Source organism: Schistocerca nitens, chromosome 7 (genome assembly GCF_023898315.1).
Source record: "Schistocerca nitens isolate TAMUIC-IGC-003100 chromosome 7, iqSchNite1.1, whole genome shotgun sequence".
Classification (NCBI taxonomy): domain Eukaryota; kingdom Metazoa; phylum Arthropoda; class Insecta; order Orthoptera; family Acrididae; genus Schistocerca; species Schistocerca nitens.
The window spans coordinates 294,735,053-294,807,141 of record NC_064620.1 but is presented as its reverse complement, the minus strand read 5'-3'; the positions used below and the strand labels follow the sequence as shown (position 1 = coordinate 294,807,141).

At 45.9% G+C, this 72,089-nt stretch overlaps 1 protein-coding gene across 1 annotated transcript; it reads left to right on the top strand.

The window, feature by feature from the left end:
• The first annotated feature begins 29,868 nt into the window (after positions 1-29,868).
• On the top strand, positions 29,869-48,243 carry LOC126194990 (uncharacterized). The gene is made up of 2 exons (XM_049933407.1): positions 29,869-30,023; positions 47,085-48,243. The coding sequence occupies exons 1-2, from the start codon at positions 29,933-29,935 to the stop codon at positions 47,369-47,371; spliced, it is 378 nt and encodes a 125-aa protein (XP_049789364.1). The 5' UTR covers positions 29,869-29,932; the 3' UTR covers positions 47,372-48,243.
• Positions 48,244-72,089: the final 23,846 nt, after the last annotated feature.

Below are 72,089 nucleotides of genomic sequence, written 5' to 3'. Positions count from 1 at the left end.
TGTACACAAAGAACAAGACTGTGTTTAATGATTTAATGGTTTATAACACTAGTGAAAGTTTAGTTCCAGTGATTTGAAAGTGTCAATCCACCTTTCTAGCACCTAGTCCCTATTACCTCCTGGTACACAATCTACAGAAGAAGTAGAATTCATTTCCCAGAATGAAATCACCTAACCACACTTGATCTAACAAGCATGTTTCAGACAAAAGTGAAAAACTGTACGAACTTTGGAAAATAGAAGGTCTAATCAACTGAAAACGAGACAGACGGAGAAAATCTAAGTAAACTGTGTATTATACCGAAAGTTATCACCACAACTGTTACTACATTTATCCCACTGTGAGAAAAGACGTGAGCCGTAGTAAAAATTGCTGTTTTGAAAAAATTGCTGTGTAAAGCAGTCGCCCTCCGTTGCTGGCGGTGGCGCCGCTGTGGCGATCGCAGCTTTGGTGTCTCCCTCTGGTGTGAAAGGGGAAAGGTTGCCTGTTCACGTGCATTTAAGGGGCGCTATGAGCTCGTCAGTCGTAGTGAGGCTAGGTCAGTCTCGCGTCACCAGTTGCTGGTCTGTCTCTCGTTTGCATTTGTGCGGCAGTTAGTGTCTGTCTGTTGTCGGATTGCTAGTATGTCTGACGTTTGAGTCTTGCCACTCCGCCAGTAACAGAACTCAGCTAGTGGTCGCCCGGTCGGGGCTGAGTTCCTGCATCTGAGTCTGCGCGTTAGGCCGCCAGTCTGCTCGAGTTGCTCGGGCAACGCTCATTGGCGGTTGGATCGGTCGGATGGTCGGTCGCGCACTGAGACACGAGATGACTTGTCCGCCTTGAGCGTCGGCGCACGTGAGGTCCCCACGTGAGTCCAGTGGGCAGCGCAGTATAGAAAGGGGTAGTGGCTTCGCGGTTCACGCGAGAGCAACAGGAGCGAAACCACGACATCGGGCTGGCCGGTGCGAGCTGCGACGCCGTGAGACGGGAGATCGGTGCGCCTTCGTGCGTCCGTTGAAGCGGCTGGCAGCGGACGGTTCGGTAGAGCGTTGGGGGTGCTGCGCCAGGTCTGTTTTCTTGGTGAGATCACCAGCCGCTTGTTTTGTGGTCGTCCCACCATTCTTCTCTATTTGCCCACCCGCGGGAAGGTGGTTATTTGTGAATTGGGTGGTCTGTTTTTCCCTTGTGGAATTGGGGAGGTTTAGAGCGATCTGCGGTTCGGGTTGTTTAGTAACCCCCCTCCCCCGTCAATTTGCCATACGTTAATAGCTGCCTCTGTCATGTTTGTCGGATTCGGTGTTAACGAATTTATTGCTTAAAGGCCGAATTCTTGAAATATGTTTTTATCTTGCCTATCACCTTGCGAGGTGGTATATGTGTAATGTAGACCATGTTGTACATTTTATGCAAGTCTGCATTTTATGGGTTTTATTTAAATAGTCATTTTAGGTTATAAGGTAGCCACCCTACCACCGTAAGAGTCCTTAAAAAAATTGTACTTTCGGTGGCGCATAATTTGAGTGTTGTACCATTTCCATCCCTCTTACAGGGTGCGTAGTTTACGTGTTTGTGTGAATTGTTAAAAAAAAATTTAGTTTAAAGTAATCTGGTGTGTTGCAGATTTGCACCGGTGTACTCTTCCAGAGGTTGTTGTGAGCAGTCATGACTACGGCCGTGTTGAAAGGAAACTTCTCAGCCCGAAGGCTCCTACTGTTAATATTGTTCTTTCTGCCTCCAAATAAAATTGTAACTTGATATTTCGAGGGTGCTTTTCTGCTTGTAATTTTAAATCTGTTTTTGAAAAGGCTTTTAGGAATAAAATTCACATTTGTTAAAAGTAATTTCATTTTCCATCAGTTACTTCCTGGCAACTACTTCTACGCTCACTTAGTAAGATTAAATGTGTTAATGTTCTTGATGAATCGCTAGTAAATAAAGTAAATTCTTTAAGAAAAGATTTCGAAAGTATTTACGGTTCAAGACGGTCCCTGCCTTCATGAAAAAATGTTTGCGTTAGCCTACGGAACCGCGATTGTACCCAGACACGCACCTCTTCGTTCAAAGCAAATCGCCGTCTACGAATGCCCTTCTTCAGGGCTCCAAGAACATGGAAATCGTAGGGGGAGGGACGGAGACTGTGTGGAGGATGTGTCACGGCTTCCTAATTAAAGTTCTGCAACATATTCTAGATAACCTTCCCAATGTGTGGCTGGACTTTATCATGCAACAGAACTATGCCGTCCGTCAACATTCTTGGCGTTTGGAGTTGATGGTGCGCTGGCGTTTGGAGTTGATGGTGGGCTGCAATTTTTCCGGAGTGTCCACGTATTGCTGTGCGTTAATCAAGGCGCCGTGTTCCAGAAACAATGAGCAGTAGGTTCTTGCAGTCTAAAAGAAGGTAGGCGTGCCCATTGTTTCGACTACGGTGCAGGAGTTACGCTGGGTGGCCCTTACAAATCCTCCACACAGTCCCGATCACTCCCCATGCGATTTCCAGGTTTTTGGAGCCCCGAAGGAACACTGACCGTCTTGTCTCGCAGTGTATAAATATATATATAGTTATGGCAATTTATTCTGAAATAGTAAACAGTTTACTACTTTTTTCCCACCTGTGTCGTTTCCAGTTGAGTGCCCATTATGCATTGTTTGGCAGAGAAATAACTCTAGCGTCGCGTGTAAAAGCTAATGGCAAAACGCCAGAACCGACATTTGATCTATAAAGTCGTCGCTATTCAACTTGTGTCTCTATCGCGATGGCGATAACGCTACGACGAAGAGCATTGTGCCATCTCGGTTTCTTTGGGAACTGTTCAGTTACAACTGTGCCTCGAAATCTTCGCTGACATTGCGTTACTGCACATCCTGCAGCGTAAGAACCGTACGGATATCTCATTACACCATTGGTATCCAAGGTCACCTGATCTCAAAATGTGTATGTGTGTGTGTCTGTGTGTGTGTGTGTATTGGGGGGGGAGGGGGTAGGACACGAGGAGGGAGGGGGGGGGGGCAGGAGAGTTGTTAAAGCCTCCAATTCTGTATCTCTCTTTTCAACAACCACTTTGGGTTTCGGACGAATTTGACAAACGTCTGGGTACTTGTGTTCATCTGGTAGAGGTAACATTGAAAGTTTGTGAAATATAAAGGAAAATTCTGATCCTAAAAATAACTGTGGAAAGTAAGCAAAACGTTATGTGCGTGATTGTAATAGAAAGACCGTTGCAACGTCGGATGGTTTATTCGAATATAAGAACCTTAACCATGTACATAAATTGAAATCCATCTCTATTTTCATTCGTGCAGAAGATACAGACTTGTGAAATGTGATGAAGATAAAGACCATAAAGCTCAACTAGACGCAGACATAACGTACTAAAACAGAAAATTCAAATCAGGAAAGATCAGGCAGGACACTTGACCATCCTTGATATAATTTTCACAAAATGAAACAACGAATACTCATTCACTAGCTACAGAAAAACCAGCATCGATACAATATTGCATGAAAGATCAAGTCATCAGGTGGCGCGAATGCAAGTTGCACTCTTATGCAGTAGCAAGCTGCTCTCGGATACATGCTCCACACATTAAGTGCAGTACTACTGAACAAGCGCTTTGTAATACGGAATTAATTGCAATAACCTAGATGGCAAGCAATAGTTGCTCTCACTTAACTTTTGTTATAAAATAGAACAACAAAATTCAAAAGGAAGTAATACTCAACAAGCTAAACAAACAGACGTCATAGATAATGCCAAACACACACATACACACAAATGTTTGCAGAACCTAGGAAGGAACAAATATTAACACGGAGTAACCAATATGGCATTCCTGATAAAAGCCTATAATCCTACCACGCAGAAATACCAACACTCTCACTAAATAATGTCCAAAGACTGCATACTACAACAATAACTCCATATGGAAACATATACGAAATACGTACTGTTATAATCACTAACTACGATAGAAAAATCAAGAATCTGAAGTAAGGTAGACCGTGTTTGGACAGGAAACCAGCACTTAACAACAAAAGGCACGAGCATGAAAAATAATAATTAGCTAAGAGAACAAACTGCAGCATAGAGAAGAAACTGCCCTTGCATTATTATGTCGTCCGTCCGTAATAACTGCCGACAGCTACACTGTTTCTAACTCCTTAACTGTTACATTTGCTGTTTGCCTCATTAGCTTCATGCTCTGTGTCTAAGTTATCATTCAATAGCGATCACCATTTTCAAAATGTGTTCGGTAAAGAACATCTAATTTTTTGCCCCAGAAATAGTGAACCATAGAATGAAGTAATGGATGACAATGATGAAAATATTGGGTATTTTTAATGTTTCTTCCTTCAAATTTCGTACCACTCATCGATTGAAATCTATAGTAAACTCACACTACGGAGAGATATGGTTCAAATTCTAACGGTGGTACCGAAATTCACGGTTTCCTAAAATCGCATAAGACGAATTTCGATTTCTAGGCTGGATTCTATAAAAAGACCACGGCAGATTTCTGCTCAGATCCTCATCCGCACAGGGCTTGCTATCCTGTCTCTAATGATGTCATCGCTGACCGTCATGTTCAGTCCTACACTCCCTTCTTTATTTCTTATTGACGTCGTCAACTTAAAATACTATTTTATTTTTTTTGTTTATGAAGTTTCCCTTCTTGTCCCGTTAGCTACGTGTTTTCGGCAACACGAAAATTCAAACGCGACAAACAAAGCAAAGAAGTTATCACAGGTAGACGTTCACGGGCGAAGAAGGTTTTGTGAAATAAAAGATCTCCGCTGGTATGAGACACTGATACGGAAAAGAAGAAATTCATAAAAGTAAATGTCTGAAGCACAGCTGTGTTGGAAGTCAAACGTGGACTTTAAACGCTGATGTAGAGCAGATGCTACTGCTCTGTCTCTTGTGGTGTTGCCCAAGTATATCTCTTGCTGTTTTGCAAAAGCGTGTTCGCTGCAATAGTTTGAAATCTATGATGAAGATCTAAATGCGTCTACCCACTGTCATTCCTTTCACCTAGATTATATTCCCTTATTACCTTCTTCTAAAATAGCGTCCCGGTCACCAAGGACTGTCAAATTGTTGTACTCCTTCACAAATGTGAGAAGGTAAACTCACATATCATGGGTGGTGTGGCATTTCTTGAACTTCAGATAATCAATTCTGCCACTGTGTTGCTTAGAGTAAGTCATCTTGTTATCTGTTGTTATTATTACCCCGTTATCATATAGCCAGAATTCTCTGCCCACTTTATAAATTCTTACACATTGTCCAAGTGGAGCGTGCAAATCATTCTTTTCTAATATTCCACTTTTCTTGTAATAATAAAACTTCTGCATTAGCTGGTGGATTTGGGATGCAACGGGCACCGTACAGTCCCAGCCAGATAGCCTGATATTGTACATAGTTTTGTTATGGCTTTCCACTGTGGCTAGATACATGAAGTGGCAGTACGGCTGAGGCACCAAGAAATGGTTCAAATGGCTCTGAGCACTATGGGACTTAACATCTATGGTCATCAGTCCCCTAGAACTTAGAACTAGTTAAACCTAACTAACCTAAGGACATCACACAACACCCAGTCATCACGAGGCAGAGAAAATCCCTGACCCCGCCGGGAATCGAACCCGGGAACCCGGGCGCGGGAAGTGAGAACGCTACCGCACGACCACGAGCTGCGGACACTGAGGAACCCAGAGGCCTCCTATGTACTGTCGTCCCACAATTCTGACAGGGCTTAGCGTCGTCTGGTCAGTGACTCGTGACCCAGCTGCCTCTGTCAGTGGCGACTCCGGGTCTGGGAAGTCTTGGCTAGCTGTGGCACGACTCTTACACTCTGCATTGTCCAATAGGTGGCAGGCCAGTGACGTAACGGGAGCGACCCACTACCCTATGTCGACGGCCAGCAATCTGCTTCGCAATGTAGTAGCAGCTTGAGGTTTCTTGGTTTCAGGACCTACCTAATGCATCGTTGAACGGTAGTCCACAAACAACATTATGGACGGGCCCCAAGCGTCACAGCCACATGATGGTGATAGTAGAGCTGTGGTACTAAGAGAAGTGACGTGAGGGTAAAATGGCTAGGTATTTTTACGCTTCCGAGCTCTACTTGCTTGGGCTTTTCTATGCCTTGCAAAACGTATATAGAGTGGAAAGGCTTTCGCCCTCTTCTGGTTAAGTACTGCTGTGTCAACTATATCTAGGCCTCACAATGTTGCGAAGGCTGTGTTATGTTTTATAATGCATAACATCTGTACTTGCATGCGGCTGGTTCTATTGCAAACCACTCCCTACTTTGGACGTTTCTGATCAAATATGGTCGACGTGCTGCACTGCCATCCTCTGTTGCAAGTCCCAGTCCCTCAGTCGTCTTAAGCTAGATTACCAGTGTACAGTCTAGGATTGGCTCAGTTGGCTTTAATCCTGTCATTACTCAAGATCGCTCGTACCATTACTTTTCATTATGCTCTACTTACCTAAACTCCATTAGTCCTTAACTTAAAGTTGTAGTTCCCCCTACTGCCTCTTAATCTCTGGGAATCCAGTAGTCCATCAGAATTTGAACAGTGGCTGCATCTAAAATTCGTCTTGCGTTTCACTTCTCGTACATGTAAGCAAGCATCGATTATGCATAGCAGAGTAAGTGACACTGCGGTACTTGCCCTAACAATGGTTAAGACTGTTTCTCTCTCGTACTAGTTCGTCCTGTACTGATCCATATGCTGCATCAACGATTCCACTCCTGCTGCTCGTTAACAAGCTTATCGATGGACTGAATTAACTCTGGTACTAAGGACAGGTTCAACATAGTTAGATTCGCGGCTCGTAACACTTTCATAGCCGGCCGCGGTGGTCTCGCGGTTCTAGGCGCGCAGTCCGGAACCGTGCGACTGCTATGGTCGCAGGTTCGAATCCTGCCTCGGGCACGGATGTGTGTGATGTCCTTAGGTTAGTTAGGTTTAAGTAGTTCTAAGTTCTAGGGGACTGATAACCACAGCAGTTGAGTCCCATAGTGCTCCGAGCCATTTGAACACTTTCATAGGTTCTTCTGGAAAATAAAAATGCGGCTGTGAAATGTTCACATACGTAATCCCCCAAATTGTCACAGATAGACGGCACGTAAGTCCCACTATTGCACAAGATGTCCCGTTTATTGGCAATCCATTATCGTCTAGCTCTAAACTTTTCGCTGCCGTGAGCTTCACCTGTTCGTAGCAACTGGCTAACGTTATCACTTTATTGGAGCTTACAACAAATGAGTCTCAAGCTGCTGGAAGTAAAAAAATCATAATTGTGAGATTATATTAGAAATCTGCATGTTGTCTGGATACACTCTGAATATCTTTACTGCAGTTGTTACCATTGCCTTCTGAATTCTCAAGCAGTTGATCATTGCTGACGCTTCCACCTGTAGGAGCACCACCACGAAAGGAAATGGGTGCACTGACATTTTCTCTACACCATTTTTCTCTATCGGCAATGTTACTGACAGAATGAATGTGACTCCTTCTACCATAACTCACAACATTTATTCAAAATTTAAACAGTTACTGGGGTCGAACACGGGCACAGGACATTTAAATTAGAAGCCCAAGACACTATCCTTCGTTCAAAATCCATTTGCTTCATGTTCTTCCCCTCCCAGTAATTTCCAACAAGCATATTTCCATTTCACGCTGTGCATGATGACTGTTACATTAGATGACCACGTCTCCACATGATTCAAAACACAATTAAGGTAAACTGATTATGAAGGTCCTGCCTGAGACTTATGAGAAGCTTCGTTTTGAAAACCAAATTTAGTTTGCGAAGAGCCCTTTAGATAATATTTACGGTTCGTATTATCCATTAACCCTTATCTACTTTGAATATCATTCCATAACCCAATTAAAAACGAACTCTTGTTAAATGATGAAATTTAGTGCCAACCGAATATAAATTGCTATAAACCTTCCAGTGGGGTTAAAACTATATGCCGTACCAAGACGCGAACTCGAGACCGTTGTCTTTCGGAAGCGACGGCTCTAACACATTTTTTTTTTTTTTTCAATTTGATCGTTAATGTTCTCGTGGTTTGGTCTGGACGTACGTCATATGGCACCCATTTAAGTTCGTCGTTGAATATTACACTCAGTTGTTTTTTTTAATTATTATTATTACAGATGGCAGCCAGCCTTCTGAGCGAACACGCTGAGCTACTTCGGCGGTGACCGACTGAACTACCCAAGCACGACTCACGACCCACCTCACAGCTTTACTTCCGCCAGTACGTCATCTCTTGCCTTCCCCCAAGCTGCACAGAAGTTCTCCGGGAAAACTTGTGAGACTAATACTCATGGAAGAAAGGATAATATGGAGACGTGGCTTATCCGCAGCCTGGGGGATGTTCCCAGAATGAATTTTCACTTTGCAGCGGAGTGTGCGCTGATATGAAACTTCTTGGCTGATAAATTTATATGTTGTTTCCCTCCATATTCTTATTGCTTTGAATCGTTTCTCTTTCCAGATTTATACTGCATTTTCCTATATCTGCCCGAAGACATTTCATTGCTACGTGTTCTATTACGTTCGTGTCATTGTCGGGTCGAAAATCGTAGACTCTCCTTAAGAGCTGCTTCGTTACATTTGAGTGTTTATTTCTTCGTATCTATATTTTTTGTTGTTTGCAAATGTAGTTCTGTTAAATGTCAAGAATACTGATTCTACAGGAACGTTCTTTATTACTTCATGCCTTCCATGTATTAAGACGCCAGCGGCCACGGAGCTAGCAGGAAGCCAGTGATGTCCTCAGTGGTAGGCTGACAGAGCGATGGCTAGCCGTGGGCGGAGACCTCGTTGATTCAGTATATCTTGTCAACTTGGTGGCGTAAGTCCAAGCTGGATCGCGTACTGCTAGCTATCTGTGTTGCTGGTAGTAAGTGCACGACACCCACGCTGAACACAGTTTCCTCGTAGACTGACTGGTATTTCAGAAGACTGCACGCAAATGGGTGGCCTTGCGTTTGTAGATCCAGGTCACAATCGGGAACCATCAGGACAGTCTTTGATCTTGTGGATCAGTAGCTTCACCTACCTGGTGACGCTGCTCGATGTGGCTGGAGTATCTTGACTGCACATTCGACATATGACTAGCGTAAAGGCTGTGCTGGTCGAATGCACGATGTCAAAGGAATGCTGCCACCACTGAGCTTGGAGCAGTTTTGCTCCCCAAGTGTCTTACGGTCAGGTATCTATGGACCCCCATCGTGTAGTCAGCTGTGAAAACGCATTGTGCTACACCTTGTAGAAACCCAGTAACCTATGGCAGAATGCTGTGTTGCAGGCCGCTGAGCCAGCTCTTTTAGACCACCCAGCTGCAGAATTACAATGGTGGCTAGCCCGCATATCCCTAAAGTGGTTGCAAAGGCCTACTTGAAGATCCCACAAAATATGCTAAATTTATTTCTTAACATAAAGTAAGGTATCTCCCAAAATTCTCAAAATCTACATTCCTAACTTCCTACTTGAAGAAGTCGGTTACTCTGCATCATATGAACTTATAATTACCTGCGATTCGGAAGTAGCTTAGGACCATCACATACTGTAAAATTTTTTCATCTACTTGATAAAATTAAGTCAGCTTCATATTTAGTTCTTTTTAGTACCCGCTAATTCAATTTTATATTTGTTTTCCACCAGGATAGTGTAACAAACAAAATTTCGTGCTCCTCAGAAAATTATACTAACTCATGATCTCTACCATTTCTGGTATTATGTCTAAAGTTTGCCACAGAAGCAAGTTTCTTCATTTATGTCCTATTTTCGCAAAAAAAATTTTGTGTTGCCTTCTTCTTTCGAGATTTTCTAGTAGCTGTCAGACTCTGTAACTCTCCGTAGAAGTCTTCCACATCTTACCAAAAGTATCTCGGTCTAAGGAACTGAATTATTTCCACAGAGTACATTTCATTTATCTTTAAAAATCTTACTAATCAGACTAATATTCCTTCAGTGTTAATTTATTTCATTTTCCTATTAAGAATAGAGCCTACACCTGCTATTTTAATTCTGTTTAATCTCCGTCCGATTTTAATTCTACTTGCTCTTCAGTCTCTCACCGCATTTCTGATATGTCCACTATGTCGCTTTCGATTTTAACTCGTGTTAAACCCCACTAATCTACACAGGGATCCTAAAATTCTGAGTGGTGTCGTAATAACACGTTTATCTTAACAGGTCTGCTGCAAGGAGAATGGCTTGTTTTAACAGCCTTACAGCCTGAATAATCTAAAGAAAGACCTGAGTAAATAGCCTGTTGTTGGGTAGGTATAATGTAACGTTGTCTAAGAACGCGACCTCCACAAACCTTATCTGTATCGTAAAATGCCTACAGCCAGAAGCAACTCGCTTTCGCAGTAACGTAAGCGTCACTCCACACATAAAAACAACATTTTAATAGAACGAGACCATACAGAAGGGGACAGAAAGTTTAATGTAAGGCGCTGTGGCTGCGCTCAGAAATAATGTGAGGGCGGATGGAAGAGCGAAGAGTCTTCCACCCAATAGCCCTTTGTGAATGGGCAGGTAATATGCTATTTCGCCGACGAGGCGGCACTGGGTGAAACTGTTGATCACCCTTCGGTGGAAGACGACGATACAGATGGCCATGTGCGACTAAAAAAATACTTGGAGCCCACCAAAAACTGAACCAACGCATCAAAATCGTTATTTAAATTGTTTAAGTCTTTTTAACACAAAAAAGTAATAGGCATATAGACAATGAGAATTAATCTCTCACTGAACATCTGGAAGATTAATTGCTGTAAGATTATTTAAATCTAATGGTCACAGTTACTACCAAATTACATTTAAAGCTAACGTAGCATGTTTTATGGCACAGAATGAAATTAGAAAATTTTACTACAACTCATTCATATTGCCACAGGCAAACCCAAGTCAGGCCCGAAACAAAGGAGGAAGCAGGAAGGGAGTCAGTATGTCGCAAGTAGGTCAGGCCGCCGTCACATTACGACACCGTCTGCCAGGTGAGGATACGCATTCAGCAGAAAGGAGAGTGCTACAGAAAACCAAAGGAAACGAGCTTGTAAGACATGTTGCAAGAAACTTTACCTCTTTCACAAGAGCACATAGTGAGGGACCGACACAGCAATTGACAGACATTAAGTGAATATAGCGCAGTAAGGAGGACACATGTGGTCATTACGAATCGAGCCTTGCTCATAGTCTCATGCCAGCTCCCTGTAAGTACCCTAGCTCTCCAGCTGTCTTCATCGGTTGAACATTAGGATTGGCGGTATTCACAGTAATAGCACTCGATTTTATGATTATGATACTCTAGTGAGCCTATGTCCCAGATGCACCATCAGAATCTATGAACTAGCCGAAGATATACTCGAGCTGATGGCCTCCACCTGATGAACTTCATGCTGCTCGCCACCTACCATCTACTGACACAGCAACTGACCAGGCGTAGGGTGGAGATCAACTGACCACAGAACAACCGATACCAAATACACCACATGGGTTATCAAGGGTCATCGTAGATTTTAAAAGGGGCCTGAGGACACTCCAGCAGCCAGCGAGAGATCACACTGTGCTGCGAAACGGCCAGGGCTGCTGGCAGGCAACCTGCTGTGGTACCGGGATCACTGAATTTCGCCTGGACATCTAACTGCTGAGCTGCTTTGAACAGACATCAGTCAGAATCCAACACGCAGCTGAACGAGTAGCGGCAGAGCCGGTCTGGAAGAACGACGTCTCGTGAACGTTAAGAATATGACACTGAATTGTAATAATGTCATACCAGCGTGGTTGCCGCTTCACAGGTTCCTAATAGGTTTTCTGACTTCACGCAGAGGTTTCTCCGCTCGTCCTTCTGGGCGCTACAGTTTGGAACCGCGCGACCGCTACTGTCGCAGGTTCGAATCCTGCCTCGGGCATGGATGTGTGTGATGCCCTTAGGTTAGTTAGGTTTAAGTAGTTCTAAGTTCTAGGGGACTGATGACCTCAGAAGTTAAGTCCTATAGTGCTCAGAGCCATTTTAACCATTTGAACCATTCGGCCTTCTGTACATGGAACGATGTACCGGCCTCTGAATGTACGGCACAAACAAGCGTTGCGTGGTCCGGTCTGAAGACAGTACCACTCGAAAAAGGCACTTCTTTCAGTGCAATAGTGAGTGGCAGACGCGCAAGACGTCTTCATCGACACTCGTGAGCTGAAGTGTAGGTTTGAGTATAATGGGGCACAACATTCGTAAGATCTACAGTAATTATCTTTCTCCACTGGCAGTGGGCTTCCCTTCCAGGAACAATTCGCGTAATATCCACTTTACAGAAACAGATTGTATGAGGGGACACAAGGACAGGAGTGGCCTGCAGTTACGTTAATGTAGTGTGTAGCCACTATGATGCCTTCCATTACTACCACAGGCCCTATGGAAGCCAAGATTTGTGTCCCACATAGCAAAATATCAGCGGAACAATGCTCCCGTCGGGGCACATAAAATACACTCCTGGAAATTGAAATTAGAACACCGTGAATTCATTGTCCCAGGAAGGGGAAACTTTATTGACACATTCCTGGGGTCAGATACATCACATGATCACACTGACAGAACCACAGGCACATAGACACAGGCAACAGAGCATGCACAATGTCGGCACTAGTACAGTGTATATCCACCTTTCGCAGCAATGCAGGCTGCTATTCTCCCATGGAGACGATCGTAGAGATGCTGGATGTAGTCCTGTGGAACGGCTTGCCATGCCATTTCCACCTGGCGCCTCAGTTGGACCAGCGTTCGTGCTGGACGTGCAGACCGCGTGAGACGACGCTTCATCCAGTCCCAAACATGCTCAATGGGGGACAGATCCGGAGATCTTGCTGGCCAGGGTAGTTGACTTACACCTTCTAGAGCACGTTGGGTGGCACGGGATACATGCGGACGTGCATTGTCCTGTTGGAACAGCAAGTTCCCTTGCCGGTCTAGGAATGGTAGAACGATGGGTTCGATGACGGTTTGGATGTACCGTGCACTATTCAGTGTCCCCTCGACGATCACCAGTGGTGTACGGCCAGTGTAGGAGATCGCTCCCCACACCATGTTGCCAGGTGTTGGCCCTGTGTGCCTCGGTCGTATGCAGTCCTGATTGTGGCGCTCACCTGCACGGCGCCAAACACGCATACGACCATCATTGGCACCAAGGCAGAAGCGACTCTCATCGCTGAAGACGACACGTCTCCATTCGTCCCTCCATTCACGCCTGTCGCGACACCACTGGAGGCGGGCTGCACGATGTTGGGGCGTGAGCGGAAGACAGCCTAACGGTGTGCGGGACCGTAGCCCAGCTTCATGGAGACGGTTGCGAATGGTCCTCGCCGATACCCCAGGAGCAACAGTGTCCCTAATTTGCTGGGAAGTGGCGGTGCGGTCCCCTACGGCACTGCGTAGGATCCTACGGGCTTGGCGCGCATCCGTGCGTCGCTGCGGTCCGGTCCCAGGTCGACGGGCACGTGCACCTTCCGCCGACCACTGGCGACAACATCGATGTACTGTGGAGACCTCACGCCCCACGTGTTGAGCAATTCGGCGGTACGTCCACCCGGCCTCCCGCATGCCCACTATACGCCCTCGCTCAAAGTCCGTCAACTGCACATACGGTTCACGTCCACGCTGTCGCGGCATGGTACCAGCGTTAAAGACTGCGATGGAGCTCCGTATGCCACGGCAAACTGGCTGACACTGACGGCGGCGGTGCAGAAATGCTGCGCAGCTAGCGCCATTCGACGGCCAACACCGCGGTTCCTGGTGTGTCCGCTGTGCCGTGCGTGTGATCATTGCTTGTACAGCCCTCTCGCAGTGTCCGGAGCAAGTATGGTGGGTCTGACACTCCGGTGTCAATGTGTTCTTTTTTCCATTTCCAGGAGTGTATGTTCAAGTTTATTTGAAAACCCTGACTGAAAAGTGGGGTGCCAGCTGCCTCATTCTACCTTCCTCAAAACCTTTAAAAACTTGTGGCATGCGAAAATATTGGCGCCCTTCTTAAGACGCAACGCACCTCAAACTCCAATAACCTCCCCTAACTAGTGAAACTCTCTCACACCCAGTAGTCCACCACTGTAAGCGACTCACCCACTCCCAGTCGGCCTTTCTCACTCACTCATTCAAAGCGACTCACTGTCATTAAGTCTTTGTCTCGCTCTAGCACTGTGAGCTGTGTCACAGCCACAATCTCTTCCCTTCGTTCTGTCCTACTACTACCGTTTCCCCTCACTGTCACTGTTTCCCTGTTCCTCTCTCTTACTGTTACTATCTCATTCCTTACTTCCTACTGCTGATGTATCTTCTCATTGTCATTATTTCTCCCTTCCACGTTGTCATTGTCATAGACTCTCATTATAATTGGCTCTCACCCACATCCGCTTTCTCTTTGTGTCTCCATCCCCCCCCCCCCCACCTGAACCCATCTGGCACTGACTCCTTCACTCTTCTGCTAGCACTGTTCCGCCACTCAACTATGTTCCACTCCCACTGTGTACCTCTCGTCCTCTTACACTGCTATTGTTTCCTTCGCTCTTTCTATAACACAACCACTGTCTTCTAGTATTATTACTCTTCAGTCTGTTTGCCACTACCACTATCTTCTTCTCTCTTAGCATAAAAAGGTGCGAATATGTTCGCTTGCCAATATGTGTGGGAAAGCTTTTAAAGGTGCTGAGGAAGGTAGATTGAGGCAGCTGATATCCCAATTTTCAGTCAGAGTCTTTTTAAAAAACAGGAAAATATTCACATTTTTTGCGCTACGAAAGGAGCATTTTTCCGCTGTTTTCCTTCTTTTCCCTACTGCAGTAGAACATGTAACTCATACAAAAAGAAATGTATTGGTCAATCAAATTTACTTATGTGAAATTGAAATAACGCAAAACTAATTTTACACATCAGGCCAGGTTTGACGTGTAAAAATCTTGCATGTGCGTCAGTACTACAACATGGTTTCCCATATGATAACGGAGACACTTTACTGCGTATTTCTCCCTGCTACGTCGCTTTATAAACTACGTTTTCGCCTCACACCGGATTTTACATGTAGAAGTAGAGTAAATTTGAACCTCTGTATCTTGGAGACGGATAAATATATGAAGAAAATTTTCAAGGTTGTTTGAAATCGGGGTCTTAGGAATACATCGCAAAATTTAGATCCTTTTATTCTGCCATTTGCTCTCGGAGTCCACGGCGGGGTTTTCGTACCCAAGAAACAAGTTTTTTGAGCGTTCATCGATAACGGATAAAGATTTTTAATAATGGGGAGATGGATCTTCCAGATAAATGCCTAAAGAATATACCTTTAAAATTGGAGAAATTTGTTGCAATATTTTATTGTTTAGATTTCGCCTCATACCGGATTTTATGAGTAGAAGTAGTGTAACTTTGAACCTCTGTGACTTGGAAAAGGATAAAGATACCAAGAAAATGTTCAAGGTTGTTTGAGATCGGGATCAGGAATACATCGTAAAAATTTCAGGCATTTGCTGTGCTTAGCTGTTTTGAAATCCTTGGTTGGGTTTTGGTCCGCTGATGAAGGCAGAAATATTGTAAAAGATTCTTTTTCTGGTGTTTTCCGAGAAACGACATGAACCAATGGTGCCTCCATAACTGTCATCAAGCCCACTGTAGATCACATCAAATGTAAAAAGACTCAATCGATTAGCTCCATTTTCTTAAGCAGGAGTAAGTGTGTAACATTCATAATTCTACCCTGTGCTGTAGGATAGTGACACTAAGACGATTCTTCTGTTGGGTATACGAATGGTGCCTACCCCAAGGGCTATCCAAAACACTTGACCCCACCTTTGTATCACCCTAGACCTGAGCAAAAGAAAATCCCAATTTTAATGCGGCGTTTTGGAACGTATGAGGTACGTCTGCCGTCGCATGCATACCGACTACCCCACTGGCTGGTGTCCATGACGCGGTGCATGTTTCGAGCAGCCGTTAGACTGAACGACGTGGTATCTTGACAAGACAGTTGAACTGGTGTGACGAGAAATCTTATGTACATTGCTCCACTGTCCATTTTTTAAGACCCAGTTCCCGCCTGCTCCAGCATTGTACACTATTGCCAGATGCCAGCTTATCCCGCTTTACAAAGCGGGCAAGACTCCGACCTCCACGTCCTGTGATGAGACGTGGGCTTCCAGCACTCTGTCGCCCGCTCTTGTTTTCGCCCTGCTTCAACCACTTTCTACACACGACATTAGCATGCGAACAACTGACCGTCTTCACCGTTTCCCAGATGCTGTTTCTCACAATGAGCCCAAATTCACAGTCGCTTATGTCAGAGTATTTTCCCATGTGTCGCCCGTATCGTCCATAGAATGAGTTCCAATTCGTCTCTTCTCTGTGAATATACTTCTCTTATCGTGTCACGGGTCCTCAACGGCTCTAGATGGGACTCAACTTGTCGGTGTGCAGTGGTCCTAATGATTTTACTTATTAGTGTATGTAGTGGTTTCAAGACCAATCTACATCTCCTACAGTTTCTGCTTGTCAAACGAGGAGTAACTGCTGCTTATACGACGGTTTCAAGCCGTAAAGATCACCTTACATATTGCGCCACGTATACTAATATACACTGAACACCCAAAACATTACGACCACCGCCCACTGCGACGTTGGATCGCCTGCTGGCGTTGCGGGCACGTGACGCGGTAACAAAAGTGTGTAAGCGGAGCAGACACGGACGGGCGATAGCTCTAGGGAAGATATGGCCTGCAAATGAAGAATTCCATTGAGATAAGCGACTTTGATAAAGGGCAGGTTATTCTTACACAGAGATTGTGAATGAGTATCTCGCAAATGGTGAAGCTGGTCGAATGTTCGCGTGCTACTGCCGTGAACACCCACGGAAAGAGGAAGAAGGACATTGAAACTGCTACTTGGCGCTAAATGGTTGTACGTATACGACCCTGTGCAGAACTTTGGGTTCGGAGGCTTGTCTGCTCTGTGAAGTAAGACAGATGGTGATCTGTTTCATCTCTGCCATAAGAGCACAAAGCTGGTGAACGCACAAGTGTTTCGGAGCTCACCGTTCATCGTACATTGTTGAACATGGAGCTCCGCAGCAGACCACCCGTGTTCACATGTTGACCCAACATAGTCAGTTACGATTGCAGCGGGGACGGGACCATCGGGATTCGACCGCCGATCAATGGAAACGTGTCGGGTCTTCAGGTGAGTCACATTTTTGCTACATCAAGTCGATGGTCGTCTCCATAAACGCCGTCATCGAGCTGAATGGCGACTCGAAATCTGCAGTGCGCCATGGACGCAGGTTGATGGGAACAGTACTACGCCATGGAAGACATTCTCCTGCCCTTGCATAGGACTTGTGGTATCAACCGAAGACACGCGTACGGCTGCGAACCATCTAGGTCTCGTCATGCTTCATGTCTTCTCCGACGGCGGTGTCATCTTTCAGTAGTACAATTGTACGTGTCTCGGAGCCAGAACCATGCTACATAGCTTTGAAGATTACTACAGTGAATTCACGTTCACGACGAAATTCGCCTAACTCCTGTGGAACCCATCTGGGTCGCTATAAGTCTCCATCACCGCGTACGCATATCAGCGGCCCGTTTTACGCTAATTACATGACCTGTGCATAGACATCTAATGCCACGTACCTCCACAAACCTACCAACATAAACTGAAGAGCCAAACAAACTAGAAGAACTGAACTGTAGTCAAATCAGTGGCTACTAGCTTACGGCTTTGGAACGAAACGAACAAAGAAGGAACTTATTCTTGTGAAACACAGTGGACAATAAAATGCAAAGAATACTTCGGAAAGTAAATATATTTTGACTTAAAATTTACTGTCCGAGACTGTGTTTCGCTAGGACATGTCAATTATTTTAGCACCTACCTCGCTCACTCTTCACGATAATTCATTGTCGGTTGTTTTGTTGGAAACTATATAGCAGTTTGACTCTGACGAGACAACTTCCCAGCACTTTCTCTTTATTCACGCGCTCGCCAAGATGTTCTGCATGAACAACATCATCACAATCATTCATACAGTATGACACCGCTACACTGATTTTCTTAACATAAACAATGACAGAAATGATCGAATACCAACAGTTATTAATATAGAGTAACGAAATTCTTGGAATACATTTGTCTAGGTAACGTATTTAAGTGATTAATACTGCACTGTAAGTGAGAGGCAAGGCATTGCGAAGGTGAGTCACTGGTACATTAATAACCGATGTAACCACTAGGCTTTTGAATGCAAGCATGCAAACGTGCATTCATTTTGTTGCGCAGGTGTCGGATGTCAGTTTGTAAGATGGAGTTCTATTACTGTTACATTTCGTCAGTCAGAACAGGGACGGTTAATGCTGGTTGTGAATGACGCCGGAGTTGTTGTCTGCTGATGTCCTATATGTATGTGCTCAATTGGAGACAAATCTGGTTATCTGTGGAGAATATTGGGCTGTATGTGGACGAGGGTTATCCTGTTGGAAAACACCCACTGAAATGTTGCTCATGTATGGCAGCACGACAGCTCTAATCACCAGATTGAGGTTCAATTTTGCAGTCAGGATGCGTGGGACGACCAGGAGAGCGCTTCTGCTGTCATACAAAATCGCACCACAGACCATAGCTCCGGCTACAGTTCCAATGTGTCTTGTCCGCAGACAGGTCGGTTGCAGGTCCTCAACCCGCCTGCTCCTAAACAACATACGGCCATCACCGGCACCGAGACAAAACCAGTTTTCATCGGAAAACACAACAGACCTCCACCCTGGCCTCCAGTGAGCTCTCGCAAGGCATCACTGAAGTCGCAAATAGCGTTAGCTTGGAGTCGGTGGAATGCACATTACAGGACGTCTGGCCCGAAACAGTCCCTGAAGTAACCGATTCCTAACAGTTGTCAGCTGCTGCTTAAATTGCTGCTGCAGAAGAAGTACGTTGCTCGAGAGCCATACACCGAACGCGACGGTCTTCCCTCTCGGTAGTGCCACGTGACCGTCCAGAGCCCGGTCTTCTCGCGACTGTACTTTCTCGTGACGACCGCTGCCAGTAATCATGTACAGTGGCTACATTCCTGACTTGTCTTCATGCTAAATCGCAGAAGGAACGCCTGGCTTTTCGTATCACTATTACACGACCTCATTCAAAGTCAGTGTGGTATTGACAATGGCGTCTTTGAAGCCTTAGAAGTGCTCTTGACTGACATCAGCTCACCACGTCCAACCTCAAAGGTAACTATCGCTCACGACCGTTGCAGAGTGTATTTAAAGCAAACTTGATTTGTATTCTCCAACCAATGTGAAGCGTAAGAGACTTAAAATGTATCCGACGAGTTCCTGCAGCCCGTAGCGACCTGTCAATCGCCACTGCAGAACATTACAGATCCCTCGCAGGTGTTTGAATAAGACTGTGAAACAGGATTTAAAGCTGCAAGTGTCTCAACAGTTACAGCTGGGAGATAAATTGAGTAGGCGCAATTTCTGCACAACATTGCTGGATAGAATCGATCAGGATGACGCTTCTCTGACAAGTCTCGTCTTGTCTGAAGCGGAAAACTTTCATCCGATATGCTGCGCACACAAAAAATGGTGGACGAGATCATCATACCTTTCAGACCTTGAATTTTTCTGTGGAGTCATCTCAAGAATAAAGTCTTTCTGGACCGACTCCACAATAATGATCAGTTGAAAGGGGTGTTTCGGAAAGAGAAAGAGGCCATTTCTCAAGAAATATCTGCGAATGTGATGAACAGCTTCTATAAATTTTCAGCAGTGCACCCCATTGATGAACGTCATTTTTGTAAGTACTTTCTAAGAAAGAAACTTGCGTTTAGCTTTTCAGTAATGGTAATTTTTGTAGAACAGTTACCTAGAAGTTATATTGGTGCAAATATAACCTTAACCTACACTACTGGCCATTAAAATTGCTACACCAAGAAGAAATACAGATGATAAAAGGGTATTCATTGGACATATATATTATACTAGAACTGACATGTGATTGCATTTTCACGCAATTTGGGTGCATAGATCCTGATAAATCAGTACCCAGAACAACCAACTCTGATCATAATAACGGCCTTGATACGCCTGGCCTTTGAGGCAAACAGAGCTTAGATGGCGTGTACAGGTACAGCTGCCCATGCACGATACCACAGTTCATCAAGAGTAGTGGCTGGCGTATTGTGACGAGCCAGTTGCTTGGCCAACATTGACCAGACGTTTTCAATTGGTGAGAGATCTAGAGAATGTGCTGGCCAGGGCAGCAGTCGAACATTTTCTGTATCCAGAAAGGCCTGTACAGGGACTGCAACATGCGGTCGTGCATTATCCTGCTGAAATGTAGCGTTTCGCAGGGATCGAATGAAGGGTAGAGCCACGGGTCGTAACACATCTGAAATATAACGTCCACTGTTCAAAGTGCCATCAGTGCGAACAAGAGGTGACCGATACGTGTAACCAATGGCACCCCATACCATCACGCCAGGTGATACAGCAGTATGGCGAACGAATACACGCTACCATTGTGCGTTCACCGCGATTTCGCCAAACACGCATGCGGCTATCATCATGCTGTAAACAGAACCCGGATTCATCCGAAAAAACGACGTTTTGCCATTCGTACACACAGGTTCGTCGTCGAGTACACCATCGCAGGCGCTCCTGTCTGTGATGCAGCGTCAAGGGTAACCACAGCCATGGTCTCCGAGCTGATAGTCCATGCTGTTGCAAACGTCGTCGAACTGTTCGTGCAGATGGTTGTTGTCTTGCAAACGTCCTCATCTGTTGACACAGGGATCGAGACGTGGTTGTACGATCCGTTACAGCCATGCGGATAAGATGCCTGTCATCTCGACTGCTAGTAATACCAGGCCGTTGGGATCCAGCACGGCGTTCCGTAGTACCCTCCTGAACACACCCATTCCATATTCTGCTAACAGTCATTGGATCTCGACCAACGCGAGCAGCAATGTCGCGATACGATGAACCGCAATCTCGATAGGCTACAATACGACCTTTACCAAAGTCGGAAACGTGATGGTTCGAATTTCTCCTCCTTACACGAGGCATCACAAGAACGATTCACCAGGCAACGCCGATCAACTGCTGTTTGTGTATGAGAAATCGGTTGGAAACTTTCCTCATGTCAGCACGTTGTAGGTGTCGCCACCGACGCCAACCTTGTGTGAATGCTCTCTAAAGCTAATCATTTGCATATCCCAGCATCTTCTTCCTGTCGGTTAAATTTTGTGTCTGTAGCACGTCATCTTAGTGGTGTAGCAATTTTAATGGCCAGTAGTGTAGTAACAACGAAATGAATATGTACTACTTCCCGCGGGTCGGCCCCTATATGTCCAATCATCTGCAAGTGTCAAGCCATTTTTTCTATGTATGCCCTACCCAGGGCCTGTTAGAGAACATTTTTTCCACACAAGCGACTTACCGATATGAAACTTCCTGGCAGATTATAATGTGCAGGACAGTGACTCGAACATGGTACCTTTTCCTTTCGCGGACAGGTGCTTTACCAACTGAGTTACCCATGCAGTAGAGTTTCTGTGAAGTTTGGGAGGTAGGGGATGAGGTACTGGCGGAAGTAAAGCTGTCAGGATGGGTCGTGAGTCGTATTTGGGTAGTTAGTACAGCACTCTCCAGCTAAAAGTAAACATCCAGAGTTCAAGTCTCGTTCCGGCACACACTTTTAATTTGCCAGGAAGCTTTATCGCAGCTCACACTCTGCTGCAGACTGAAAATTTCATTCTGGAAAAGGCCTACCGTTGGCACCCCTCCTCCCTCCTCCAACTCCTTCTTTCTCGTAGACTGTCACCCATCTCAGTTTTCGCTACTAGTTGTGATACGTAATGAATACAAATCTTGCTCTTGGCCGCTCTTTACAGCTTCGCGTCCGAAGCGGCCACTAGTAATTGCGACACGCCCTGTACAGAAATTCTGCTGCCGTGGCGCCTCTGGCACCCCTATCAGTTTGCGCCTCGAGCGGCAGCTACTGCCGCTTGGGCCTTAAACCGGTCCTGGCCCTACCCACTACATCTTGCAGATTGCGTAGAGTAAGCAAGATGCAAGACAAAAAGCATCAGAGACGTTAATCTTAATTAGTGACGCGATTGGAAACCTGCACGTAAGTGCTCTTGCTCACTGGTCGGACACTTACGGTTGGGTTTGGAGCCGTACTTGCAGGGTAAGGTGAAAGTTGTCTGTAATGGTGGACCAAATTTGTCTGTAGTCGTCAATGAAAGAAAGACGTCGAATTAACCTGTCTGTCGCCCGTCGCCTGCTTACAACGTGAAAGCGACAATCGTCCAGGAAAATACTTTTACTTGTTTTCAGAGTACTATTTGTGTATATTACTACGCTATGTGTTTAACCACTGAGTCCTTGCATTCAAGATGCCCCTCTTACGGAAACGCTGTTGACATATGCACAAAATTACTTACACCGTTAATTATCCAATGAAAGACACTTAATTTGAATTCACATTTGAGGGAATTATTTCTCAATTTTCGCTATTGGCTTGCAGTGTTAAAAGTAAGCTAAATTACTGTATACGAGACAGAATGAAATTGAAATACAATTGAAAAAGAGGCGTGTGTAAGACATTATTTTGAGTTATCGTATCGGTTGCTTTTCGCTTTATACTGCTGTTCTAGCAAGTTCTTCTACAATTTAAGAAAATCATTGTGACATTGACACGAAAGCATTAGATAGTTCATGTATGTACTTGTGAAATCTAGTGATAAATAACGACGCATCGGTTCAGGACTTCAGTAAACTTAAATGTTATTGAAGAAACATCTGTTAGCGGAGACTTCCAGTGAATAAATAAATAACTAAATAACGTCCCTCATATAACCTCGTGAGCCCCCAAGATACTGAGGGATGGGAGCCATAAATTATACCTATCTCGCTGTTGCACTTTGTCTATAAATCGACGCCAGTCTCTTGCTTCCTAGCAACAGTGAAATATTGCCAACGGTGTAACGCAGGAAATAATGAATTATGGTGGCCTCCAGTCTAAGCAGCTAGCGTGATCTCAGAAATTAGTCATTCCAGCTGGTCGTTGAGTAGAGAGAGAGAAAAAAACAGGAGAAAAGAGAGAGAGAGTGAGAGAGAGGGGGGGGGGGGGGAAGAATCAGGACTAAATCTCAAAATTACAAAAAGCGTATAAGCTCACCTAGAGTCACTGCAATAAAAATCTATGTCTCTTGCAAAACTAATATATTACAACACAATAGTTCTAACGAAAGTATACTATGCTGCAGGAACTTCAGTGATTCATAAATTAAACCAAAATAAGATTGATCAGCAAGAAAGGAAAACTCTAAGGAGAATATTCAGACCAATTTTTCGTGAAATAATTGGGATAAAGAGGCCTCCGAGAGAGATCTACAAACACGCAGAAAAAAAAATTGCGTTGCTCAAACAGAAGAAGATATTAAGGAAGTGGATATCACACAAGATAACATAGACACTCTAGACCAGTTCAGAAACACAGAAATGTAATACAATATGGAAAATGCACGGAAAAGAGAACAGATAATAAATGTTTGGAAGATCTAAGAACAATGAAGGAACCAGAAAAACTCATGACTACTCAAAGAAAGACTCATGACTACTCAAAGAAAGACTCATGACTACTCAATTTCTAACGCTCTCCTAAAAAAGAATATTCTGAAATAGCAACGACAATAATAATAATAATAATAATAAGAAGAAGAAGAAGAAGAAGAAAGTTCGTGAGCATTCACAAGTATTGTTTTTGATGTACATCTTCCACATTGTCGAGATGTGGGAGATGCTTTCGATCTCGAGAGGGCACTCTCATATATACACTGACATGAACTATGAATACTATTGTGCGAGGTGAGGCCACTTAAGAAACAGAAAAAATAAATAAGAAAGGAACCACTCTTAAATGTTCTGAAGGTTTGATGAGTCGAACTGGAAAGTGGTAGCAGATGAAAATGTTGACGGGGTGAATGGTGTCTGTATAGTGACTACATCATATTTGTGATCTAAACTCCAACGTTAAGCGATCGTTAAGTCCCACATAAAAGTTGTCCTTTCTTGAAAAATGAATAAGACCCAAGAAAAAAATATATATTTTAATAGGATTATCCTCCATTATGGTTCTTCAGACACTCATAACTAAATAACGTTGGGTAACTTTCTCATTACTGGAACCAATTTTATTCTACTTAGCAACATTTAGTTGTTTCCTAATTAACAAAATATGAATTCTAACGTGGACTTGAAACACCACAATACAACAAACCATGTAACCAGAGTATCAACCAGCTACTCTCTCGAAGATCTCGGAGCAACCTGGAAATAATTTTGTGGTGCAAAGAGTGGTTCATTTTTGAACATCTGCATAGTACGAGCAGAAGTGCTTCTGACCGAAAACAAAAAGAAGAAACAGACTGATATTACATGAGAATGCTTAATTTCATTACTTCCGTATAATACATTTGCGCTAGGCCTGGGGGACGTGCTCTACTGCTACGTTACAAAATTGGTACTTTATTTATTAGACTTACGATAGGTACGAATTTGAAATGAATACATGAAATATGGATTGAATTTATAATTATTATTCGATCTGAAGGATACAAAAGTTTTACAGAAGTCAGTGAGACGAAGGTTACTTAAAACACATGCTGCCCTCACCAGTTCTTTATCATACGTTTGAAAACGCAAAACCTATTTGGTGATTGAAATACAATCTCACTAAACCCCATTGCGAATTAAATACAGTTCATAAAAAGATCGGAAACTGTCCCTTGAATCGTAATCGTGCAAGCCACTCTGCCATAGTATTCAATGTATGAAGAGTCAACATGGCACGAAACCAAGTCCCAATCAGCCCAATGAAAACTGCCTGCGGAGCCAAGATCGAGAAAACATTTGACAATTTCGATCACATGTGAATGTTCTTCTCATTGTTTTATTCGAGTACTATGGGATAGCCCATCAAGAGCTCGTATCTTTTGGTCGTATTGTTAATAATAAATACTGCCTGGAAGCTGTGCTCCGTTTGCGCTAAGCAATCCGAAGAAAACGACAAGAATTGTGGCAAAATCACTGGAAATTGTATTACAATAATACTTCCACTCACACCTCAATGCTTGTTCGTCATATTTGACAAAAAACAAAGCTATATTCACCAAACATGGCCCCCTGTGATTTCTTTCTATTACTGAGGCTGAAGAGAACCATGAAAGGATAAAAACAGAATCGCTGAAGAAGCTGCACATCATAACGAAAGATGAGTTCCAGAAGTGCTTCCAAGATTGAAAAAAGCCTTGGCACAAGTGTTTTATATCTGAGGGGCATTACTTCAAAGGGGACAAAGTTGATGGTGATGAATGAATAACTATTCTTTAAAAAAATCCCTTTACTTTTTGATTAAACCTCGTACACCACGCTCGACAGGACGATACAAGTCCGTGGGTACGCTGCCCGTATGATGTACAGCTTCCCTGGGGAAATTACGCACTACGTCACGCGGACAGCGTGTCAGTTTAATTTTGTATGTAAGTAGCTAACAAATTGCGGTGCTGGGTGCGGGCAATGTACCGTTTACCCGAAATGTCTAAGGGAAACAGATGATCGCCGTCGACTTTGTAAATGGCCTGCCGTCGTTTAAGATCCTATAAGTCATTGGCTTCGGAACTTCGTACTGATCAGTTTGTAATATTCAAACACTCCCCAGCAGTGCGGCGCGGTAACTTGCTGTGCGCGACTAATGCACGACTGTAACGAGACACAACTGACGGGAGGCGTCTATATCTGCATTTGCAATTCACAAGTGACTACTTGGCAGAGGGTTCATAGAACAACTACCTTTAGGCTAATTCTCGACCGTTCCACTCTCTAAAAGCATATGGGAAACAACACTTAAACACAGTGCTTCACATAAAAAATGAAGCACCAAGAAGACGTGGCCGGGTGTCAATGTAACTTCGTACACGCACACACCATTGGCGGGCGTGCAAATGATCAGTGTTCCAGTTTTCTGTGATAGGTAGAATGGCTACCAGAGTGCATTACTGATGTTCGTGTTTAATGTCTTTACCAAGCTTGGTAGGGTATACATGGAGCATGAACAGCGTCAGATATTGTGCGATCACTCTGAATGACACTAAAGTGTCGTGTACCCGTTGGAAGCAACGGTTTCGGCACCTGACAGTGTTTAAAGGGTGCCTCATTGTATGTGTCCATTTGGCAGGCTGGTTGGACCGTACAATATCCAGATTTGTGGATCATTCTGATTCGACAGCGGCCCGATGTTGGACTGTGTGTGGGCGTGAGTATACGTACTCTCGTCGGCAAAGTTCCAGTCGACCACGTGACTAACACAACGGAGTATCGTCGTATAGTCCAGCATGAACAGCTTAGCCCACTCACGTCTTCGCCTGTTATCCGAGAACAAGTGATGGGCCACCTGGAACACTCAGTGTTATCTCGCATTCTCGCATCATTAGTCGGAGTCTAGCAGCGGTAGGATTAGGGAATGGCGGTCTTATGTGTAAGCACCAAAACAGGAACTGCTGAGACTGGAATGATCCTCGGTGGCGAGTATTCTGGCAACCTGGGGGACTTCCTTTGCTTCATATGTTTTGAAGAGGCACAGCGGTCATGATATAGGGAACTATCAGGTATGACTTCAGGTTACGGCTGGCTTTTGTTGACGGAATCCTCAAGGCACAACGCTACGTCACGGACATACTACGTCTTCATGTGATCGTCCACACTTTGTGCGTTCGTCTACGAACTGTCTGCGTGGTATTGAGGTACATATATGGCCAGTGAGGTCCCCATATCTGTACCCATAAAACAACAATGGAAGCAAAAAAATGGTTCAAATCGCTCTGACCACTATGGGACTTAACTTCTGAGGTCATCAGTCCACTAGAACTTAGAACTACTTAAACCTAACTAACCTAAGGACATCACTCACATCCATGCCCGAGGCTGGATTCGAACCTACGACCGTAGCGGTCGCGCGGCTCCAGACTGTAGCGCCTAGAACCGCTCGGCCACTCCGACCGGCAACAATGGAAGCAGGTCGGACGTCATCTGCGACCTAGTGCCAGTATCCATAATATGAATGGTCAATCAGGACAGTTGTGGGCCAGCTTGCCTCTGGAGAGGATACAATGACTTTATGACATCATTCCCAATATAATCAGCGTATGCATGTAAGCCAGAGGGTGTGTAACGTCATTGGGATTGGTGGGCTCATAATGCAAAGATCTGTGTAAATTTTTTTCGATTTCGTAATCACTACAGTAACATCACATGCCCTCTCAACCCGTGAAGTTTCATTTTGTTTCTTCTTCACCTCCCTGAATGTTTAGTTTTTTTTTTTTTTTTCAGTCACTCTATCACCACGCGGGTTACGATTTATTTTATCACGGTTGTCATTCTTCCCTTCGTAGGCGAAAGTCAACAAAATGTTTTGGCGCTAAGAGGAGAAAATAGATCTTAACGTTGTGAAAAGATTTCTGCGCAATGAGAAACCCCTTTGTATTAATGACTGCCACCGAAACACGACTATTACATCTGTAACGCTCACTCCCTATTTCGTGATGATACAAGGCGAGATGCCCTTTTTAAACTGTGTAGATGTCCTGTCTGCTAAGGATCCCATACCGCCCAGCGACATTCCAGAAGGGGAATGTTGTAGGCAGTCTCTTCATTAAATGTGTTGCATCGCCTAGGTGTTCTAGCAATTCAATGCAGTCTTTGGGCCGCTTTCCCCACAGCATTTTAACACACAAGTTTAACTGTATTCCTAGGTATTTAGTTGAATCGGCAGCCTTTAATTTGGTGTGACTTATGAGGTAACCGAAATGTAACCGAATTTGTTATTACTCATGTGTGAGACCTTACACTTTTTATTATTTAGAGTGAATTGCCACTTTTCGCATCACGCAGATATCTAAATTGTTTTGTAATTAGTTTTGATTTCTGATGACTTTACTAGAATGTTAATCAAAGCATCGTATGATAATGAGAGATTGTCTGTTATATCGTTTATATAGCTCAAGAATAGCAGAGGTCCAGTAACATTTCCTGGAGGAACCCCAGGTACAGCTTCAAGTTGACTAGATGCCGTCTCGTCAATTACTATGAAAAGTCAAAATATTTCTGACAGGAAACCAGGAATCCAATTTCAGAGCTGAGACGATACTCTAAAAGCATACAATTTTAGTAGAAGCATGTTGTCTTTTAGGAGTTTCTTCCACAGTCGCAGTTTTTTTTATTTGTCAGAAGCTGCTTGCGAGGAATGGAGTCAAAAGCTTTCTGGAAATATAGAAATATGGATCAAACTCATTACTTCGTGTGAATAAAAGAGCCAGTTGTGTTCTTAAAAGAACGATAATTTCTGAATCTGTGCTGATTAGGCCGTTCACGATGAGCAATTTCATGACGTTGGATCATAGCATGTGTTTCCAAATCCTACTAGAGATCTCCGTAAATCCTATGGGTCTGTAATTCAGTGAATTACTTCTGTTTCTGTTCTTGTTTGTTGGTCTGCCTAAGTAGTTTTCCAGTTTTTAGATACGGATGTCTCGTCTTGGCAGCAGTTTTACGTGATCCCCCAAAATGGAGCTACTGCAGCAACAGATTTTATCAACACATTGTCTTTATTACATGATTTAAGTTGCCTCGTTACACTGAGAATATCTACCTCCAAATTGATTATGTTGACGGTTGTTGTTCTTTCGAATTCTGGAATGGTCTACAGGCCGTTGTTTAAACCAGGAGGGGACTTTTGAAAATGACCTTGGAGTGTGCTAGCCACTGCAAAAATTAAGTAGTATATGTTCTTGTAGTAAATGTTGCCAGTCGTTAGTAAAGTCTCTAGGTGAGCACATCCGTACTATAGAACATCTTGTGTAAGTAAATCATTGAGTTGAAATTGGAAGTGTTGGCCAAAATTGAAAGGAAGATCAAAAGTTAACGATCTGTCGACAACGAGATCAATGGAGAGCAGCAAGAGTTCGTATTTAGGGAAGGATGAGGGAAGGAAGTCGGCTGTTTCCTCTCAAAGGAACCATTTGGACATTTACCTTAAGCGATTTAGGCGAATAGTGTACAAAGTGGGAATGTTTATTTTACACGCAGAGAAAAGTGTTGATGTGAAGTACAGCGTTTTGCTGAATGTGCTGGATGACACGACTGAATGTAGGATAGACGATCAATACGTGATCGTACAATAAACTGAACAGAAGAGGAAGAGACGTCAAAAATGTAACGTATTGTGTTAAAGAAACTCATTGAGCAGTGTTGATCACCTGCAACTGCTGCAGAAAAGTTTGGAGTTGTGCGGGGATCCAGGCATGGTTTGAATGATTTAATTATGACTGAGTGCCATGTTTACCAGAAACGATCTTCATTATAGTCTCTGTGGCATTGGAGAATGAGGGGTGGAGGGATAGGGGAGGGAGTGTGACCAATGACTACAATTCGAGGCGTCTCTAGATACATGATTCGGTGAGTTAATAGTCTAAAAAAAGGTATCATCGTGATAGGCCCCGTACGGCGACCGTTTTTATTCTGTGAGGATGTCTCATATAGCTACCGCATTTCACTGCACTTGTAGGTGTAAGTGGTGCGGTGTTCGTCGCCACCGTCGAGGAATGTGCGACGCAGTATGGTCTGTGGTGAGCTGAAATTGTTTTAAAGTCACTGTTCGTCGTTAACTCGGCGATAAAAGGATAGCTTCCTGGAAGGTCAGCAGGTGGCAGGTTTATCTGCAAGGCCTGTCCCTGTCCGTGAATAGTTACCCCGATAGCTGTGTCAGCGCTGTCCGTGTGCGGCAGCGACCAGCACAACGCCCGTGTCCGACCGACCACACGCACACACTGCAGCCATGAAGGCGGTGCTGGCCATTCTGGTGGCCACGGCCGCTTTGACAGCGGCGTCTCGCTTCGGAATGCCGTATGGGCGAGCCGTTTCTCCAGGTAACTGCTCTTTCTGCTGTGGCTGCTGCCTGCGTTTCCTTTCAATATTATTGTGCTGTGGGCTTGGCGACCGGGTATGTATGTGATAAAATAATTTAAAATTACTTTCTAATACACACTGATGAGCCAAAAGATTATGACCACCTATTTAATAGCTTTGGAAGGCAGTTCAGGAGCTGTTCGGGGCGGCGTGGATTCGACGAGCCGCTGGTAAGTTTGTGGTAACAGATGTCTATGTACAGGTTACGCAGTTACCGTCAGTTGATGGCCGGTGTTTGTGGACGCGAAGCTAGCGCCATACAGAGTCCCAGCTGTGTCCACTCGAGTTGAGACTAGATCACTCTGGTAGCCGAGACATCAACGGTAGTTCGTTGTCATGCTCTTCAAACCACTGTAGCACGGTTATGGCCTTATGAAAGACAGATATGCCACTGGAAATTGCCATCGCCGTCGAAGAAGACATCAAGCAAGAAATGTCGCAGGTGGTTCGCAAAGGTGTTCAGTCACCCCACAACTGTCTTGATGCCTTCGATTATTAACACAAGTGTCATGGAAGCATAGCACAGCCTCTAGCACAACACAGCTCCCAACAGCCTCTGTGGCGCGATGCGTGTTTCGAACAGCTCTTCCCCTGGGTGACGGCGTACCAGGAGACGAAAGTCGACCTAGTGCAACGAGAAACGTGATTCATCCCATCAGACGATGCGTTTTCATTGATACACGGTCCAATCTCAATGACACTGTGCCCACTGAAATAGTAACTGACGATTACGTCTATAAAAAATGTTTCGCCTATTGATACTTGGCATCTTCAGTGGTCTATAATACAAAGAAAATTTTGATAGGAGTGAGGTAGCGATTACAGGCAGCTAATTTAACTTATCTAAATGTTTACGAATATAGGGTACCGCAGAAGGAATTGCCAGTATTCAGGGATATGACAGGAAAGACCATTTGAAGCAAAGAACTTCATTGTTGGATACATTGGCTTCCGATATATAACATATTTAATGTATATTATTATTTATTTTATGTATTCAAATGGTTCAAATGGCTCTGAGCACTATGGGACTCAACTGCTGAGGTCATTAGTCCCCTAGAACTTAGAACTAGTTAAACCTAACTAACCTAAGGACATCACAAACATCCATGCCCGAGGCAGGATTCGAACCTGCGACCGTAGCGGTCTTGCGGTTCCAGACTGCAGCGCCTTTAACCGCACGGCCATTTCGGCCAGCTATTTTATGTATTACTCGATACATTGTCAGGCTTACAAATCCACACATGTTCAGCTGTTAGTAAACATTAAAACATGCGATTTAAAAAGTATTAAATGAAAAATAAGTATTTTTGACACATTCATCTCTATGCATTATCGCACGTCACATTACAGCTCTTGTACAGTTCACAATAAATGTTCAAATATATCACCATAAACATTGTGTTTGTGAGCTCTTTGAAGAAAACGTTGTGTTTCATATCTCAGTGAACTGCGCGTCCATGATACGACCAAGCAGTTCATCTCGCTTATTCAGCTTCCTTTTGTACACGTCAGACGTCCTCCAACCCCATCAACAAAACTATAATTATGTAAGGTCTGGCGAGCTTGGTGGCCAGTTAATTGTACTAGCACGACCAATTGATGTTGAGATGTTCCCTCCCACTTCTCGTAAAATGTGGAGAAGTGCCGTCACGCTACAAGTACACTGCAGGCCGCGTAGCAACAGGAACATCTTCAAGGTGTTCAACAAACGAATTTTCCAAAAAATGAAACTAATTCCATCCCGCCACTGACCTAAAAGAAATGTATATTCAATGTGTTCTATCGCGGAAACCATTCGGAATGGGGCATACATTAACGTGAAGTTTTTTGCTCCAAATGAATACTGACTATTCGCCTCGGTCGCCCTGTACATACTTGTGTTTTTTACACCTTCATTCATTTTTGTGTCCGTTCCCTGTATCCATGTGTTCTTCTGTAAGTACTACATGCACATAGTAGAGGTTTCTAATTGATAGGCCACATTTATGCATTAAATTGCAGATAACCTTTACAGTAGCGCACTGCACGTGGCCTTGCACACATGCTTTATGGCTGACTTAGGGATTGTGGAAGTTGCAGAGCGTGACAGTGTAGTGGGATCATTGGGAGGGAGGGAGGGAAATTTTTATTTATTATTACTTCTTAATTTTTAGTTTTAAGTGTAAACTGTGACTTAGTTTGAATATTGTTCTTCTGTTGTCGCTCTTTTCGTCATAGAGCATATTTTATTTTTTTATGTTATGACCTTCTGTATAAAATATTCTTTCTGAATAGATAGTATTCCCTTTCTTTTGTTTTTATGGCATAAGACTGACATAAAACGCTCAGTTGCAAAAGACCGAATTTTTTTCTTGTCTGTATGGTAAAGCATAATTGGAGCAGCAACAGAAGAAAAACGGCTGCAGATATTAACAACGTCCATACAGTGGTTCATCTTCTGTGGTCTGACTCACATATAAATTAAGTATTTCCGAACATGCTAGTTAGCAATAACAGTTTGGTGAAAGAATCGTGTTACAGTGCGGACATAACACATTCCGTAACAACAGATACTGCGCACCAGAACAGCAGTCTTGAGATCATGCAACAATTGTGACGTTGACGGTTATGACGCGTGTTCTGTGACATCTGGCCACTAGACACGTCTGCTTCTCTCTCTTGCTCAACAAACGTAATGACACAGCGATGTGCTCGGGACAGAGTACGTGAGAGACGCACATCCACAGGCATGTGACAGCAACCGACTGGTACACTGAAATCATTGTTTCCAGCATTTTGAGTAATGGGAAGTGCTCATTTTTGTCAACAAGCGTCAAATCCGTGCCAGTCTTAGAAACATGTTTCCGGACTAGTTTTATTTTTCTTATCCTGTGTTACCACCGACTGCGTTTCAGGTAATACAATAAGGCAGAAAACACACGTGTTAGAGAAGAAGTCTTGCCTGTTGCCAGTGGTGACTATACAAATGGGTATGTCTACGTTGGACATGACAACTGATTACCTTCCACCCCTTAAATGAAAGCTGTAGTTTTCTCTTCTGCTGTCTCCATTCAAAGAAAAGGACTGGTAGGAGATGACGGCTTTACAACTTAATTACCTACAGTTACAAGTTTAATTACCTACAAATAACTCACTCTTACGAAATCATAAAAGAATGAAATGTTTGCAGGAGAAGAAGCAGACTCTAGTACAAATCGACAGAATTATGTAATCGCTAGCCAGGATCGAATACGTGCACTTCAAAACTTACTTCTGCACAGACAGTAATGTTGGTGCATACCCCGAAAAAAAAAGACCAGTATAAGCAATGCCGTAGCATAGATAAAAACTGATTGCCTCCGTTTAAATTATTGACCTCTAAATATGTACAACAGTACTTCTGTGCAACTGTCCAGCATCTAGTCGTCTCGTATAGCGTCGACTTACATTACACGCTGAAAGAAAATATACTGATGTGCCAATACACGCATTGTACGACGTACGCTGCTTAATAGGTTACATAAAGGCTGGATTGTGACCAAGGGAACGGTAGGGTGGGGAGTGGAAAAACGTTTCCAACTCTCAGTAGGTCTCTGTATCGAGGAGAAAAGAATAGCAAAACAAAAGGTCTACCAATTACTGTACATGCGTTAATTTAAGCAGACGAGGCCAATAGCTGAAGATAAACACTGTGTCATAATGTGTTATTAGGTACAAACCATACCAAGTTATACATTAACCGTCGTTAGAACAATCAAGATTGTGAGAGAAGCAAAGATCTATTGCATCGCTATAAATCTGTAGGTTATACAAACTAGACCTGTAGGTTAGTAGAAAAAACATAGTCTGCTACTCACTGTAAATATGAAAAATTGATTTGCAGACAGGTATAGTGAAAAGGCTGTTGCTCATTTAGCTTTCAGCCAAAGCCTCCTTCAGCAAATAAAACACACACATTCACAGAGCAAGCATACCTCGTGCATAAATGACCGCAATGCTGGCAGCTCAGACCAGAATGAAACGGTCACGTTGAGCAGCAGTCTGGAGCTGGGCAGGGAAGGGGAATGGATGACAGGGTATGGGTGGGGCGAGAGAGGAGTGCTGTCTGACTTGATGGAGTGTGCATGGATTAGACGGAGGCATGTCAAGAGTGCCAGGCACAGTATCGGAAGGCTGTGGGGTAATGAAGTAGGGAGGATGTATATGGGGGAGAGGAAAAGGGGAAGATACTGGAATAGGGGTGAAGAGTGGATGGATTGACCAGTCGAGTCACTTAGTTATCCTGCCCCATCAGATGTCAGGCCAGCCATGTCACAAGCCAGATGCGCTGCTGTCATAGCACAACTATTTTTATTGATACAACTTCCAACCAGCAGTCCACCAGGAAGAACAGCCGCCGACAAACTATGAACAACATGGAGCTGGACATAATGTGCCTGATTTCAGTGGCCATTGGCATCCTCCCTTCTGCCTCCAGCTTTTTTGAACTGGCCAGATGGGTTTTATACTCGCAACATATTTCCATTCCTGTAACTATCGTGGCCTCAGCCTATGCAAATCTACTGTCCTACAACCTCCACCTAACAGTTTCCACCCTCTGTCCTATTATCTCCTTCCTATTCACATCCGCTCACCCTCATTGTGTTCCAGCCTCTGCCAACGCAACCACCCACCTTTCCCCTTCCCTGATCCTCTCCCTTTCCCCACCCTGTCTGCCCATCAGAAAGCACTCTTCTCTCCCCCATCCATACCCTACTATCCCTCCCTCCCCCTACCTCACTCCATATTGTCACTCAACATGACAGTTGCATTCTGGTTCGAGTTGCCAGAGATGGCCGTTATGGGTGCATGAAATGTGCTTGCTTGTTGAATGTATGTGTGTTTTATTTTCTGAAGAAGGCTTTGGCTGGAGGCTAAATGCATAAAAATCTTTTCATTGTATCTGTCTGTAACCCAGTATGTCACCTTTACGGTCAGTAGCAATATATCCTTTCTAAAATATTGTTGACATTTCAACCTGCAGTTTCCATTGTTTGATTCTGTAGACAGTAATGTTACGCAAACACATTGCCGCCTTTCAATATGTCAATGGATTTTTTATACTATATAACTTTCCTTTCAGTATAGTCATTGAAATGGTATCGTCTGCTGCGACATGTAAAATGTCTGTTGTATCATTAGTTTTATCCCTTGTGACTTGCACTTGCTGTGAGAGACATGTATACTTCATTCCTGGACCACTACCATTACTCATTGGAATTGATCTTGTTCGAAATGGTTCAAATGCCTCTAAGCACTATGGGACTTAACATCTGAGGTCAGCATTTCCCTAGACTTAGAACTACTTAAACCTAACTAACCTAAGGACATGACACACATCCGTCCCCGAGGCAGGATTAGAACCTGCGACCGTAGCAGCAGTGCGGTTCCGGACTGAAGCGCCTAGAACTGCTCGGCCACAGCTGCCGGCTGATCCTGTTCTCTCAACCTTTCGCTCTGTCAGCTCCCCCAGAAGAAGGCGTTTCTTTGCAGGACTGCAGTTGCTTTCATTCACGTCGCTATCTTTCCTCACATCGTTATCCTCTTGTACCTATCTCATAGCATGAACTTGCGAAACATTAATTTCTGCATAGGCTTTTCCAACTGGACTTGCACTGCCAGACATTTTTCTCTGAATCCCAATCACACTTTGTCACTATTCTCTACTGACTTATCTACTTTCTGTATACGCTCTTTCTCTGCTGGTACTAGGTTTCTTTGTTTCACTCATTTCCTATGTGGAATTGCGACGTGCATCACGTATCGCTACTTTATTGCACAACTTTTAATTGGTTTCTTCTCGAAGATATTTTCGATCCTTGGGAAAATCTCTTCGCATCCCTGCAAATTGCAACATCATGTACTCCCATTTTACTGTTAGTTTTTAATCTAACACTTCAGTTAACAGGGATGATTCATTAGTTTCTCGAATGAAAACAGAACGATGGGTTATGCTACTACTCTCGCTATAATTCCTTGAAGAACCATTCTACTTCCTGGCGCCCCAGTGGAATGTTGCATTTTCTGATATAATTCCTGTATCTGACCTCAAAAATCATGAAGCACGTTTAATATTTTACTCTGCTATTCTGCCTGACCAATTATATTAAAGAAACACTCAAGATTCCCACAAAATTGAACCAGAACAACACAATGCCGTTACGCGATTCTCAGATAAGAGAAATAACACAGAATGTCACAAGTGAAATAATATTTGAAATCAAATGCACAACCAGCCACCGTCGTGTTCTAATGGATAGAGCACCAGACTCCAGCCGTGGAGCTCGTGAGTTTAATCCCGTGTAGCAAGTGTCTATTTTTACTCGTTCCATTATGTCTCGGATGGCTCCAGGTTCACTCAGCCTGCTGTCAGAATACCGGGTATCTTCACAGTGGGTAAAAGGTTAACGTGACGACGGATTCACCACCCACATCCTCCTGGTGCCATGATGAAGGAAAGGCTGCACTCTGTCTGCAGTCAGGCCAGAATTTGATTCAAGGATTGTACGTCACAGACTTCAGTCGTCGGTACATCGTCCTTGCTTTCGAACGCCACCGTTCAGGGTGCCTGGTTCAACGTGCTGCTGATCGCTCAAATACGACGCGACTAGTGCATACACTACGTAATCAAAAGTATCCCACTGCAAGTACTTTGATAGTTAGGCGGGGGGTGAGAGAATTTGAATTTCATGGTCGAGCGGCTGCTCATAAGCCTCACATCACGCCGGTAAATGCCAAACGATGCATCGCTTGGTGTAAGGAGCGTAAACATTGGACGACTGAACAGTGAAAAAGCGTTTTCTGGAGTGACGAATCACGGTACACGATGTGGCGATACGATGGCAGGGTGTGGATATGGCGAATGCCCGGTGAACGTCATCTGCAGGCGTGTGCAGTGCCAACAGTAAAATTCGGGGACGGTGGTGTTATGGTGTGGTCGTGTGTTTCATGGAGGGGGCTTGCACCACTTGTTGTTTTGCGTGGCACTATCACAGCACAGGCCTACATTGATGTTTTAAGCACTTTGTTGCTTCCCACTGTTGAAGAGCTTTTCGGGGATGGCGATTGCATCTTTCAACACGATAGAGCACCTGTTAATAATGCGCGGCCTGTGGCGGAGTGGTTACATGACAATAACATCCCTGTAGTGGACTGGCCTGCATAGAGTCCTGATCTGAATTCTGTAGAACACTTTTGGATGTCTTGGAACGCCGACTTCGTGCCAGGCCTCACCGACCGACATCGATTTCTCTCCAAAGTGCAGCACTCCGTGAAGAATGGGCTACCATTCCCCAAGAAGTCTTCCAGTTCAAAATGGTTCAAATGGCTCTGAGCACTATGGGACTCAACATCTGTGGTCATAAGTCCCCTAGAACTTAGAACTACTTAAACCTAACCAACCTAAGGACATCACACACATCCATGCCCGAGGCAGGATTCGAACCTGCGACCGTAGCAGTCGCGCGGTTCCTGACTGAGCGCCTAGAACCGCTAGACCACCGCGGCCGGCAAGTCTTCCAGTACCTGATTGAACGTATGCCTGCGAGAGTGGAAGCTGTCATCAAGGCTAAGTGTGGGGCAACACCATACTGAATTCCAGCATTACCGATGAAGAGCGCCACGAACTAGTAAATCATTTACAGCCATGTGTCCGGATACTTTTGATCACATAGTCTACGATACGTATTGTCAACGTGGTATACGCGATCGCAGCGCGCTCCAGAGGCAGTTTTTGGTTGTACCTGGCTCGCACACCACTGTTTACGAAGTGTACAGTCGTTTCAAAATGCACATTTGCTCCCATGTTCATATGCTAGCCATACTGTTCTCTCTGTAGTATACAAGTTAAAGCTTCAATATCTTTGGCATGTCATAAGACAAAATGGAAAATATCACGTCGAGTCAATAAGGACATCGTCTTATATAAGTTTCATCATGGACAGCACGATACAAATTTACCAAATTCTCCAAATAAGATAAAAATTATTTCATCATTTCATTTTTGAGTAAAATACTAGGCTAATTCTTACATTATCACTGCTCCTATTCAGCAGCAGAATTTTTGCAACATGTGAAATACATAACTTAAAACAAGAAAGTGCAAAATATCAAACTGCAAGTAGTGCCAGGTGTCTTGTATGTATGTAAACCAACTAAACAAAGTCACTCTTCAGGAGCCGGCCGGAGTGGCCGTGCGGTTCTAGGCGCTACAGTCTGGAACCGAGCGACCGCTACGGTCGCAGGTTCGAATCCTGCCTCGGGTATGGATGTGTGTGATGTCCTTAGGTTAGTTAGGTTTAATTAGTTTTAAGTTCTAGGCGACTGATGACCTCAGAAGTTAAGTCGCATAGTGCTCAGAGCCATTTGAACCATTTTGAACTCTTCAGGAACAGCGCACTAATATTTATATAACACCGAATTTTTTTAGAATATTCTTTTTTCTTACACTAATAATAGAATATCAGAACCTATTAGAAAACGCGAAGGGGAATAAAGAAAAATTGGGCACCCTGAGACGCGAACCAGCACCCACGAGGAGTTACCTCACAAGTTTGCAACTCTCCTCAGTGCGCTATTCAGAGCACGAAACGTATGACCATGATTTGTAACTTTCCATGCCCTGAAAGATTTAGTCGTAAATATGTTATTAAATTTCATTTAACTATAAGAAATTGTACCAAGAACATGGTAGTTCTTATTGGTCCTCGGTGTGGTGTTGCCTTGAAACGGCATAATGTAACTGATGTATTTACCTTATTAACCCTTCTATTGCTATTGATTCTGATATGGCAAAAATACAAATAAAATATCAATGCAGTTGGGAATCGAACACATGTTCACCACTTTGCGGGTACATAAGCAACAATCATAACAATTTCTTTCCTTGATTTCTTGGAAAATATGCCTTCGCATACTCGATATAAAAGACGAAATTCTATGATGAGGTAGTGCACGAAACTACCAGAATACAGGTTTTCATATTAAAAACGCGTAATCATGAGTAGAAACAGAACGCTCTCTTATCATCCTCACTTCACGTATGGTCTTAGATTGTTCCCTTCCCCCATTTCCTGTAAACCTCTTTTGCATTGTCGCTACATGAATAGCACATGGCATATTTTAATTTCAGTCATTTTTAATATGTGAGGATATGATAATTTATTGACGTATGAAATAAGATTTCATAACTAGAATTGTCATACTTTGACGAAGCTGTTAGGGTATTAATCACATCTAAAGACTATAATCAAGTGCTGAAACCGGTAATGTAAATACTGTAATTTTTAAGTTTTTGTACAAAAATTTAATGAATCGAATACTTCAGTTTTCAATATGTCAGTTTAAAAAAAAGGTATCAGGGATAGTTCCCTAGGTGTTAGACATTACTTTGAGATCCAAGAACGTTGACAGGCGGGCTTTTATGGATGCAGTAGCATATTTCTTTATCTGACAATCAGTGGACTGTTTGTGGAGTCAAAAGATGTTTGAGGTGCCTTCTCACAGTATGTATGCTGGTGGCTGGGACAAACTGGGCCAAATGTACACCAGCAATGAATCATAAAATCATTTGCTGATGTTCCGATCCAGAGCGCAGGTCATAACATCAGGCCTCTCAGCACAGTGTTTTAACATAGGAGCACAGCTTTTCTCCCCTCTGTCTCAGTATTCTACAAGGTCGTATTGGCACCCCATATCATCACGCCAGGTGATACGCCAGTATGGAGATAACGAATACACGCTTCCAATGTGCGATGTCGCCAAACACGGGTGTGACCATCATGATGCTATAAACAGAACCTGGATTCATCTGAAAAAATGACGTTTTGCCATTCGTGCACACAGGTTCGTCGTTGAGTACACCATCGCAGGCGTTCCTGGCTGTGATGCAGCGTCAAGGGTAACCGCAGCCATGGTCTCCGAGCTGATAGTCCATGCTGCTGCAAACGTCGTCGAACTGTTCGTGCAGATGGTTGTTGTCTTGCAAACGTCCCCATCTGTTGACTCAGGGATCGAGACGTGGCTGCACGATCCGTTACAGCCATGCGGATAAGATGGCTGTCGTCTCGACTGCTAGTGATACGAGGCCGTTGGGATCCAGCACGGCGTTCCGTATTACCCTCCTGAACCCACCGGTTCCATATTTCGCTAACAGTCATTGGATCTCGACCAACGCGAGCAGGAATGTCGCGATACGATAAACCGCAATCGCGATATGCTACAATCCGACCTTTATCAAAGTCGGAAACGTGATGGTACGCATTTCTCCTCCTTACACGAGGCATCACTACAACGTTTCACTAGGGAAAGCTGGTCAACTGCTGTTTGTGTATGAGGATTCGGTTGGAAACTTGCCTCATGTCTGCACGTTGTAGGTGTCGCCACCGGCGCCAACCTTGTGTGAATGCTCTGAAAAGCTAATCAGTAGCATATCACAGCATCTTCTTCCTGTCAGTTAAATTTCGCCTCTGTAGCACGTCATCTTCATGGTGTAGCAATTTTAATGGCAAGTAGTGTACCAAGTTATTAACGCTGGGATGGGTGTGTGATGTGAAATGATACAGAACTGTCGCGCCTCAACTTATCGCAAAATAAATTTTGGAATTAGAAACTCAGCTAATCAAAATATCCACGGGTGTACTGCCGGTCTACAGTGTCCAACGGGGACAATATTTCGGCGATCGTACATGTCGCCATCATCAGGTGAACTGACGGACTGAGCTCCTGTGAACGTGCCGGCACGGAGATCCGTACGCTATGGCTGCTCAGAGGGAACTGTTCACTCTGAGCAGCCATAGCGTACGGATCTCCGTGCCGGCACGTTCACAGGAGCTCAGTCCGTCAGTTCACCTGATGATGGCGACATGTATGATCGCCGAAATATTGTCCCCGTTGGACACTGTAGACCGGCAGTACACCCCTGGATATTTTGATTATCAAATACGCCGGGAGAAACTCAAGAATCACAGAGACTCAGCTGATAATAATGTCAATGAAATTCTTAGAAGCTTGAATCAAAGGATCTTGTATCAGAAATACTAGCTGGACGGAATGTGTGTACGCACGTAAGAGAGTTTCTACTGTGAAAGACATGTGTCTGTTGTTATACAGATGATGTAAATATTATTGTACGACCACTTCAAATACAGCATTTATTAAGTGCCTGACTCAGCTCCGTTCTCAGGAAAGGAAATATACAGTGAGGTGACAATTTTCATTGGATATCTCGCAATATCGTGTCGGAACTCCTTTTTCCCGACATAGTTCAGCAGCTCGATGTGGCCTGAACTCAACAAACCGTTGGAAGTCCCGCGGAGAAGTAGTGAGCTATATTGCGTTTATAGCCATCCATAATCGCGAAAGTGTTCCTGGTGCAGTATTTTGTGCATGAACTGACCTCACGATTATGTCCCGTGAATGTTCGATGGGATTCTTGACGGGGATCAGAGTGGCAAAATCATTCACTCAAACTGTCTATTCTTCAAAGCAATCGCGAACGATTGTGCCCCGGTGACACGGTACATTGTGACCCACAAGCATTCCACCGTTGATTGGGAACGTCAATTTCATGAATGGCTGCAAATAGTCTCCAGGTAGCTGAACATAGCCATCTGCAGTCAATGATCGGTTCATTTGGCCCAGAGGACCCAGTCTATTCCATGTAAACACAGGCCACACTATTATGGAGCCATCACCAGCTTGCACAGAGCCTTGCTGACAGCTTGGGTCCATGACTTCGTGGAGTCTTGCCACACTCGAACATAACTATAGGTCTCCCAACTGATATTGGGGGCTCATCTGATCAGGGGAGATCTGGATCCATACCTCTCTCTTCCTCCATTTTTTCCCCGAATATTTATGAACTGCCCGTTCAGTCAATGGTGTGATTGTTCTCCTTCTGTAATCTTAGAAACTGTCACATTATACATTGCTTATAACATATGATTCATACGGTAAGAATATTGAGCTGTGTTGCGGCTCGCATTGGTGCCATTGGTAGGTTGTCATTGTGTAATTGGGATAGTCGCATCTCGTTTTCTTCTTGTGTTTACTGGCACCACTACGTTTGCTAGCGTTGTCTGTCCATGAGTGACAGCAGCAGCGGTTATCGATATCTAGTATGGTGGTACCATCTTTGGAGGGATGTCAAGTGTTTTCTGGGTAAGAGTGTGTCGGGGAGTTCAGTTGGGACAGAGCAGCAGTGAGGTCCGGCAGTGCGAGGACATGTTGGGACCACTGGCGGCATGCAGGCACTGCCGGATCAAGGGGCTGCAGTTGCGACGGCCACAACCTCGTTGTCCACCAGACGCAGAACGTTTGAGCTGAGTGAACATTAACCCAGTAGTGAAGCCTACTACCCTCAATAGGCTGGCGCCTTATTGCCAGGTCATAAAAGAGGTGGTCCTTCCTCAACAGGCTGATCCCAGGGCACTGCCTGACTGCCATTAGAATCAGTCACCGAAACAACAAAATAGCAAAAACAAATATCATGTAACACTGACAGAGTTACAATTTGAACCAACGGTAACTTTAATGGCAATATTGCAATCATAACCATGCTCTGCTACCACTGAAACCTGGGTTATTAGCGAAAGGCAGGATTCGGTGTGGATGAGGCCATAATCAGTTACCGTTGGTCGCTCAGTCTTTTTTTTAAATCACGTACACCTTATTTGTAAACAATTGCAAATAAAATTGACAATAAAGAGCAACTATCAAATTTCACTGTTAAGACACGATGTATAATTAAAAAATTTTTTAAACAACTTGGTCTCAAGGCTGAAGGCCTTATTGATCAGAAATTCAAATTATTTGTCAGCAGAAGGCCCCAATAGTAATAACTCGAAAAACAATTTGGTGGCTGAAGACCTGGATAGCAAATTCTTAAGAACCAGTTAAACTTCTCCAAGTGATACTAAAATATTTTAAAAAAAGACAATCATCAAAATTTCACTATTATAATACCTAATTAAAAATTCTTAAGATCAATTGCATCCATGGCTGAAGACCTTATTGACAGGAAATTCAAATTATTTGTCAGCTGGAGTCCCCAAAAGTAATAACTCAAAAAAAAAATTTGATGGCTGAAGGCCTGGATAGCAAATTCTTGAGAAGCAGTTAAACTTCTTCGAGGGATATTTAAAGAACGATCCTCAACATTTCATTATTAAGATATTTTGTCTGATTGAAATTTCTTAAGAAAAATTACACTCACGGCTGAAGGCCTTGTTGTTGTTGTTGTTGTTGTTGTCTTAAGTCCTGAGACTGGTTTGATGCAGCTCTCCATGCTACTCTATCCTGTGCAAGCTTCTTCATCTCCCAGTACTTACTGCAACCTACATCCTTCTGAATCTGCTTAGTGTATTCATCTCTTGGTCTGAATGCCTTATTAACAAGAAATTCAAACTCTTTGTTGGCTGAAGGCCAAACAGTAATAATTCAAAATTAAAAATATTTTTGTTTAAATTATCACATTCTGACCAAATCAAGAGAGAAGTGGGCCTCAGACAGTGCTCCAAGGATCGACCTGGGAAAGTCGCTCAGCTTCCTAAAAAATGAGACAGGCAGCCAAGAGTTGTATTCACTTAACCAGGTGGAAACTAAAACTAGTGCCAGTTTAAACGCAGACCAACACTCTTGCAAAATGTACCTAACGTCTGATAGCCAATACAACGATAAAAAAAAAATAAAAAAAAAACAGGGAAGGAGGTACCGGCGGACAGCACTACATCTTCAGAATCCAGTGTTTAGAACATCCAGAAGCAGAAGGAAGCACTATGACCAAAGTAGTGCAAAAGAAACAAAATATCCGAACGACAGTCAAGGAGGCTGTCTAACTACGTGCCTTACTGAAGAGCAGCGGCAAGGCGAGGAAAGGTACACTGCCGCGAAAATACGCTAACCTCCAGGGCAGGTAACTGGGGCGTTAGTGGCCACTAGGCAGAAAAATACCGCTTGCTGAACCTCACCAATAATATCACAAAGAATTCAATAATTAATAATAAGAAGTGGAGGACAGCTAATTAATTTGGCCAACTCCAAACACTCCACTCGTTGCTCGTCATCTCAGCGACCCTCCGAGCAGCAACACGCAAACAAACGGCGTGATCTCAAAATAGTGGACGTTCCACTACTGTGTTATTGTTCACTCAGCTCAAAAGTCCTGGGTCCAGTGGAGAACAAGGTTGTGGCACTCGCAACTACAGCCCCTCGATCCGGCAGTGCCTGCATGCCGCCAGCGGTCCTAGCATGTCCTCGTGCTGCTGGACCTCACTGCTGCTCCGTCGCAACCCAACTCCCCGACACACTCCAAACTGGAAAACACTTGCCGTTCCTCCAAAAATAGTACCACCGTACTAGATATCGATAACAGCTGCTGCTGCCATTTGCAGACAGACAACGCTAGCAAACATAGTGGCGCCAGTAAACACAAGAAGAAAACGAGATTCCCCTATCCCTATTACACGATGCCAACCTACCAACGGCACCAACGCAAGCCGCAACACGACAAAAATTTATTACTGTCGCAAGTAAATGTTATGAATAGTGAGAGGAGGCTTGATGCCTCATAGACCTCTCACAAATCGCTCTGAGCACTATGGGACTTAACTTCTGAGGTCATCAGTCCCCTAGAACTCAGAACTACTTAAACGTAATTAACCTAAGGACATCACACACGTCCATGCCCGAGACAGGATTCGAACCTGCGACCGTAGCGGTTGCGCGGTGCCAGACTGTAGCGCGTAGAACCGCTTGACCATTCTGGCTGGCCAGACTTCTCTCAGAAATGAAAACGACAACGGGTGTGAGCTATGATACACCGAAGGAATTTGAGAGTCAAAACTTCCAAAATGGAACAGAAGAAGCATAACATTGGCTGTATGCTCGTTCTTTATATATTTTTAGTTTGTATTGAACCTGTGTGACCATCTCCTCGCGTTACCTTAGAGAATTGTACCCGACTTTGCGTCCTGGCTGCTAATATACCAGGCCCATAAGAAATGGTGTCTATATTGTGACCCTTATTTGATTAACTTGATAAACAAATTAATTATTTTTGAAATATGCGCAACGGAAACTGGTGCGAGTTTCTCTAAGATAACACGTTCTGGGGTGGCTGAACTCAAAGCCGTCCTATAGCAGCTGGTAGCCTATCTAAATTCACATTGTAGATTATTTCTGTCTTTCATTAACTTTAGAAAATCGAACTGAATAAGATACATCCTACCCATTTCATGTGTCAGGTGACTGGGGGAATATTTCTTAACTGAAATGCTGACTCTCATTTAATAGATTTATTTTCTACTTTGATGAAAACTTTAGAAGCCTCCACATTACAATTTTTCTTTAGTTACAAAACTTCAGCGTTACGTCTCATGGGTAGGACAATGACAAAACGAAAACGCTACACGACTAATTTCATATATGACACATAATTTTATAATAACACAAAAATATATGACACATAATTTCATAATAACACAAAAAATACATAAGTGGGCCACACCGTCTTTAGCGGGAAAATCGTCATTCATTCTTTACGACTCACTTATCGTCATGCATGAATTACACGACTAGAAATTTAAGGTAGGCCACTGCTGAAGGTAGATAACCTCTATCACAGAAAAGATTCTGGGCAAAAATGATGTAGTATTGCCGCCAAAATGATGTGCGAACTGAACTCACAAAGAAAGTACCAAAAATAATTAAATTTCGCTACAGAAATTTCTCGATCTACCTACCATCCGATACGCAATCTGCACTCATTGAGCTAAAAGTGAAGCTTATAACTCGGGCAATAGCTTCATGAACTGATGGTTCCTGTTGCATGCTCACTGCCACAAAGCAAAATTTCACAAACACATTTCAGAGAAAACTATTGCAAATAAATTAAAACCGTAACCTGTACCGATGAAGGTATGTTGAATGCGTGCTATGAGCATACCCTGTCGTGAATTTTTAGCCATATTACCTCATTTCTATCTCACCAAATCTGCGAGCTGCTGTGCTCCCGCGTCCGGTCCGTCTCATGGCTGGCCCCACAGTGCTCTCCACGCGCCAAAATCCGACCAACGTTCCTATTCAAACGCGGTGGTGGGGAGACTCACCTCACCCCCGCACCAACTTTGTAACCTACCCTCATGCCTGTTCTCATCTTTTCTTGCTGCTCTGGCCTACCTGCCGTTATTCTTGTTATGTTGGCAATGACTGCTATTCCCTTAAACTGTTCCCTTTGCTCCATGCTCCCGCTACTTTTGACTTCCATTCATAACCATGCACACTCATGCAGGATGGAACAAGGAGTATACATATAAACGGCGTGTGACCTCTTTGTGAAATGATGAAAAGAAATAAACAAATGCGTCAAATATTCCTTTCACCCAGCGAAGTATTGAAGCTGCTAGCATTCAGAGAAAAACTTATATCTCGATACAGAAAACATAATTACTTCCTATTGTAACCTGAGGCAAAACGAAAGTAACGCCTCAACATGTGGTACTTCGGTAGAACAAATAGGAGGTACTTACATCGGGAGGTCCTTTCATTACACGTCGCTGTTGCAAACGGACGTTACACCACTATACAGACACACATTTGAATATAGCGAACAGACATATCACAGACCGTAAGGCCAGTTCATAATTTGGTGGGAAAAAGTGGGACGTGAGTGAGTTTTGAACCCGGACATCTCCCTAAACAATCCAACACCGTGACACTGTGACCATGTGACCACTGTAGCTTATAGTCTCTCGATGCTGCAGACGTTGACATTTGACCGTCCACTGTTTACATTTTGCTCCTTTTTCCCACAGTTCAGTACACCTTCTTCCTGTTTTCGTGCTTCATCTGTGTTCAGTTTTTGACGGGATATCCAATGGGCCATCTTACCACTAAATCTGAGGGGGCTGCGATGGAGAGTTTCCATTGTCAGTGTGTTCCTCTTCAGCCTTTGCCTCCGGGTTGCAAACGAAAGCGAAGGCGGCCGCTGTTCTCGGTTGCAGACGCGCAGGAGTGCTGCCAGGACGGGGTGCCGGTGTGCTCGCAGCTGAGCCGGCGGCTGCGCATCCCCGACCTGGGCTGCGAGCTGCTGTGCCGCGCCCAGGGACACCCCGGCTCGCTGGGCTGCAGCTACCGCCCGCCCGTGCCCGCCTGCGGCTGCCGCAACGACGCCGCCCTCTCCACGGCGCCGCCTCCAGAGGCGGAGGCCGACTACGCAGCGCAGCCGGAGATGCGCATGCTCGGCGGCAGAGCACCAGACCTCAGAACTCTGCCGCGTACGAGATTCTAATAAGGGACTTCATCTTGTATCTATAATTTTCTGTCCTGGCAGCATATACGTCGTCAAATGATAAAACTTACTTCATACGGTTTCAGCTCAGTAGATGAGACATTCAGCAGCTGTTAGTTTTAACTAATGAGGAAGAATGTTGCTACATCTATTTATGTGTCCTACTGAACTAAATGAGATGAACCTGCTTTAACATCCCAACCCAGCACTACATATCTCTTCAAAAACGGTTCACCTTTCCTTAATAGCTACAGGTTGGTAATCGATAATCTGGTACTGGTCTTAATTGTAAAACTGTCCATTTTATTAAGTTAATTAAGTTTCAATAAGAACTGCTGCAACAGTTATTTAGCTATACAAAATCATTTGACTTTCCTTAATAGCTATGCGTTGGCAATCGATTATCTGGCACTAGTGGCAATTAAAAAACTGTGCGTTTTAATAGTGTAATTAAATTTGAATTACAACCTCTGTATCAGTTATTTAACTCAACAAAAGGATTCTATCATCCATTCTGAGCAAAGGCACTTTTTCTATCCTTTCTGCGTCCAAGCAGTAGCGTAGTGTGAAGTCTACCTTTTTTTTCGCTTGTTTAAATTGTTTTTGGGAAATACTTCACAATCTCTTACAAACTTGGGCTACACCGACGAAACTCAGCAGAGCTACCTGATCAATTGAAATCCAAATTACTGTAAAAATCCTTAAAGAAGAAAGCACACTGTATTATGGTAGTTATTAAATAGATTTTAAAAATACTGTCAAGTTGCTCAAAAATATTCACTTGTTTTTGTGAATTTCTTTATTGTTGAAAATTTTGTATTTGTGGGGACCCACAGCTTCCAGATGCTTAATAAACGTAAACATGGTCTGTAGTAGGTTGTAATACGATGTTTATTTAATCCTGCGATTAGCTAATTTCAACTAGGCGTCATTGTCATGCACATATTTGTCATCTGTATTTGTCTCCTTCATTACTTGTAATTAAGAATGATTTGAAAATGACTTGAAATACAGATAATGTGCTTCATCATGATGCTTAGTAGTCCTTATAGAGGACGCAATTTAATAAGCCACTGAAATGAATTTTACTGGAGTTCTTACTAATAACAATCGCTTCATTGCAACACATCAGTTGGCGAAGAAAAGAATTCTGAGAAATGAAGATCCGAGTTCACCACTCCAAACCAATATTTAGTTAACTGGTTAGTTTTTTTTTCTTTATTGCACTTCAGTTCTCCATCTGGGGCGGGTTGGCAGCAGCATATGCGCTGCTCTTCAGCAGAAAGACATTAGTTATACAATAGAATACATTTAAAATTACAAAGGAGAAAATATGGCGTACATAAACATAAAAAGGGGGAACATAATGGAAGAGAACAGACAAAAAGGGGGCAACTATAAAATGGGATAAAAACATGAAAAAAGTATTGCTCACAAAAAAAACTCACACTGGGACAGTTAAAAGAACACAAGGCGAAGTATGGCTTGAGCATAAAAGTAGCGATGGACGGCATAGCACATAACGATCACTGACAATAATACTATGTAAAAGTCCAGCATACAATTAAAATCACAGCTCTCGACTCACAGGAGAACAGCACCAAACACAACACTGACATAGCATACTGATGACAATGAGCTAACACAGGATCTGTCAGGGGTATGGAGAAGGGAAGAAGGGAGGGAGGGGTGCGAGGGGGGGGGAGATGGACAGGAACGCGTCGAAGAGGGCTGGGGAGGGAAGGATGTGCGAGGGATACAGTTGAGGAGGGAGTGCAGGGACTCAGGGGGGAAAGAAGGAAAATATGCTCTGGGAGAATGTGGGGAGAGGAAAAGTGGGGCCCTGGGGAGAGGAGGGAACAAGGCCAGGTTACAGTTGGAAGGAAGGGTAGATGTCACAGCAAAGTTCAACATCCGGAAAGGGAAAGGTGCTGGAAATTGCCCTGATGAAGGAGGGTGTGCTGGAGAGAGAGAGGGATACAGTGATAGAGGCGTGGCAACATGAGAGGGGTGGAGAGGAAGGAGGCAGCCATGGGTTGGAGGTATAAAGCCTGTGGACAGTGTGAAGGATGTGGAGATGTTGGAGAAAAAGGAGGAGGTGGGCAAGGGAATAAGGTCATACAGGAGTCGTGTGGGGGAGGGAAGGTGGATACAGAAGGCAAGGTGGAGTGCACGGCGTTCAAGGATTTGGAGGACATTGTAAAAGCGGGGGCGGGGAGGAGGGGGGAGGGGCGGAGATCCAAGCAACTTTGGCATAACAGAGGATAGGACAGATGAGGGATTTGCAGGTGTGGAGGATGGTGGAAGTATGCAATCCCCATGTCCAGCGAGACAGGAGTTTCAGGAGGTAGAGGTGGGAATGGGCTTTCTGCTGGAGGGTAGGAGGTGAGGAATCCAGGTGAGGTGATGGTCAAGGGTGAGGCTAAGTTATCTCAGGGTGGGGGTGAGCTGGGTGGTAAGACTATAAATGGAGAGGTAGAAATCGTGGAATGAGCGGGTGGTGCAGTCTATGATGATTGCCTGGGTTTTGGAGGGGTTTAGATGAAGGAACCACTGGTTACACCAAGTGATGAACTGGTTGAGGTGGATTTGGAGGGTGCGTTGGGACTGTTGAAGGGTAGGATAGAGAGCCACAAAGGTGGACTGTTGGGGATGGCTTGGGCATATTAGCAGTGTACAGGAGATAGAGGAGAGGGGAGAGAATGGAGCCCTGGGGGACGCCAGCAGGGGCATAAAAGATATGGGAGGTGGTGCTATGTAGGGTGACATAGGAAGGACAATGTGAGAGGAAGGAAGCGACCAAAAACAAAAAAACTAAACTAAACTTCTCCCGAACAGGCCATGAAGGCCCAAAAGTACTTACCAGCTGCCGCATCATCCTCAGCTCACAGGCATCACCGAATGTGGATATGGAGGGGCATGTGTTCAGCACACTGCTCTCCTGGCTGTATGTCAGTTTCTGAGACTAGAGCCGCTACTTCTCAATCAAGTAGCTCCTCAGTATGCCTCAGAAGGGCTGAGTGCACCCCGCTTGCCAACAGCGTTCGGCAGACCAGATGGTCACCCATGCAAGTGCTAGCCCAGCCCAACAGATCTTAACTTCAGTGATCTGACAGGAACTGCTGTTACCATTGTGGCAAGGCCGTTGGCTAGGAAGCGACCAGATGGAAAAAATTGATAGGCAGGGTGTAGGTCTGGAGTTTAAAGAGGAGACTGGGATGCCATACACGGTCATAGGCATTTTGGAGATCGAGGGAAACAAAAATGGCGGAGCGATGGGTGTTAAGCTGCAGAGAGAGAATGTGAATGAGGTTAAGGAATTGGTATTTGGCAGAGGAGGAGGGTCGAAAACCACAATGGGTGAGGGGGAGGAGGTGGGGTTGAGTAAGGTGTTGATGGATATGATGGGAGAGGATGGACTCTAAGACCTTACTGAAGATGGAAGTGAGGCAGATGGGACGATAGGAAGAAGTGACAGAAGGGGGTTTGTTGGGTTTGAGTAATAAGAGGATGGGGAAGTCTTCCACAGGACAGGGTAGAAGCCAGTAGAGAGAACGATGTAATGGAGATTGGCAAGGACAGTCTAGGGTGTTGTAGGTGACACAGTCGTGACTTGGGGCTGTGTTGCATTTGGACCAGAGGATAAGTTTAATGTCATGTGCTGTGATTGGAGTGTTGATATCTGGCGCCAGTTCCAGCGTTTCTTTGCTGTAATAAGGTTCCCTACATGTCGCTGTATTTGCCAGTAGTGTAGGAGTGTATCCCTGGCACGAGTGCACAGGAAGGAGTGATAGAGAAAGCAGGATTCGTGGAGGAGGAGGACATCCCGAGAAGGGAGAGTGGGACAGTGGGGGTGGATGGTTTTAGTAGGAACATGGCCTCCATGGTGTCAGTAATTGCCTTCTGAAGGAAGGACGAGGCGTGTATGATGTCGTCAGGATGGTGACAGAGTGGCTTTCGACCTGGGTGTTGATAGGGTCCCGGTGGGCACCCAGTTGGCATGATGGTAGTCATGGATGACCTTAGCAGGGGTGCATGGTGGGGAGAGAGTGGGGGGGGTGGTGAGCAGATATTATGGTGAGAAGGATGGGGAGGTGGTCACTACCTGTGGGGTCAAGGATGTCGAAGCTGATACACCCAAGGAGGTGGTGGAGGCTATGACAACATTGAGGGGAGGGGGGTGTCACTTTTGGGATTGGTGTGCTGGGGAAGGGGAACAACACCTTGGATCGTGGAGAGGAAGTGATGCCATTACTGAAGGGCAGCAGGTGAGCGGTATGGATGTTGATGTTGGGGCAAACACATAGGTGGAGAAGGTGCAGTCAGTGTGGGAGATGAAGTCATGGGAAGAGGAGCAGTGGAGTGGACATAGATGGTGGCGCAGGTAATGGTGAGGGAGAGGAAGAAGACACTCAGGATAAGATGTTCGTCGTGGTCATTGAAGAGGTGTTGCGGCCGGATGGGGATTTGCTGAAAGTGGCCAATGGTGACCCCACCCTGCACTCGAGGACCAGGAGGACCAGGAGGAGAGGAGAGGTGCAGAGAGTATGGTGAAGCTGGAGAAATGTTTCGTTCAGGAGGAAGGTGTTGACCTGGTGGTGGGAGAGGGTGTTGATGAGGAGGTGTTTGTTGGTGCAGAAGGAACACATGTTCTGGAATAGGATGTGACACTCGTGGTGTACCATGATGGGAAAACAGGGGAGTGGAGAGAGGAGGCTTAGCCTCTCCTTGCCTGCGGCTTCCCCCCTTCCTGTGGGCCCGCCGATACGCCACTCCTAGATAGGGCTGGTAAGCAGAGTGGAAGTCCGCACTTGGGGCTTTGGGGGGTTACCAGCCCCCCATCGCATAACCCTAAAAGTTGGGACAACGAAACAAGAGAATACGGGTACCGGGCCTTCCGCTGAAGGTCCCGGCCCAACAGTCCCGACTGCTAGCCCACCAACCATCCCTGAAGTAGAAGAAGCTGGGGAGCCATGGTTCCACTGCAGCATCTGCAGCCGTGCTTTCCGCAGCAAGATCGGGCTCGGACAACACCGCCGCCGCGCCCATCCGGAAGCGGCGAATGCGGAGATCACCACAGACAGGAAGGGAGCTCAGTGGGCGGAAGAGGAGATGCGGGAGCTCGCCCTGGCGGAGGCTAGGCTTCTCTGTGCCAGTGACTCCAAGTTCCTATTTGCAAACCAGGAGCTTCTACCCCTGTTTCCGCACTGTTCCCTGGACGCCGTCAAGTGCAGGAGGAGGACAGCGGCACACAGGGCTATGGTGCGGGAGTACGTGGGGGAGCTGACACGGGAACAACAGGCGCATCACGGACTGCACCATCTACCCACCTCGGAGTCGCTGCCGGAGGAGCCACCCTCTCCGCCAGAGCTGGAGCGCCCGCCACCAACATCTGCTGTCGACGAAACTATATGGAGGCACCTCGGCGGTCTGCCGCGGTCGGCCGCGCGCTTCTCGGCCCTAGACGACCTTGTATGTTTGGGGCCGGGCACGCCATCGGCGGTGGTCGCGGCCGGGCTGCCTGAGGCCCTCCGTGCTGTCGGCTCTGAGGAAGCAGGATTAAGGAAGAAGAAGACGCCGCGCCCGCCATCCAAGCAGCGGCCAGATGGTGGCCCTCCGCTCTCCAAGCGGAGGCGCCGCCGGTGGGAGTACGCCAGATGCCAGGATGCCTTCAGGAAGAACCACGCACGTTGCGTGCGTGGCCTCCTGGACGGCACCCTGCTCCAGCCGCCGCCGAACATCCCTAGGCTGGTGGACTTCTGGCACAGCCAATTCACGACGGAGCCACCTTCCACCGCAGGCTCCATTCCTGACCGGCTTCTCCCGCGCTCGGAGTCTGTTGACTTCGAGCGCCTGTGAGGGCTGATCACTGCAGAAGAGGTTGCGGCTGCCTTGCCGCCCAGAGGCTCCGTTGCCGGCCCTGACGGCCTCTCGCCGGTGCAGCTGCGCCGCCTTCCGGCGGAGGTCACCACCAAATTGTTAAACCATTTCCTGCTTACCCGCAAGCTTCCCTCATCCCTCCTCCGAGCCAGGACCTCCCAGACAGCCGCCCCAGCATCCCCCGCTGACTTTCGGCCCACCACCGTCTGCTCAGTGTTAGCCAGAACCTTTCATAAGGTTCCTTATGCGGATGTGTGCTGTGGACGAACGTCAGCGGGCTTTCATCCCAAGGGATGGGATGCTGGAGAACACTTTCCTCCTCGACCGGGTGCTCGTCGGCGCCGTCCGCCGCTGTCGTTCTGTGTTCATGGCGTCTCTCGACGTGTCTGAGGCGTTTGATTCGTTGGACCATGCGGCCCTCCGCCCTGTGCTTGAAGCCCATGGTCTTCCGGACGAATTCATTGACTACGTCGAGGGCTGCTATGTGGACAGCACGACGGTAATTGCGGGGGGCAGCGACGAGTCCCCGGCCGTGCGGCCACCGAGAGGTGTCCGGCAAGGAGATCCTTTGTCTCCTCTCCTTTTTAACTTCGCTGTCGACTGTGTTTTAAACCAGCTGCCCTCACACATAGGTGTTAAGGTGTTGGGCCGCCAGATCAACGCGGCGGCCTTCGCGGACGACATCCTGCTCTTCGCCTCCACGAGGAGGGGCCTGCAGTCCCTCATCAATGCAGCAGTCGCAGCCCTCGACCAACTGGGGCTGCGGGTCAACCCGCGGAAGTGTCTCACCCTCGCACTCGTGGCGTCCAGCCGCGAGAAGAAAGTGAAGGTGGATGCCAGCGTCACCTTCACTGCCGGCGACACCACCATGCCAGCGTTGGGAGTGGGTGAGACCTTCCGCTATCTCGGACTGCAGTTCTCCTCCTCTGGGCGGTGCCTCTTCCATCCGAGGCACCACATCGAAGAGCAGCTGTCCATCATCACGCGGGCGCCGCTGAAGCCGCAGCAGCGGCTGTATGCACTTCGTGAGGTTCTTCTACCAGGCCTGTACCATGGCCTAGCCCTGAGCCGCACCCGTATCGGTGCGCTCAAGGCCATGGACAACTGCGTTCGGGCTGCGGTGAGGAGATGGTTCCGCCTCCCAGCAGATACCCCCTTGGGCTACTTTCACGCTCCAATAGCCCATGGGGGCCTTGGGATTCCATCTGCCCGCTGGATGGGGCCAACCCTGAGGCGGGGCAGGCTCCTCACTCTGTTGCAGCTCGAGCCCTCCACCACCGACGCAGACCTGGGGGAGGCACGACACGAAGTGGCGGCGCTAGAACGACACCTTACGTGGGAGGGCCATCTGCTGCAATCGGCTGCTAAAGTTGGTGAGATGTGGGCGGCGCGCCTGCATATTACCTTCGACGGGGCTGCTCTTTCGTCGTCAGCCAGGACATCTGGCCAACACAGCTGGGTCGAGGACACCAGTCGCTTCCTGTCGGGCCGTGACTATGTGGCGTGCATCCGCACGCGGATCAACGCATTACCAACTAAAGCGCGTAGGAGTCGCGGCCGAGACAGGGAGAAGATGTGTCGCGCGAGGTGCAACGCCGTCGAGACCGCGAACCACGTCGTCCAGGGCTGCGGGCTCACCAGCCGAACCCGGGTGCGGCGTCACGACGCGGTAGTGAAATACGTCGCGCGCGGGCTGGCTCAACGAGGGTTCGACGTGTCTGTCGAGCCACACCTCTGAACGCCAGAGGGAGTCCGCAAGCCCGATATCGTAGCGTCAAAGGACGCCGTGGCGCATGTCATCGATGCGCAAATTGTCGGTGACCACCTCGACACCGACTGGTGTCACCGGCAGAAGGCGACGAAGTATGACGTCCCGTCGGTGCGGCGTGCTGTCGGCGCTCTCCGACCTGCAGCCAGCAGCTTACAGTTCGAGACAGTGACCCTGAACTGGAGGGGTACTTGGGCACCTACATCTGCCCGCCAGCTCCCACAACTGGGCTTCCGCAGGCGGGAGTTAAGCACCATAAGCACACGGGTGCTCGGAGGAACAACATGGATCTTCGGCCTGTTTGAAAACATGACGTCGACAAGGCCGAAGTACAGGGAGGGCGTGGGCTAGTGAGTCGGTGTTTCTTCGGTTAGTTTGCCCTGACTCCTGGGGCTTCAATATCGGGAGCAATACCGTCCTTTATTCTTAACTTGTAATTCAATTGTTTGTACTTGTGAATAATGTAATGTTTTAGCGGTTACACCAACAGCGGTAACCGGCGCCCCTGTGAGCTCCTCTCGGGGAGTATGGCACACTAGCTCTTAAGAGTGCATGTTTACTTGTGTTATTCACATGTATTTTCTGTGAATAAAGACGGCTTTATAGGGTGTTGAGGTGGTTGAAGGTGAAATGGACTTCGTTGTGGGAGTAAGTGGCGAAAGTTTCAGGTGAAAGATGGAGCAGGCGGCAAGGGAGATCTGTTGGAGGGTTTGGGGGCACTGAAAAATTTTAATGTTTTGGAGGACAATGGTGAGGAAATCGATGATGTCTTCAGCTGTGGGGTAGACAGAGGGAATTGTTGGGGTGTATGGGGGGGATCAATGGGAGAGACAGGGACAGTAAGTTTGGGGGTGGCAGTTGGGTGTTTAGCTTTACACTTGTGGGCATAGGTGGGATGGGGGCCGTTGCAGGTGTTACAGGAAGGAGGGGTGGCGAGGTTGGGGCAGTTTTTAAGGAATTGAGAGGCCTTGCAATGGGGACAGGTGGGAGGGTTTTTGCAGTTGGGGGTCAGATGATCGTTGTACATGAAGCAGCAGTGGCAGTGGTAGCTTTGGAGTATTCAACAGGGTGGCGAAGGTGGAAAACCAGGGCACCCTGGATGTGGAGGTGGTCCATGGAGGTGGTGGACTCCGAAAAGACTCCCATGGGATAAGTGGGACCAGAGGCGTTGTTGATATGGTGGGCAGAATGGATTTCCAGGTCCAGATGTGAGTTCAGTTCCGCCAACACATCATGCTCTGTGATCACCAGGCTGAGCTTGGTGATCATGGCGATGAAGGTGGGGGGGACGACTGGGAGGCTGGGGCTGACGGGGAGAGGAAGAAGAAAGGACGGGTGTCAGGGATGCATGGGGGCCAAACATAATATGTGGGAGTTTACAGAGGAGGTCCATGTGAAAGGAAGTGGAAGGGGACTTGATGAGGACTGAGACCCTGTGAGGAATGAGCTGGGAGATGGGAGCACCAGGTAGATACTTTCGTATCTCCATGGTGAGGGTACAAGCATTTGGGTCCAGGGTTGACAGGAAAAAGGCGTGGAGGGTGGAGCCTGGGGTGTGGGTGTCAGAAGGAGGGGTGGTGTCCATGGAGACAACAGGGGGAGGGGAAGAGGTGGTGACTTTGTGTTGGAAGTGGTGGGAGCAGAGTCAGCAATGACGCACTTATAGGGTTTTTTGGAGACTGTAGGCTGGGAGGAGGGGAGAGGATGGGGAGGAGTGGGTGGTGGTGGTTAGAAGATCCCATAAGCATGGTGAAGGTGCTGGGAGAAGCAGCTGGTTCAGTGGAGACGATTGTGGGCCTGCATGATGTGATGGGTGCGAGGGATGCAGATGATGAAATGACGAGTGGGGGAGAGAAGGGAAGCCAACCACCAGAGGGTTGGCAATGGAGGCTGCAGTGGAGGCGTACATGAGGGCGGGGACAGGAGTGGGAGCTGTTGTGGGTATGGAGGCTGGAGGAAGGGTGTAGATGTGGGGTACACAGCAGTGGAGGAGATGGGGGTTTGGGTGAGTGGGGGGAGGGGATGCGAGGTATAAGGAGGGAGGCCAGGGACGGCACTCCAGGAAGTGATATTGGAAGAGAGGGAGGGGAAGGTGTAGAGGACAGTGGAGGTGGGAAGGCCCATGATTGACGGACGGCGATGGACGGTCGGACAGACGGGCAGCAGATGGGGCTGACGACGATGGACGGCGGCTGCCGGACGGCGACGGACGGACGGCAGGCTGAGGCGAGCAACAGGCGGCAGCGGCGGTGGCGGCGAGATCCGGACGCTGGCGAACAGGCAGGTGGGCAGCGGCGATGGCAGACGAACGAACGACAGTGGCCAGTAGGCAGACAGACAAACAGACACACGGATGGACGGACAGACAGAGCAACAGCAACAGCAACAGGCGCTTTGAAAACACAGATTTCATCCTGAGGGTAGCCCAGGCTGCGCAATCTGTCGTCTTCGAACGAGGGGATCCAACCCTCGAGATGTTAACTGGTTAGTTAGTTTCACGTTCTATAGATCAATTGTGCAATAAATCATATGATGTGGAACGATTAATTTTACATCAACAAGCAGCACATTTACGAGACTTATTTTCGTTTCTTGTCTTTTTCTTTATTACTGTTATTATTATTAAATACACTGATTACCCAAAGCATAATAACCACTGACCACCGAGATGTTGGATGCTGCCTCGTGGCGTTGCGTTATCTATGCGGAGCAGACATGTATGGGCGATCACCCCAGCGAAGATATGGGATGCAAATTGGGAAATCCATTGAGATAAGCGACTTTGATAAAGGAAAGATTATTACTACGCAGAGCCTGTGGTTGGTTGGCTGGTTTGTGGGATTGAAGGGACCAGACTGCTAGGACCATTGGTCCCTTTTCCAAAAACTTCAAACACCCACAAAGAATAAAAACGAACAATGGACATGACAAGAGACAATACAGGACAAGAAAGTGTCAGACAGAGACCAGACAAAAGGAATTAAAATCACACAGAGTGTGACAGTGGTTGGCCGACCATAGAGACAAAAACGGAAAATCCAACCACCTAGAAACACACTAAAAGCCCAGTCTAAAATCGTAGGGCAAAGGCCAGACTCAACACAAAAAAAGACAAACACTTAGATCAAATGATAAAAGCCCCCTTCTCGAATAAAACGCAAAACTAAGCCTGCCATGGCAGTTTCATCTGTTAAAAGGGCAGGGAGCTTATCAGACAGTGCAAACGTCTGCCTGAGCACAGTTAAAAGGGGACAGGCCAACAAAATGTGGACCACCGTCAAAGCCGACCCGCAGCGACATAGAGGCGGGTCCTCGAGGCGCAGTAAATAGCTGTGCGTCGACCGGCTGTGGCCATTACAGAGCCGACAAAGGACAACTGATTCCCTGCGAGTGCCTCGCATGGATGACCGCCACACATTTGTCGTCTCCTTGATAGCATGGAGTTTGTTTGGTGTGGTCAGGTTGCGCCATTCAGTGTTCCAAATCGCGAAAACTTTGCGGCGGAAGAGTGCTAGCAAATCAGTCTCTGAGAAGCCGATGTCCAGAGACAGTTTACTGGTGGCCTGTTTGGCCAGGCGGTCAACATGTTCATTGCGCGGTATTCCAACATGGCCTGGGGGTTGAAATGAAGCGTCCACTCCTGTAGAGGGCATAAAGAGACTCCTGAATTAACAATACCAAAGGATGCCTAGGGAAGCACTGGTTGAGGACTTGTAGGCTGCTTAAGAAGTCAATACAAATGATGTAGGACTTACCAGAGCAGGAGCGGATATGGTCAAGAGTGCGGTAGATGGCAACCAGCTCTGCAGTGAATACACTGCAGCCAACCAGCAAGGAGCATCGTTCTGTATGGTCAACGTGAGCGTAAGTAAAGCCAACAAGACCGATGACCAGTGAGCCATCAGTGTAGATGATGTCTGAGCCTCCAAACTCGCCAAGAACAGAGAGGAGTCCAGCGGAGGACCTCAGGTGGGACTGAGCCTTTGGGTCCAAGCAATAGGTCCAGCTGAAGCTGCGGCTGAGGTATTGACCATGGAGGGGTATGGAAACGAGTCTGCAGGAAAGGTGGTAGGGGGGAAGCGTCAAGGTCATGAAGAAGTGACCGGACACGGACAGTGAAGGGATTTCCAATTCTGGGCCGCCGTTGCGGGAGATGGACCACCGTGTTGGGGAAAAGAAGACAGAAATTTGGGTGGCGAGGTGAACTATGGATGTGTGCGGTATAGTTTGCGAGCAATAGTTGCCGCCGGAGCCGCAATGGAGGAACGCCCACTTCTACAACGAGGCTGTTCACGGGGCTAAATCGAAAGGCTCCCATAGCGAGGCAAACTCTACAGTGGTGGACAGGGTAAGTAGATACAGTACAGAAGGGGTGGCTGAACCATACACCACGCTACCGTAATCAACACGGGACTGTGCAATGGCTTGGTACAGCTGCAGTAGTGTACGGCGATCAGCACCCCAATCGGTGTGGCTCAGGCACAGAAGTACATTGAGATGCCACCAGTACTTGTATTTAAGCTGACGAATATGGGGAAGCCAACTTAAGCGGGCATCGAAGACCAGTCCCAGGAAGTGGTAAATCTCCACTGCGTCTACTAGTTGGTCATTGAGGTAAAGTTCAGGATGGGGTGGATGGTACGACGGCAACAGAAGTGCATCACACAAGTTTTGGCGGCCAAAATTGGAAGCCATGATTGAGGGCCCATGACTGCGCCTTCCGTATAGCTCACTGCAAATGGCGTTCAGCTACAACAGTAGAAGAGGAGCAGAAAGAAATACAAAAATGATCACCATAGAGGAGGGGAGAGACTGACGATTCTACTGCAAGTGCAAGACCATTTATGGCAATTAGAAAGAGTGGTACACTCAGGACAGAGCCCTGCGGGACCCCTTTCTCTTGTGGATGGCGTACGCAATGGGAAGCACCAACTCGAACTCGGAAAGTGCGGTAGGATAAAAAGTTCTGTATAAAAATCGGGATGGTCCCCAAAGAGCCCACTCATGCAGAGTAGCGAGAATGTGGTGTCGCCAAGTAGTATCGTAGGCCTTCGTGAGAACGAAAAAGACGGCGATGAGGTGATCTCGCCGGGAAAAGGCTGACCGAATGGTCACCAAGTTGTCGATGGTGGAGCGTCCTTGGCGAAAACCGCGCTGGGACGGAGCCAGGAGGTCCCAAGGCTCAAGGAGCCAAGTCAACCGCTGGCTCACCATGCATTCGAGCAACTTGGAAAGAATGCTGGTGAGGCTAATGGGGTGGTAGCTGTCCACCTCCAGTGGGTTCTTGCCAGGTTTCAGAACGGGGATTACGATGCTTTCCCGCCATTGCTATGGGAACTCACCCTCAACCCAGATACGGTTGTAAAGGTCTAGGAGGAGCCGCTGGCAGTCCACCTAGAGTAGTTTTAGCATCTGACAGTGGATGCGATCTGGCCTGGAAGCCGTATCAGGGAAAGCAGCGAGGGCAATTTAGAATTCCCACTCACTAAACGGAACATTGTACAATTCAGGGTGGCACAGGTGAATTTAAATGTCCCGACGTTCCAACCGCTCTTTCAGGGAGTGGAACGGCAGTGGGTAATTCGCAGAACTCCGAGCAAAATGCTCTGCTAAGCAGTTTGCAATGGTGTCGGATTCAGAACAGACTGCTCCATTCAGTGAAAGCTCAGGGACGCTGACGGGCTCTGATAGCCATAGAGTCACCTAATGTTGGCCCAAACCTGCGATGGAGAGGTATGGAGGCCAATGGTGGAGACATACCTTTCCCAGCACTCGTGCTTGTGTTGGCGAATGATGCGGCGGGCCCGCGCACGGAGCTGTTTAAAGGCGATGATGTGTTCCAATGAGGGATGCCACTTGTGATGCTGGAGCGCTATCCTGCGATCTTTAATCGCCTCAGCGACCTCAGGCGACCACCAAGGCACAGTCCTCCACTGAGAGGACCCAGAAGAACAGGGAATGGAAGATTCTGCAGCAGTAACGATGCCGGTGGTGACCAAGTGAACCACGGCATCAATGGTGTCATTGGAAAGAGGCTCAGTAGTGGCAATGGAGGAGAACAAGTCCCAGTCAGCCTTATTCATAGCCCATCTGCAGGGGTGCCCAGAAGAGTGACGCTGTGGCAGTGACAAAGTTCGGAAAGTGGTCACTACCGCACAAGTCGTCATGCACACTCCATTGGACAGACGGTATGAGGCTATGGCTGCATATCGAAAGGTCGATTGCTGAGTACAAGCCGTGCGTCACACTGAAATGTGTGAAGGCACCATCATTTAAAAGGGAAAGGTCGAGCTGTGCCAATACATGCTTAACGGTGCTGCCTCGGCCTGTTGCAACTGATCCACCCCACAGAGGGTCATGGGCGTTAAAGTCGCCCATTAACAGAAAAGGTGGCGGCAATTGGGCTATCAGTACAGCCAGGACATGCTGTGGATCATCACTATCTGGTGTAAAATACAGACTGCAAATAGTAACAGCCTGAGGCGTCCACACCCGAACAGCGACAGCCTCTATAGGTGTTTGTAGAGGGACAGACTCGCTGTGAAGAGAGTGAAGGACGTAGTTGCAGACGACACCAGATACCCTTTCGTAAGCTGCCCGGTTCCTATAATAACCCCAATAGCCACGGAGGGTGGAGGTTTTCATCGCCAGAAACCAAGTTTCTTGAAGAGCAATGCAGAGGAAAGGGTAAAGGCTGAGAAGTTGTCGGAGATCAGCAAGATGGTGGAAAATATCGCTGTAGTTCCACTGGAGGATGACATTGTCCATGGCCGAGAAAGGCGTGAAGGGACCGAGGAGGCAAATTACGCTGCTGGGTCACCTGCTGCCACCGATTGAGTATCGACAGGAGCGACATCCATCATGTCCAAGGGACTGGTGAGATCGAGGACCTTAGCGGATGCAAGAATCTCCACCACATTCTCAGACGCAGGGCTTGTAGGTAGCGGTGGAGTGGGTGCCACTGCATGTTCCTTGGTCTTAGGGGTCTTCAATTTCGCTTTCTGACGCTGTTCCCTCGGTTGCCCTTGCTGGGAGGGTTTCTTGGAGTCAGTCTTTGGGACTGAAGAGGATTGCGAAGCTCGACAACCAGTGACCTGTGGCTTCTTCAGCCACTGGTGGTAAGAACCTGGGAAGGGAGTGACCCAAGGGATCCCTTCCTAGTGGGAGAAGCCGAAGAAGAATTGCGCTTCTCTAGCTTAGAAGTGGGGACCAGTGTCCCCAGTGGTTGAGGGGTGTTGCTCCTGAGGTAGGTGGTGTGGGTGCAACGGGGAGGGAAGTGCCTCCCACCATCAAGGGGGCAGGTGTGGTCCTTCGCCTCTGAGAGCTGACTGTGTGTGGTGCAGCTGATGGAACTGTAGGAGGAGTGACAGTGGCAGCATAAGATGGCGCCGTGCACACTGGATTAAGCCGTTCTAATTTCCACTTAGTGTAGGTCAGTCGATCCAGGGTCTTGTATTCTATTATTTTCCTTTCCTTTTGTAGAATCTTACAGTCTGGCGAGCAAGGGGGATGGTGCTCTCCACAGTTGACACAGAAGGGAGGCGGGACACATGGGAGTATTAGGATGGGATGGACGACCACAATCGCGACATATGAGGCTGCAAGCACAGTGGGAAGACATATGGCCAAACTTCCAACACTTGAAGTATCACATCGGGTGAGGGATATATGGCTCGTCATCACGTCAGTAGACCATTACCTTGACCTTCTCAGGTAATGTGTCACCCTTGAAGGCCAAGATGAAGGCACCAGTGGCAACTTGATGATCCCTCGGACCCCAGTGGACACACCAGACGAAATTGATACCTCGTCACTTTAAGTTGGCGCGCAGCTCGTCATTGGACTGTAAAAGAAGATCCCTGTGGGAAATAATGCCCTGGGCCATATTTAAGCTTTGATGGGGCATGATAGTAAATGAAACATCCCCTAGCTTCTTACAAGCGAGCAAGGCTCGTGGCTGGGCAGAGGATGCTGTTTTTATCAAGACTGACCCAGACCGCATTTTGAACAAGCCCTCCACCTCCCCGAACTTGTCCTCTAAATACTCTACAAAGAACTGAGGCTTCATGGACACAAAAGATTCCCCTTCAGCTCTGGTACAGACGAGATACCGGGGCGAATACGTTTCGCCGTCATTCATAGCCTTATGTTCCACCCATGGTGTGGCCAGGGAGGGGAACGATTTGGGGTTATACATGTTAGCTTCAAAGTGAACCCTCGAGCACTTAGAGACTGCTGGTGGTTGGCCACCAGCAAGAGACGATGTGCCACGCTTCATTGCGTGTCATCCACCCTGATGCCACCCACTCCGACCAAGGGCCCTCCCCATGGGCGCCACCCAGCCACAGCAAGGGCCACCTGGCAGGATGGCCATTGCTGGGAGTCTTGATGCCCCAGGGAGATGGGCATCTCTTCCTTGGCATACGTGGAGAGTTAATGACTCAGGCATCAGTAGAGTTGTCAGGGGGCTACAACCAATAGGGTACATGGCGGCCCCACCACAATGGACTGACTAGCGTGCTGGATATTAGGTGACAATTAGTCCATGGTCGTCGTCAGTGCAGACAGCGGCACTGCATGGCGGAAAGTGCACACAGGAACGTATCCACGCCCAAGAGATGGAGAGCGGGCAGGACTGCAATGAAACAACGAATAAGCTGACGAAAGGTCTCAACGCACAATGGACACAATGCACCAAGAAAGGCGCCCTTCCCCACTCGGCTTGCTCTTCTTAATAATTTTGAAATATGGCGGTCAAACCCGACAAGGGACCATCACATAAGGGCCGAAACGTTTGAGACTCCTTATAGTCGCCTCTTCAAAAATGGTTCAAATGGCTCTGAGCACTATGGGACTCAACTGCTGAGGTCATTAGTCCCCTAGAACTTAGAACTAGTTAAACCTAACTAACCTAAGGACATCACAAACATCCATGCCCGAGGCAGGATTCGAACCTGCGGCCGTAGCGGTCTTGCGGTTCCAGACTGCAGCGCCTTTAACTGCACGGCCACTTCGGCCGGCTCGTCGCCTCTTACGACTGGCAGGAATAGCGCGGGGCTATTCTTACCCCCGAACCCGCAGGAGGGTTGTGGGGGGGGGGGGGGGGCAGAGCCTGTGAACGAATCTCTCGAAAACGGCTACTGTCATGAGTATGTATGGAAACAGGTAGAAATACAGTGAAATTACCGCTAGTCGCTAAATGGCTGGTCGTCCACGACTTTTCGCAGGGCCTGGACTTCGGAGACTTCTCTACTCTGTAAATTAGGATAGATGGTGATCTGTGGAATCTCTGCCGAAAGAACACAATACTGGGGCACGCGCAAGTGTTTCGGAGTACTGCGTTCGTCGTACAGTGTTGAACGTGGAGCTCCGCAGCATACCACCCCTACGTGTTCATACAGTATGATGACCCATCAATATCGTCAGCTACGATTTCAGTGGACGCGGGATCTTCGCGATTCGACCGTTGATCAATGGAAACGTGTCGGTTCTTCAGGTGAATCAGATTTTTTCTGCAGTAGGTCGATAGTCATCTCCATAAACGCCGTCATCGACGTGAACGGTGGCTCGAAATGTACAATTCGCCGCGGACGCAGACAGGTGGGAGCAGTTTTATGCTATGTGGGACATTCTCCTGCGCTTGCATGGCACTGTGGTATTAGTGGAAAACACAATGACAGCTGCGAACCACTTGCATCCCTTTATGCCTCATGTCTTCCCCGACGGCGATGTCATCTTTCAGCAGTATAACTGTGAACGTCTCGGGGCCAGAACCGTGCCACAGTGGTTCGAGGAGCATTGCAGTGAACTCACGTTGACGTCTCGATGGCCAAACTCGCCTGATGTAAATCCTGTGTAACCAATATAGATCGCTATCGGGCACCGTCGTCGTTATCTACGGCTCATTATTTGCGCCAATTACATGACCAGTGTGTAGACATCGAACACCATGTAACTCCACAAACCCAACGGTTTGGCTCAACAGTGTATCCAGGCATAAGCTAGTAGCTCCTATCCACAACGTTTCACACATCGTAGTAACAGAAAATCTTTTACAGAATGAAAGGAGCTGTCGAGAAGAAATTTTTCAGTCTGTTTTCAAGTTTTACTTTGCTTTCTGTCTCATATTTTATATCAATGGGTAAATTATCAGATTTTAGTTTTGACATTGTACACCCCTTTTAGTGCTAAAGACAACCTTAATCTGGAGTAATGAATGTCATTTTTCGCTTCTGGTACTGTAATTATGTACATCATTGTTCCTTTTGAACTGCAGTGGATTTCATGAGGGAATAAATATACTATAAAGTAGTTCAGAATGCAAAACTCCTTAATCAGATATATAGAAGATGATCATGGGTGAGCACTACATATTACTCTTACAGCATGTTTTAGAGCAATGGTCACGTTGTTTTTTAAAAATGGGCTACCTCAGATTGTTATAACACATGACATTATTGAACGAAACTATGCAAAATATGTCAACTTATTGAGCTGTCTCTTCCCAAGATTTTCAGTGATTCTAAGTGTAAATGTGGCTGAACTAAATTGTTTTAGGAGTTCCGAAACGTGCTTTTTGCTGTTCTAATTCTCATCTAAATGGACACCTAAGAATTTTGAGGCTTCCACTGACTGTTACTTATCACGGTATAGTATTCTTAGATGAGCAAAAATGAATGTATCGTGTCTTTTTCAAACTGAAGGTGAGACCATTCGCAGAGAATGAAGAACACCTTTAAGAAGCTTGTTTACCATTTCCTCTGTTACTGCATGCGTGCCTGGATTGATTACAATGCTGGTATTGTCTGCAAAAATAACTAATTCTGGTTATTGTATATTAGATGGAAGATTGTTTAAATATATGCAAAACAATAGCGGTCCTAAGACTGAGCTTTTGGGCACCTCGTACATGATTCCTGTCCAGTCACAATAATGTTTCCAGACTATATTGGTTCAATTACTGAGGACAATTTCATGACTTTACCTATTGTTTGGCTCTAAAAAAATGGTTCAAATGGCTCTGAGCACTATGGGACTCAACTGCTGTGGTCATCAGTCCCCTAGAACTTAGAACTACTTAAACCTAACTAACCTAAGGTCATCAGACACACCCATGCCCGAGGTAGGATTCGAACCTGCGACCGTAGCAGCAGCGCGGCTCCGGACTGGAGCGCCTAGAACCGCACGGCCACCGCGACCGGCGTTTGGCTCTATTCAAGACCAATAACTTCAGTTTACCTGGGACAAGATTATGAATCTGAGTCGCAGAAAATACCAAAAGGCACTATTTTGTTATTTAATGCTTGTAAAATTTGTTTAGTGAATATGTAAATGGCATTTTCAGTACAGTAACTCTTCTGAAATCCAAACTGTGATTTGCTGAGATTATTACTGTTGCTCAGGTGCAATACAAAATAATTAGTTATTAAAACATTAAAACCCCTTACATTCGCATGATAGTGGCGGGATGTTATTCGTTTTTCCTACAACTGCAGAAGCTAAAAATTTTTAAATAATGAAGTGTGGTATGTACAAAAACTACCGTCTCAGTTATGCAACTCATCAAAGTAACTTTAGTCTTCTAAGTAAAAAAATTCAGCATTTTCTATCCTTTACGTATCCATACAGTAACACAATGAGAACAGAAGTTCTCTTGTTTCTTAAAATTGAATGACCTTTGACAGGAGTAAGCAGATAAAATTCAACAGTGCTACCTAATCGACAGACACAACAAACTTACTTATTCGAGGCATGCTGCCACGGCATGGAATCTCTGCAACTTTTCCGTACTGAGGGTATTGAATATTTTTTTTTATTTCGTCCGTTTCTCTTGTATTGATATAAAACTCAGATGTCATGATTACTGGTTGCGGGCTGACACGCCCATTCCCAAGCCACACACCCTGCTGTTGACCATAAATGTTCATACAATATGGCACCACAAGGCACGAACAGCTTCTGTACAACAGAGTATACAGTGGGTAACAAGTGCGCTCACTGATCTGTTGCTCGGCACTCAAGCTAATCAATGCTTGGTTAGAATCGTTGTACCTGCCATGAGTGGACACTTCTGCCCAGTCCCTCACTTTGATCTCCGAGCCGAGACTCCCACCAGAACATACCAAGTGCAAAAATTCCACCAGAAAGAGAAGGAATTAGTACAGGTATAGATGGCTTAACCCTTGCAATCACTAACGTTACTTATTATTACATTAAGTACACTGATGGAAAAATGTCGCAACTTGTGCGACATAAAAGTAAGTTGGTAGAGGCGTTTCTACATCTGAAAGATGATGTCTATTCAAATTCACTCGCATAACAGTTGCGCTAATAGCCTCACTATGAGAATAAAAGTCGGGTTTGCGTTAAATATACGCTCTAATGATAATGGGCGTTAGTTACCTTTGAGTTTGGGCGTGTTGAGTTGATGTTAGTCCAGAATTCCTTTAAGGCGACAAAAACGCCATTATCAATACCTCACTGAGTTCGAACGTTGTCATGCAATAGGGCTGCGACAAGATGGATGTCCCTTCTGCGATATTCCAGTGACTGCTGGCAGCTGTGGTCGCAAGAAGACCGGGCACCAGATGGCCACATGGCACTACCAGAGTAGGGCTCTGATCATTGTACTCACTCGCAGCAACAATATGGGCAGCAGTTGGCACCAACGTGACACAATCAACCTTTATAAATTATTTCTTTTAAGGACAGCTCCGAATCAGACGCCCCACAGCGTGCCTTCCATTGACCCCAAACCACCGTCATTTGTGACTGTAGTGGTGTAAAGCGAGAGCTCATTGGACGGAGTATGGAGGTCTGTTGCGTTTTCTGATGAAAGCTGGTTCTACCTCGGTGCCAGTGATGGCCATGTGTTGGTTAGAAGGTAGCCAGTTGAGGTCCTGCAACCAACCTGTTTGCGTACTGGACGCAGTGGAACTACATCAGGGGGTATGGTCTGGGGTACAATTTCGTATGACAACACTAGCGCTCTCGTGGTTACCCCACGCACCCCGACTACGAATTTGCAGACCAGTTTTGTAAAAAAAATGAAATGTCATGTGGCGAGGGCCTCCCGTCTGGTATAGTCGCTTGGTGCAAGTCCTTTTTTTTTTAGTTGAGGCCACTTCGGTGACTTGCGTGTCGATGAGGATGATATGATGATGAGGACAACACAACACCCAGTCCCAGAGCGGAGGAAATGTCCGACCCAGCCGGGAACCGAACCCGGGCCCCGCGCATGGCATGCTGCCGTGCTGACCACTCAGCTACGGAGGCGAACAGGTCAGTATTGTGATTCCATCTGTTGTGCTGCCGTTCATGAACAGCATTCCAGGGGATGTTTTCCAACAGGATAACGCTCGTTCACATACCGCTGTTGTAATCCAACATGCTCTAAACAGTGTCGACATGTTGCCTTGGCCAGGTCGATCACCAGATGTGTACATATAGGACATCATCGAAGGATTTCCTTTATAGATTTCAAACTCTTTAACTAATAACACACACGCTTCTTCACTTCCTTTAAAATCTACCTTCTTGCGTAGACGAGGAATTGACATGTCCATATTCATCTGAAGGTATCTGCCTGAATTTAATACGGCTGTACCCGAAAAGTTATTTGGTCTTTAAAGAGGTTTTTTTTTGTATTATCTACCAAAGATTTACAACAGTTCTTCCGAAATTGGTATGTTGATCGCAAGATGGTTCTTTATTTACGACTCCTTTGAATGTGCGCTTTTCCTCCATCTCTTGTACTGTCATCCTAATTCGCGGCGAGTCATTTGTTTTCAGTGTCTCAAGAGTTTCTGTAGCCATGTCAGTTTCTCGTTTTCTGTAATGACTGAAGAATTTCTGTTTTGCAGAAAGGTGTTATTGGAAATCGTTGTACTTTCGTCCATCATGATACTAAAATCTGTATCCGATTGCATCAGGAAGTGAGCAAAGTTCTTTTTCCAGTTCTTCTCATATCAGCGTAATGATATTTCGACATGTATGGTCAGAATGAAATATGTAAGAAACTGATAAACCATTAAAGGTAGTTAGATTACTGCGGGATATGATTTGAGCGGTAATTTCTGTTTAGCTACTAAATTTGCAGATCTGAAGAAGAAAACAATTAAGTTGGCTTTTTCTTGATGTTGTTTTACCCACAACTTTTCACTATCACTCACGCATTTTTCTGTACTTTGCTTTTCTTTGCTAGGTATGATTTCTACTCATTTCGCGTGAAATTTGCACTTTGCGCGATCACTGATTTTATCATTTAATTTTTTTGGCATTATTGGCAGAAACAGCAGCTAAAAAGGCATTATCGATAGGAACACATTCAATGATTTCCCCTTAAGTTCGTGGAAGTCTGAACACACTGTGCGTATTACAAGGTATTGTCATTTACAGACTACCACTGCATAATATTTTGCCAGTTTTGAAACCGTGTTAAAGCCACACAATTTCGGAACTATAATTTCATCCCTACTGTTACTAACATTCATACCTTGAAAATTCCCAGTTTTTCAGTCCCCCAAAGTTCACTCTCGTTCACTTTGTTAACATGATTACCTTTTTTTTTTAGATTCGCCGTTTATTTTAACTCTTTTAAGGCCACTGTTACTATTCTGGCTGTCAATGTTTGATTACGTTTCTGGTAATGCACTGCTCTTAAGGAATGATGAAATTTAGCTTTGTTTGAAAAGCATACTGAATTTCCGTAGTTCTCACGGGCTTGCACGCACTCTACTCACTAATAACGCTATTTGCCTCGCAAGCTCGCAAGTACCGGCTATCGGAGTTTAGATAAAAGCAACCGTGACTGCGCGAGAATGCTGATGAAGTTTGAAATATTTAAATACGTAATGCTTCTTGCAAAATTAATTAGCTAACATGTTAATATTAAAACAACAAAAGTTTATTAATTCTGCGCACAGACCCACAAATTAAAATTAAATGTTCAGTTTTACATATCCAGCGAGTGGGAAATAAACATCATTGGTTGGTATGGGTATTTTAAAATCAGAGAATGGAATGGTTTGATACAGAAGTGGTCGGGAGAGGGGTGGGGGGTTCTCCTCACACCCCCTCCCCAGCAAATCGCATGCTGCAAGTGAGTGAAACTGAAATCGGAACTCCTGGCCCCGAGGGAATTCTTTTTATATTAGACATTGTAATCGAAGATTAGATCATTTTCCGGCTCATTGATAAAAATACAAGACACCACAATGCATTTAACATGCAGAATTTTCGACTTATGGAAAAGAATACGTTAAATTGTATAATATGGCTATTCTGTTACGACGATGAAACGTAAATTTATCCAGTCGCGGAGACAAGTGTAATATGTATGTCTCCTTAGTTCGTTGACGTATGGTTTTGCGGCTATGGGACTCGAGTTTGGTGGCCGTACTGAGAGAACACGATTCACTACGAAATAAACCTATGTGCCTTATACGAACACAGGTCTCTTATACTTTTCAAATATTAAAGTTGTTCAGTTAAAAAATGGAAAATGTCATCTTGAAATAATAACAGTACAAGTCAAATAACTTCATTTTATTGCCCCTAACTATGACTAGACACACCCAGTCTTGTAATAGCAGCTAAGCTCATCTCACATTCATGCTGAAGCATGAGCATCCACATTAATTAAACAGGTAACCTCTGTTCATGGACGCCTTTTCATTTAGTTTTTGTACGTCCATTCTTTTGACAGGAGGTCTTGGGGACCACGGCCGTTCACTACTGTAAGAAAATGAAACGCCTACAACCGTCCTTATTATCTTATTTATTGTGTGACTACCAGTTTCGGCGCTTCAATGCGCTATCTTCAGGCGTTAGTTGATGCAGAACAGTTTATCATGATCCATATATAAGCTGCATCTGTAGTCAGCATGACAGGTTTACGCTGACTATCTGTAACCGTCATGTCAGCACTCCAACCACTAACTGCCAAGGTAGATGGCTCTGACGAATGACAGTTCCTCTGGCAACGTGCCGTGTTTTCTTTGTTTGTTGCCTGTAAGTAGCAGAATGGTCCGATATTCATGTCGGGAACAAGCGGACACGGTGTTTGTTTATAGCCAAGCAGGTGGAAACGGTCGATGGGCAGCACGGCTATACCGGAACACGTACCCAAACAGACACCAACCACATCACACAACAGAAGAAGCCCTTTTTGGGGGCCTGTGTGATCATGTGTCCTTTCAGACAGACGAACGTGCAGGGAGTCTGCGGACTGTGCCTACACCAGATTTGGAAAACCGCGTTCTACATGATATTGAGACGAAAGTGGCCCGCCAACATGGTGTGAGCCAAAGTACGATGATGTGTATCTTACATGGCAACCGCTACTATCCCTATCACCGACTTGAAATGTTGTGTGATGTGGCTTGTGTCTGTGAGGGTACTTGTTTTGGTATAGCCGTACTGTCTCTCGACCATTTCCATCTGCTTCGGCGTAGACAAAAACCATCTCGGCTTGTTCCCGACATGAATACCCGGCCATTCCTCTGCGTCAACAACACATCCTGCAACACACATGGAACACACGGCACGTGGTCAGAGGAGATGTCATCCGTCAGCGCCATTCACCGCGGCAACGATGCGTTACTGGACACGTGTTCATAGGACCTTATTTACTCCGTTTCCACTCAGGGATCCGTCCGTGGAGTTTGTTTTATTAATGCTCACCCTGTGCAGACCCTCAACTGTTGTCTGAGAGGCATGACTCAAGAAAAAATTATCATCATCAAAGTCTCTCAAAAATTTTAAAATCCTGAAATGAATGGGACGTTCTACATCACTATTTATCATATTGAAACGCCCTGCTGAAGCCGCAGGACACAACAGGTAGTTTAAGTTGTGGAAAGGGGCCAAAATACGTGGTTGTCAGTTACACTCGAACATACAACTTTATTTATTTGACCAGACATCACAACTTCAGAGAAAATTAAAAAAAAAAACACAGCATTAATTTTTGGAACTTAATAACCGGCTGAATACGCCATACAATCTCATGCCTTAAGGGCAAGACCACTTTAATTTAAAATCGGCTGAAAGCCAATAACTTAAGACTCA

Excerpts from the sequence above, each read along its gene's own strand:
- LOC126194990 (XM_049933407.1), top strand. The coding sequence starts at position 29,933 with ATGAAGGCGGTGCTGGCCATTCTGGTGGCCACGGCCGCTTTGACAGCG. Across the intron at positions 30,024-47,084 it reads TGGGCGAGCCGTTTCTCCAG|ACGCGCAGGAGTGCTGCCAG; the intron begins GTAACTGCTCTT and ends TCTCGGTTGCAG.